Below are 70037 nucleotides of genomic sequence, written 5' to 3'. Positions count from 1 at the left end.
TATTGAGCACCTACCATGTGCCCAGAAGTTGGACTATTGGGCACATAGTGGCAAACAAACAGGTTTGGATCCTGCTGTTGCAGGACTTAATGGCAAGAAGAAATGCCTAGAGGACAACTGGACCATTTAAAGAGGACACAGAGCTACCAAGGTGGGCATGGGAAGGCTGGCGTATCTTGAGGGAGGACGGAAGGCTTCCTGAGGGGGCATCTTGTGTGCAGACTCGAGGAGGAGGAAACTGTGAGAAGCAGGAAATGTGCAGCACCAGCAGCGTGAACAACACCTGCAAGTCTTCTGAAGTTAGAAAGATAGGCATGTTGAGGATCAAAACATCAAATGCCTCCTAACAACAGGAGCAAACACTTGCAGAATACTTACTGTCTTATCACCAGCTAGCCGGGCTGGCGACCTGGGCTGGGTTCACAAGAGCTGGCTGCACCAATAACTTAAGAAAATGGCTAAAGAAGCATGAGACACACAAAATACCTTTTGCTTGCAGGAATCAGGGACGGCTCTCCATCTTAAGGGTCCATTGGAAAGAGAGAGAGAGCATGCCTGAGACCCTTTTTATTAAGAAAGACACTCAGGAAAGTTCCACCCAGATGAGACAAGGGATTGCGTTTCAGGGGGGTGTAGCCCAGTTTCACTGGGTGACACCCACTCCCAGAGCTTCATTCCCTGCCTAGCAGAGGTGAGATCCACCTGTTTCTATCATCAGAAACCAGTGTCACACCTGCATGGCTCAAGGCTAGGGGTCCATGCTCAGTCCTATGTGGCAGCTCCCGACACGGTACACCAGCATTATTCTTAGCATATTATGTACATTACCTCCTTTGATCCTTGAAACAACCCTATGAGAGAATACCCTTATTATTTTCATTTTAGGGCTGTAGAAACTAAGGCATAGACAGGCAAGTCACTTGCCTATATTTTCCCAAGAACACATAAGCAGGAAATGGAATTGGAATTTGAATATTTTACTTTAAACCACTATCCTCACTACCTTCCAAAGACACAGTGAAGATTTTGAACTGAAATCTGGGTTAGAAGGGCCAGATTTAACAATACAGAATATCTAGTTAAATTTGAATTTCAATAAACAAAAACTCCACTTTTTAGTATGCCGTATTTGGGACACACATATGAAATTTTTTTGTTTATCTGAAATTCAAATTTAACTGCGTAACCTATATTTTGTCTGGCAACTCCACCTGAGGTCACTAAGAAGCCAGGGGAAGGTTTTGAGCAGAGGAGCAACAAGGACCTTCCTGGATGCAGTGTGGTGGGTGGTACAGGTGAGATGAAAAATCTGGAAACCTGGGTCAGGCAGGGCTGGTCAGGGGTCTAGGCAGGAGAGGATGGTCCTCTTCAGGACAGCAGAGGGGAACAGAGAGCAGAGGGACCAGAAGGGGTCCAAGAGTGGTGGTACTCGTGACTAACAGGTCATCTGAATACTGCCCTCAGGATTCCGGTCTGGTGGCTGGGGAGAGTGGAGAGGAGCACAGGAAGAGCAGGTGGAAGGCCTGAGTGTGAGCATGAAGAGGCCTGTGAGGTCCAAGCTCACCCACACCAGGACGGCTGCCTACCCTCTGCAGCCCAGCATACAAGGTCAGGCTCGCCGTCTTACGGAAATCAAAATCAGCCCGCGTCACCTGGGTGATGGCCACTGGCAGGCACAGCATGTATATTTGGGTCAGTGGTCATGCCTGTCACTCACAGAAGCCGAACTCCGTGCAAGTCTGGTACAACCACTGCCGGTCACCCAGGCCAGACCCTTGGGGCTCAGAGGCTCTCAGCTGGGTCACTGTCTCTGCTCGAGAGAGGCTCACACACCTCTGGCCCAGGCTGTGCATGACAATCTAGGAAACAGTAGGAACACACACATAAATCCCTTCTCCCCGCGCAAGCTAGGGCCTGTCAGACCCATAGGAGGGTCAGCTCCTGGGAGTCAATAGTCAGAGCAGGTGAATGTTTGGGTCCCTGTATACTTATGAGTTTTTAGGCAAGTGAAAATCTTTTGGATTTCCTCCTCCCCCTCCTCCTCCTCCTCTTCCCCCTCCTCCCCCTCCCGTTTCCTCTTCTGCAAGTGGGCATTGTGCTAGGGCCTATCTCCTAAGAATTCAACGAATGACATATGTGAGACATGTCTTATAGCACCCAGTCCAGATAGCACCAGAAAAGTGGGTTGGAATTGTGGATTCCGAGGTGTGGGCCCAGTCCCTATGAGAGCTCTGTTTCCAGGGCTGTGCTTTTTCATCAAATACTAATTGAGCACTTGCTCTGTGCAGGACACTGCTGCACGCCCAGAAAAGAGAACAGAACAAGAGGCAAAACAGATAATAGCCACAGTCTCTATCATTTGCCTCCTGCGTTCTAAGCTCCCAGCTAACCGCTTTGCTGGTCTCCCGTTTCACCTTCTGAGTATCAGCCCCGTGAGGTAACACCCCCACTTGACAGATGAGAAAACTAAGGCCCAGAGAGGGCTCTCGCCTAAGCCACACAGAACGGGTGGAGCAGGAGCCCTGGTCCGCTGGGGCCATGCCAGAGTGGGTCTGGGCACCTCACCTGCACTGCGCGCCGAAGTCCACCGTAGGGCTCGGGGTGGCTGCGGTTGCCGCCGCCCGCGAGGAGTCCGCAGAGCTGCCGCACGCTCAGCGGCACCCCCGCCTGCCCGTCGTACTGCACCGCGCCGCCCACCAGGGCCTGCAGCGTGCCCAGGAGCTCTGCCTGGTCTTCAGCTCGGCGCAGAGACCCGCAGGCTCCCAGCTCGGCCCGAAGCGCTGCTCGGGCGGCCCCGCCCGCGCGCAGCCGCCGCTCGACCTCCGCGAAGGCCGCGGACACCGCAGCCCGACACTGCGGGAGCGAGGGGCGGTGGGGACGCGGACCCAGGCCCGCCCGGCCCCACCACCCAGAACCGGTGTCGCACAGGCTCCCACCGTCCGCAGTCCCGGCCTCCCGCCCTCGGGCCCCGCCCACCCATGGCCCCGCCCACCCCAGACCTGGCTCCTCCCACCCCCGTCCCCGGGTGGGTGCGCCTCGCTCTCGACGCCCCGCCCACCCGAGCTCACCCTGCGGAGAGGCTCCGCTCTACAAGGCGCCGCCCACCCCGCGGGGTGCGCCTCGGCCCCTGCCGCCCCGCCCACCCAGCGCCCCCCGGCTTCGCAGACCCGGCGCTTCCCCCTGCAGCACCCTGCGGGGTCGCCCTCCGCGGCCCGGCTTCCGAGGTCTGGCCTCTCACCCTATGCCCCTCGCCTGATCCCGCCTCCTACCTGCAGCGACCCACCAATCGCCGCGTTCGCGAGGCTTCTGGACACCACCTGCAGTCCAGAAGGGGAGGATACTCAGGGAGGTGTCCAGGGCTCCGCCCGCTGGGACCTCCTCTTCCTCCCCTGTCGCCCACATTCTCACGTCGTTGTACTCGGAGAAGTCCAGCGTCGCCCGCACCGGGGCAGAGGAGGCGACCGAGGCGAAAATGAGATGCGGGAACTGAGAAAGGAGAGGCGTCAGCGGGCACCGCGTGCGCGCCCTCCGCCTGGGATCATCGCCGCAGGCCCCGCGAGCCCTGGGGAGACGGCTGTGCACGCGGAGCGTCGTGGGGAGGGCTCCTATCGCCGCGCTGGACCCCGCGTTTGGTCCCCTCCCCGGCCCATCGCAGGGGTCCCAGGACCTTCAGTCGGGTCCAGGCAGCCAAGGAGCCGGCGTAGGAACCTCCGAAGCAAATCCAGGGGCTGGTGGAGGAGACGTTGAAGAGGCGGGAAAGAGCCAGGCGGGCAGAGACCACGTCGGCCAGCCTGGGGACCGGGGCAACTCGGTCAGCCCGCCGCGGTGTGAATTCCTGCAGATCCAACCCGCGGGCAGCCCACCGAGGGACTTGGATGGCAGAGTCGGCCGAGGCCAGGCTCAGTTCTCTAGCATTTCTGAGGGACCTTGAGGTCTTTTTTCCGAAAACACCTGTGTCTAGGTCGGGGGAGATCCTGTCTTCCGCCTGTTAGGAAGCCTTTACCCACCTCCCCTCACTGTTTTTAGTGGAAGAGGAAAACTTTCCAAGTCACTTCGTTTTTCTTCTTTTTTTGGTACTGGGGTTTGAGCCCAGGGATGCGTTACCACTGAGCCTCGTTCCCAGCCTTTTTAAAGACAGGCTCTTACTCAGTCATTTAGGGCCCCGCTAAGTGGCTGAAACGGACCTTAAACTTGTGATCCTCCTGCCTCAGCCTCCCCCACCTGGGATTACAAGTGTGCACCACCATGCCGGGCTCCAAGGCACTTTATACTAAAACTTGACAAATATGGGGAGGAGTTGAAGGCGATGGAAGACAGCTACTCAGAGGAGGAGGAGGGGTCCTGGCTGGATGGGTTAAAAGGTGGGGGAGAAGGTGAGACACCGAGAAAAGCAGAGAAATACTGGGATATTTCTAACGTCCTCTTTGCCTCCTCAGGGCTTTCTGTCTTCACTTAGTGCCATACTGTGCAGTTAGAAACCAGTTTAGGTGGTAGGAAAAAACTGACATTTAGAGACACACAAAGAAACAGATATGGGCACAGAGCAGTGGAGACAAGAATGAGACAGATGGCAAAGATGCTGCCACAGAGACAGACACTGGGGAGGGGAGGGAAGAGGCCCTGGAGAATCATAGAGCTGCGGGGGCATTGTGGGGCTGGTAACAGTGGGCACAGAGGGGTGGAGAGGGGCCCTGCAGATGTCTGCAGGAAGCCACTCCTGCAGAGGGAAGTCTTAAGAGGCCCAAGATAGACATGTACCTGGAGAACAGCAAGGACCTCAGGCATCTGGAGCCTAGTGAGTCGGAGAGTCAGGGGTCAGAATTAACTGAGGCTAGAGCCCTGTCAACTAGGAGGCCTTGTGGCCCTGGTAAATACGTGGGCTTCACTCTGAACAATGTAAGGGACATGTGAGGGACTGGAGCCAGACAGGATCCTGATCTGGTGTGTGTTCTAACAGGATCATTCTGGTTTGCACCTGCAAGTCAAGGGCGGAACCAGGGAGCCTGGTGAAGGTGCTGGTGATCTGGACCAATGGGTCACAGTGAGACAGAGACAGACAAGAATGGAGGGTAAGAGAAAGGCAGGGAGAGTCAGAGCCCCAGAGAAAGAAAGAGTAAGACACTGTGAAAGAGAAGGAACAGGGAGCCCGAGGCTCCCAGGTGGGCACTGGGAGTGGAGAGGCACAGATGGAGAGGGGCCCAGGCAGACATCACTAGTCCTGAAGCCCAAGCACGTTCCCTACCCCCACTCACGCGTGGCGGCTGGACAAGTAGCGAAGCTGGGCCATGCCCAGGCCTCCGGGGGGTACACTCAGGCCATAAAATCTGTGCTCCAGGCTGATCACCAGGGCCCCGAAGGCAGGGGCCAGGGCTGCCGGGTGTCCTGTGAGGAGCATGGGGTGGGGAGGGAGATGCAAGCTGGTCCCTTGCCCCCTCAGGCCTCAGAGTGCCACCACTGCAGTTCCCCCTGCTGTCCCCACCAGCTTCCAACCAGGCCTCTTTCCCCCCTGCCTCTTACCTGCCATCACTGAGCCAGGTCCGAGGCTGCCCTCTCCCCCAAGATGCAGGAATACAGGTCCCTCCTGGCCAGCCCTATGCTGGTCATTCACCCAGTACCTCTGAGAGGGGGAAGAGGGAGAAGAAAGGCAGAATGAGAGGGAATGGGACTTTCCTTAGATATCCAGCAGCAGAATGTCTATTTGTGGAGTTATTTCTCTCTTTCTCCTCCTCCAGGGTGCAAGAGCCACATGTGCAGGTATTTTTGTCTGCTCATGTCCCCAGGACTGAATGGCAGGCACTTCCTGTTGTTTGAAGTACTAATCGTAGGATATGTGATGAGTTTGGGTGAATTCGGGAGTAGGGACCCAGTGGGATAAAGCTTGGGAGACTGTATACAAAGGAGGCACTGAAAAACACAAATGTGTTTACTCATTTAAGAGGGATTTGTGAGTGTGGGTTGAGAGTCAGGTCCGATTACCAAGCTAGTTCACATTTCTGCTACATACTGCTGGAAGGCTCCGTGTGCCACCTGCAGGTCAGGGAGAGGGGACACTGAGGGGCAATGAGAGGGTAAGAGGGACAGAGAAGGAAAGAGTGAGGAACATGAGGGACCAAGATGTGGGCCACTGAGGAGAGAGCTGAGAGTAAAGGTGAAGCTGAGACGTGGGAGGGGGGCGGCTATACTAAGTGGACCTGAGACCTGGGGCAGTGGAGCTGCATGAGAGGACTGTAAGGGGACACGGAGGCAGTACAGTATGAGACTCAGAGCAGGGGCAGAGGTGTGGACAGAGGTGTGGACTGAAGGAATAAACTGTACACTGAGAGGTAGGCAGCCAGAGGTCTCACTGAGAGCACGTCAGGGTGGGCAGTGAACTGACGGTCTCACCTGCAGGAAGGACCTTCCGTCAGAGGCATTGAAGGGGTCCAGCGGCTGCTCCAGCCACCCTGCTCTTGGGAGGGTGGCAGTGCCTGAGCCCAGGCGCAGGTGCAGACCAGAGTTCTCCTGGAGCCGCTGCATGTGCTCCCCCAGGCGTCTCAGGAGCAAGGCTGCAAGACACAGAGGGGCGGGAGTCAGGTGGCCCCTGGCCCCCTCTTGGCCCTCCATCTTCCACTTACCTGGAGCTGAGAGCCCCCAGAGGGAGACCAGGAGCAGAGGGCCCAGCCACTGGGCGAGCCCCATGGCCATGCTGTACAGAGCCTGTGAGAGGACTCTGGTGTCCTGCTCCCCACGCACCGAGGACCTTTTATCATGTCTCTAAAGGCTGGCTCAGGTTTCTTCCCTGACGCCTCTCATGGCAGGTCAAGCGTCTGTAGGAACCGCTAAAGCGGGGCGGGGACGCCAGAACCTGTGAGTGGCCTGCTGGTGCTGCACTTGAATTCTCTCCTCCAGCCCCCAGGCCACCTTCCTTCTGTGCCTCCCTCTCCTCCGCTCCATCTTCTGCCTTCCCCTGTTGACTTGGGCTGCCCTGTCTCTGCCGTCCTGTCCTGCACCTTTCTGCCTCTGTGCCTCCTCTTGAACCCTCAGTTGCCTGCTTGCTTTCTGTCTTTGCTCTCTGCCCCACCATATCTCCAGCCCTCTTCAGCGATCCCAATGTCCAGTCTTAGCTCTTGCCCTTCAGTCCTGCCCCTCACCACTTTTCATCTTCAATTACAGTTTCTCTTGTCCCATAATCTCACCCTATCTACTCCCATTTCTCGACCCCCAGTCCCAGCTCCCTGACTTGGAACACACCAGGCTTGCTCCTGCCTTGACATTCTCACCTTTGTTCAGCTCTGTGCATTTTGCTGTTTCCATAAACCCATGTGGCTTTTTCCCTTGCCTCAATCAGATCTCAGTGTCATCTGTTCTGAAAGGTCTTCCTGCGGCTATCCTGACCCTAACCCCTTCCTGGCTTTACTCTTCATTCCTTTTCACAGTGCTTATCACTATGAGAAATGTTATATGTATTTTAAAATTTATATGGCTTAGTTACGCGCGATGGTACACACCTGTAATCTCAGCGCCTCAGGAGGCAATTTGGTAAGACTTGTCTCAAAATAAAAAATAAAAAGGACTGGTGTTGTAGCTCAGTGGTAAAGTGACCCTCGGATCAAGTCCCAATACCAAAACACAAAGCAAAATAAGATAATGTGGCTCATTTTCTGTCTCTCTGACTAGAAAGTAAGCTCTCTAGGGAAGAGTTTTTAGCTCCTGTGTCCGTTGCTGATCACTTTGTTCCCAGAAGTATGCATGGTGAGCAGTCAATAAATGTTGAGTGAATGAATTATAATCCATCACCCACTGCTGCTGATTCTACTTTAAATATATAATTGGATCTGACGGCGACTTTCTATATCCAGGGTCATCAATTCTGAGTTACTGTCCCTCTGACTTAGAACATCACAGAAGCTTCTCGAATGGTCTCCTTTTCTGCCACGTGATATTCTCCATTCCACAGACAGATTCTAATAAATATGAATCTAATCATTCTCTCTTATCTTACTTGAAGTAAAAACTCAGGCTCCTCCCGCCATGTACCTGTTCCCCTGTCTTCACCAGCATTCATTAGTATTTGTTTTCTTGATGATTGCCATTCTGATTGGAGTGAGGTGAATCTCAATGTGGTTTTGATTTGCATTTCCCTGATTGCTAGGGATGTTGAACATTTTATCTGTTGAACATTTGTATTTCCTGTTTTGAGAACTGTCTGTTTATGTTCTTTTTGCTCATAGAAGAATGCAATTATGGCATTTGCTGGTAAATGGATGGAGCTGGAGAACATGATGCTAAGCGACATAAGTCACATTCAGAAAGTCCAGGGTCAAGTGTTTTCTCCCATGTGCAGAAGCTGGAGCAAAGTAAGAAAAAAAGGGGAGAGGATGCCACAAAAATGGAGGGGAGATCAGTGGAGTAGAGGAGGGCACTTCAGGGGGAGGGAGGAGGGACAGGAAAAGAAATGAAATTTGGAATGAAATTGACAAACTGTGCTTCATACATATATGAGTCTATCATAGTGAATTCCACCTTTATGCATATCTATAAAACACCGATTAAACAAGTAACAAATAGAATGAAGACCAGTAAAGTAGAAGAAGGGGACTGGAGAGACAGTGGGGGGGTGGGGTAAAGAGGAAGCACTGGGGAGTGAAATGGAGCAAACTGTACTCCATGCATGTAGGAATATGTCCAAAGAACCTCACTGTCGTGTATGTCCATAATACACAAATAAAAATAAAACATTAAAAACTGTTAAGTTAAAAAGTTATAGAATGAGTCTTGGTTTTCAGCTTAATTTCATACGTTGCCATAGAAGGCCCCTTAAAAGATTAATGCATTAAGTCAAGCCTGGTGGCAAGCCCCTGTGGTCCCAGTACTTGGAGGGTGAGGTGGGAGGATCACTTGAGCCCAGGAGATCCTATGAAGACCCTGTCTCTAAACAGATAAATAATTTAATTAGTAGATTGGTATATCCATTAATTTGTTTTTTGTGAAGCATCAACTTACTAAATTGTTTTAATTGCTACCCTGGAAAGACAGCTCTTCACCCCAACTTAATAATAAGAAGACACATAGTCCAATTAAAAAGGGACAAGGGATTTAAACAGACATTTCACCAAAGATGTGCCAATGGCCAATGAGCACATGAAAAAAAAATGTCTTTCATCATTGGTCATTACTAAAATACAGGAAAAACAAACAACAACAACAACAACAGCAAAATGAAAAACCCATGAGGTGCTTTTGTATTTTCAGGTCTTTGGTAAGCACTCTACCACTGAGCCACACTCCCAACCCCAAATACCTCCTCATACAGGGATGGCTGTAATGAAGACTGACAGTACAAGTACCAAAATGTAAAATGAAACAACAAACAACAACAACAACAACAAACCCACAATGGTTAGCCTGGTGCACACCTGTAATCCCAGAAGCTCAGGAGGCTGAGGCAGAATGATTGCAAGTTCAAAGCCAGCCTCAGCAATTTGGTGAGACCCTGTGTCAAAATTAATAATAAAATGGGCTGGGGATGTGGCTCAGTGGTAAAGCGCCCCTGGGTTCAATTCCAGGTTCCAAAAACAACAACCAAAACAATGTCTATAATTAGTTATGATTTATATACCATAAAATTCACTTTTTTTTTTTTTTTTTTTTTTTTTTAAGGAACAGGGTTTTCCTATGTTGACTTCTGGGCACCAGAGATACTCCTTGGGAAGGTGAGACTTTCCAAGTATTGGGTTCATCTTTTTTAAGTGTACAATTCAGTGTTTTTAAGTAAGTATACAGTTTGGCATAACTGTTACCACCATCCAGTTGAGAACATTTCCAGGCACCCTGGAGCCTCTGTGTTCCCACCCTCATCTCCAGCCGAAGCCACCTGTTTATTACTCTGTGGAGTGGCCTGTTTTGGACATTTCACATGAGCAAGATATTACAATATGTGCTCTTCTGTGTTGGGCCTTTTCACTTTGCGTTTTTTTGAGGTTCATCCATGTTGTAACTGGTATATTACTTCTTTCTTTTTATGGCTAAATAATATTGTACTGCATGGACATAAGATATTTAATTTATATATTAATCAGTTGATGGACATTTGGGTTATTTCTGCTTTTTTGCTCTTTTGAATGATTTTACTACAAATACTTATATACAGGTTTTTGTGTAGCTATATATTTTCATTCTCTTGTATAGATACCTATATGTGGAGTTGCTGGGTCATGTTTAAAATTACATTTAATGTTTTAAACAACTGCTAAACTCTTTTCCAAAATGGCTCCACCACTTGAGTAACATCTGACTCTTGTGGGAAGGCTCCAACTCCAAACCTCGAGATGTTGGAAAGTGAGAACTGAGAGATGCCCAGACCCACCCCCCCACTAAAAAAAGAAAAAAAAAATTGAGGCAGCGTTGCAGGAGCGAAGATGCCCTTTGAGTGGGAAATCAGATCTTTTCAGCCTGGTGGTGCCTGGACTTGTAGTTCAGTGGATTGGATAGAACACAGGCACCGACAAAATGTGAAGGCTTGAAAGATTATATGTCTGCTTTCAAGTCCGTGCATAAGGCTTTTAAAACCAGTTTGTATTGACATTTGTCCTAGATGTTTTTAAGGCAAGGGTGGGAAACGGGAGGAGATGTGCTCTCCAGTCTGAGACCATCCATGAGAAGATGGATGGAGTGATGAGTAGTTCCGTTGGAATTATGGAGAGAGGGACAGTTCAGTTGGGCTGTGGAGACAAGGGTGACTCAGTGGAGCTGAGGAGAGAGGGCTGGTCCAGCAGAGCTGAGGGGAGAGGGGGGCTGGTCCAGCAGAAGCTAGCTCTCCATCTCTGCAGGGAATAAGTTGCTCTGGATGCTCTCGGTTTGTTAAATGCATTGCCAGTGACTCCTGACCTTCCAAGGGTGGTGTGCACAGGGAGTTCTTTACATTAAGTTCCCAGTGTCTCATCCAGCACTCGCTAACTAACTTGAAAACAACCAGTAGACAACTTGGTCTATTTTCATTTATTTGGGTGCTAAAATACATTTCCTCAGTAGTTATAAATTAGGCATAAAGTTATGGCAATGTGCATCTTTACTGATGATTATGTGAACTAATTACATTTAGATAAATATGCAATTATTTACCTTTAAATTTATGAATTAGTGTGCAAGTTGATAATATTTTGTTGTTATGGTTAATTGTATACAAGTAATAATTTTAATGATAATTCAATGCCTAGAAATTCTAATAAAAACTAGAGGTTTATGCCATCTCCAAAGTTAATTGTAGAGCGCATGTATGTTTTTATGGTGGGAAAGTAGGATATAGAAAGCTTCAAATGATTATTTTATATTTGATACACATTGATGTGTGAGGTTCAAGAAGAAAACAATGACATAAAATTAAAGGCTGTTAAATAAGTGTTTACGCATTTATTTTTTCACAATAATTAAATTATTCAAAATTCATAATCTGTTTAGTAAATTTAAAAATGGTGTAAAAGTTTTATTGGTGAAGTCACCCCCCCTCCCACTGTCTTGACAAGGTCACAGTGAGGATGAATGCTGGCAAATCCGCACTGGTGGGAAACCAAAACCATGAGACCTTTTTTTATGTAATTGGGACTTTTTATTTTCATGCTCATATTCCTGACAGGAAGCATGAGGTTGCTAAACCGAATTAAATTTCAGGTGACTAGAATGTAACAGGTAGTTCATGCCTTGAAGGCTGTTCCACTACTTCTCAGCATATGGAGGACAAAATAGAAGGCTGTTCTTCTATCTCAGCACATTGAGGACAAAACTGATAATGAACAAAAATCATTCTCAAAAAGTCATGAGAACTTTAGGCACCACATTGATTATATCAACTAAGAACCCAAGCCCATATCTCCAGCCTCTTAGAAAGCCTAATTATTATGCTTACTGCACAAAGCCCACCATATGTAGTTTTATTTAATTAAGGGAAAATTATGTTATACACTTAGAAAAGTTAAGGCAAATAAAGATACATTCCCCCCTTTTCTATAAATCCTCTTTTACCTCACATAGGGACTTATGATGAGTATAGCTAATATTGGTGGTAAGTGGACTGATGCTCAGAACTTGCCTTTCAGTGGGAGAGATACAAAGATATAAGAACCTTGTACCTTGACTAAGAAACAAAGAAACTCTTTTAGAAAGCAGCTCAACCAGTTTTAAGAGAATAAACAGGAATTAAAGTAGCTTTACAAGACACATTTTTAGAATAATGTTAGAAATATAATTTTGTTTAGATTCTTAAGTTTAGAATTCTTAAGTTTCTAGCTGTTTTGGGTCCTTAAGATGATTTAAGAATAGATTATAGACTTTAGGATATTTTAAGTATAAGATTTAAGGGGACTTCTTTAGATGGGGATCTTAGATTAGAAATAAAGAGAAGGTGTACTTTAAACTTAAAGGTTAATAATAGGTTGGGAGACTTAGGGTCTGGTTATGTAGTTTGGCATCTGATAATAAGAAAATAGTTACATCTTGGGAAAATCTGAAAATGCAAATTAGTGACGCATTTTATTACTGATTTTGTATCCATAATGATAAGGAAATGTCACATCCTGGGAAAGTGTAAATTGATGACGCATTTTTCTATACCCATAACAATTGTTAAGAAAATGTCACACCTTGGGAAAATCTGGAAATTGTAAAATTAATGACGTATTCTATTAATGATTGTGAATCCATAATGATGAGAAGAATTGTAATGAAAGAAGACCCAGAGAAAGCTGAATTAGCGCCCTCCCTCTGGAGATTGACACTCCGACGCCCATTCCTGGCACCACTCATCTTTCAGGACCCCCTGGACCCCGCTGGGGCAGAACCCCGGCATTTTATTTTTAAAAAATGTCAATAGCTTTAATCCAAAGACAAGCTTAATCTAAGTTTGAAACAAATTGGTGTGTGAGGAGGTGCATAGTTTTAACAAATGGGGAGCGAAGGCGGTGCCTGTCTTGAAGCCTGCGGGCGCAGCTAGGCGAGTGTAGACGGATCAGGCGGGTAGCTCCTCAGCGTGGTTCATTTCTCGTTTCTGCAGGACACAGTCTCCGAGACCGAGGGACCCACTCAGACCAGATGCCCCGACGCGGCTTTTCAAAGTTCTTCGGGGTTTGAGTGGCCGCCAAGAATGCCCCGCAGCAGGGACACCGGATCATCCGCGAGGTCTTTTTGCGGAAGAATGGAAATTTGAGAAACTTGCCAGTGGCCCGAACATCTGCAGGCGCCCAGGTCGTTGCTGAAATGGTCGGAGTCCTTCTTTGTCTTTGGAATGTTTTTGGCCTGGGTCGCCGCCACCAAGCTGGAACTGAGCTGGACAAGCTGGGACTGAGCTGCCCCAGGACATTGGGCGGAGCTGCGGGCCGGGGCTGGTGTCCCCCCAGATGCTCAGCCGGTTGTGCGTGGTCGTCGCGCGTGCTCCGCGTCCGAAAGGAGGTGGGCGCCGACGTGCCCGAACCGCACCCGGAGCCAGAGGGCGAGCGGCAACTGCAGGGCCGAGAAGGAAGCCCCCTGGTCATCCCCAAGCTGGTGCGGCGGGAAAGCGACAGTCGCGACACTTCCAGTTCCGGAGGATAGAGCTCTGGGAACTGTCTTTGACGGCCACCCGTCCACCCTCCCCCGCCACCAACAATCCGATGCGTTCATTTTCGTTGAAAATAGTTTTCTGAAAACAAGAAAAAATCAGAAGTCCCGGTGACATTTGCAGGACACCGAATGGCTTTGCGCTCCACTTCGGAGACCCGAAGACCAGGTGAGTTGCAGAAATGATTTCCGCACACCTTTCTCCGTTTGTTAGGTCAAATGTCGTGTGTGCGGGCACCTGGGGCACCGAGAATCCAACAGGACGGTCAGCCCGAGCCGGGGGCAGAGGATTGGATCGCGAGCCTCGGGGCTCGGTGACACCCAGTGGAGAGCGGGCGCCGGTGCAGGGCCAGGGCTTCCCCGTCGCTGGCCACAGGGAGGGTCGACCGTGAGTCCAGCCCTTCGGGACCTAGAGGTGGCGGTCAGGGTCCGCAGGGACCTGGGTGGGCGTGGGCTCCAGGGACCGCCTGTCCCAGATCCCTCCCTGGGGTCGCGAGAAGGACGCGGGCCTCGGGAGCGCTTTTTCCGCGTTTCCGGAGGAACGCGCGAGCTGGCCAGGCGCGGTTCTGCAGAGGCGGCGCCCTCCGCTGCTCGGGAGCGACGGCGAAGCGGAAAGCAGAGGCGGCTGCACAGCGGCTCGACGCGGGGAGCGCAGGGCTGCGGGCGAGCGGGTCGGCCGGCTGTCCCGGAGGCCGGTTAGCTCAGCTGGTTAGAGCGTGGTGCTAATAACGCCAAGGTCGCGGGTTCGATCCCCGTACGGGCCACTCCTTTTCCTGCTGCACCCCAAGTCGCGACACCCGTAACCCTGGTCGGTTTGCAAAATGCTGCTCCCCAGGTGACTACCTTTTTAAACCACGTTTTAAACCACGGTGTCTGCGGGCTGCCTGGTTCCTTTATGTGCCTGGGGGATGTAACTCAGTGGTATAGCACTTGCCGGGCAGGTTCAAGTCCCCAACATTTCTTCAGTCTAAAATCAAAATCGCTTTAAATATGTGTTTTTAATGTCCAAATATTTTTATCTCTGAGTTTCCCAATACACTTTATTTTTTGACATGGAGAATTGACCCAGGGGCACTTTACCACCGAGATACATTCCCGGACCTTTTTATTTTTTATTTTGAGACAGGGTCTCTCTAAATTGCTTAGGGCCTATGTTAAGATACTGAGGCTGGTCTTGAATTTACAAATCTCCTGCAGTCACAGGCATGCACCACTTCACCTGGCTTTCCCAATGCGTTTTAGACACTTTAATTAACTTTCAGTTCAGTGATGAGCAGAGATGATGTTAAGGAGAGGGTGAGGACACTACTGGCTTGTGTGATGGACTTGGGGTAAAAACTGAAAAATCTGTTGAACACACAACCAAGTAGAAAAAATATTCCCATCTTGACCTTTCTGCATCAAATTAACTAGAAATAACCAGCTACATTCTGGTGGTTTTCATGGACTTAATGACTTAATGAAGAGAATCATCCCCTTCCCATTTGTGTTGTTTTTGATCTGACTTATGCTGACCTTCTGCTCTTTCTCTTAACTGAGCACTGTGAGTGGCCAATGGGAAATTAGCAAACATGACAAAGTTCCTGAGAAAGATTATTTGCTTTTCCTGCTTGTTTTTAAAAATTTTAAATAGATTTAATTTTATAAAGCAATTTTAGGTTCACAGTGAAATTTGGTGGAAGGTACAGTGAGTTCTCCTACATCCCCTGCATCATCCCCTTCCTCCCAACCTCCTCCACCATCAATAAGGTGCACCAGAGTGGTGCATTTGTTATGACTGAGGAACCTATACCAACACATCATTGTGACCAAAGTCCATGCCTCACGCTGGGCTCAGTCTTGGTATTGTGCATCTCTGGGTTTGAGCAAATGACTCACTATCCACCATTATTGTGTCATACAGAATAGTTTCACTGCTCCAAAATTCCTCTGTGCTCTGCCTATCTATCCTGCTCTCCTGACGTCTGACAATCCTAACGTCTGACAACCAGTGATCTTTGTGTCTCCGTGGTTCTGTGCTTTTTCAGATGTCCTAGTTAGTCAGACAGAATGTAGACTTTCAGATGGCTTTCTTTCATTTGGTAATGTGCAGCAAAGTCCCTTTATGTCTTTTCATGGCTTATTAGCTTGTCACATTTCAGCCCTAAGTAATATCCCACTGTCTAGATGCTCCAGAGTTTATGCATCAACAAGTTTATGCATCTGAGGGACAGAGTGACTGAGTTGCTTAGTGCCTCAGCAATGGTGAGGCGCTAAGCAACTTGGTGAGACCCTGTCTCTAAATAAAATACAAAATAGGGCTGGGAATGTGGCTCAGTGGTTGAGTTCAATCCCTGGTATTCCCCTACCTAAATAAATAAATAAATAATGCTTGGGATGTGGCTCAGTGATTAAGCATCCCTGGGTTCAGTCCCCAGTGCCAAAACAAAAAAACAACAAACAACAAAACAAAACAACAACAAAAAAACACTAAAGTGACTACCATTTTGCATCCCACCAGCAATTAATGACAGTTCCTGCTGTCGTACATGCTTGTCAACATTAGGTGGTACTGTGGTTTTGGAGTTTGCCATTCTGATAAGTGTGGGTACTATTTCAGGGTCGTTCTAATTTGTAACTCCCTGATGACACATGAAATTGAACGCTTCCTGAGCCCATTTGTGTCTGAATTTCTTCTTTGGTGAGGTATTTGGTCAGCTCTCTTGACCAGTTTTAAGTTAGGTCATTCATTTTCTTTTTTTTTTTTTTCAATTTATTAGTTATTATGGACCTTTATTTATTTATTTATTTGTTTGTTTATATGCAGTGCTGAGAATCGAACCCAGTGTCTCACACATGCTAGGCAAGCGCTCTACCACTGAGCCGCAACCCCAGCCCCCATTTTCTTATTGTTGAGTATTAAGTTTTCTTGGTATATTTTGGATAACAGGCATTTATCAGATATGAGTTTTTAAATGTTTTCTTCTAGTCTGCAACTTCTCAGTGTCTTGATAGGACCTTTTGCAGAGCAGAAGTTTCTGACTTTAATGAAGTCCAGATCATCCATATGAAATATGTATGCTTTTTCACTGATCAGACCTTTAGCATTGTATTTACAAAGTCACCCTTAGACCAAGTTCTATTAAGTCATCCTCTAGGAATTTCAAAGTTTTTGCCTTTTGCATTTAGGTTTATGAAACATTTTGAGTTAATTATTGTGAAGATGTGAAGTCTGTGTCTAGATTTTTTTTTTTAATGTGGGTGGTGTTGTTCTAGCATTATTTGTTGAAAAGAGTATCTTTTGTCTGTTACATTGACAATATTTGTGTCCATCTATTTCTGGATTCTATATTTTGTTCCATTGGTCTATTTGTCTACTTTTCCATGAATACCACCATAACAAGGTAGCCATCGGCCAGGAGTGTGTGAGCAGGGAAGGAAAATGGAGGGCGACTGAAGACCCCAAGGAAACATTTTCTCAGATGATTCTGTGTGTGTGTGTGTGTGTGTGTGTGTGTGAGAGAGAGAGAGAGAGAGAGAGAGAGAGAGAGAGAGAGAGAGAGAGAGAGAGAGAGAGAGAGAGAGAGAAGTCTGTAAAGACTTATCCGGATTTACTATCTGCACTTTCTCTACTTCTATTTTTCCTTAAAACCTTCTTTTTGGCACCATTACTTCTGGTCACGTGACCAATGACCCCTACCCACCTAGGATTACTGGTCACTCCCAAGTCCCTCTCTTTCTTGACTTCTCAGAGAGAAGAGAGGAGCTGTGCTTCTTGAAACGTCCCTTGGCCTAACCCCCAGCCGGTCTCCGGAGTGCCTGTCCACCGCTGGCCCCTCTGGGCAGGCCTGGTCTCCACCCTTCTCAGCGGCCTCCTCAGGGGGGGTCTCTGGGCCTTCTCGCACTCTCTGCCTGGGGGCTTTGTCCACCTCGCGGCTCAGTAGTGTCCAGTGCAGTCCCTAGGACTCCAGGTTTGGATACTCAACACGATACCTCAGGACGCTTGGGTTTTTAAAGCGACTTCTGGTGTCCGAAGTTTGTCCTCAGACAGTCCTGCGCACCCGGTCTGTCCTGCGCACCCCGTCTGCGCCCAGACAGTCCTGCGCACCCCGTCTGCCCCCAGACAGTCCTGCGCACCCGGTCTGTCCTGCGCACCCCGTCTGTCCCCAGACAGTCCTGCGCACCCGGTCTGTCCTGCGCACCCCGTCTGTCCCCAGACAGTCCTGCGCACCCGGTCTGTCCCCAGACAGTCCTGCGCACCCGGTCTGTCCCCAGACAGTCCTGCGCACCCGGTCTGTCCCCAGACAGTCCTGCGCACCCCGTCTGTCCCCAGACAGTCCTGCGCACCCCGTCTGTCCCCAGACAGTCCTGCGCACCCCGTCTGTCCCCAGACAGTCCTGCGCACCCGGTCTGTCCTGCGCACCCCGTCTGTCCCCAGACAGTCCTGCGCACCCCGTCTGTCCCCAGACAGTCCTTCGCACCCAGTCTCTCCCAGTTCATTAGTGACAGCGCCCCCCAGGTTTTCCGGAAAACCTTCCCAGTCATCGCTGATTTTACTCTTCACATCCATTCCTCTTGGCTTTGTCTTTGAAATGTCCCCAGACTCTATTCCTCACCACCTCCACGTCACCGCCATCAGCTCCTTGCTTTCCTTCTGTCCGTGCAAAATCTTCTCCCCAGAGGTGGCAGAAAGACCTTCAAATCACTCGGATAGAATCGTTTCGCGGCTTAAAATCCGACGCCTCCTCATTTTACCAGAGAACACGGCAAACTCCTTTGAAGTGGCCCGGCTCTTCTCCCCCGGGCCTGTGCTCTCCTACGCGCTCGCTGCGGACGCCCCGAGAGCGCCCAGGCTGCGCAGCCAAGCTGTGCACTGCGCAGACCTCAAATTCCTGCAGGGACGGAACCTTGGCTTTCAGAGAGCGCCGGGAAGTAAGTCTCAGCGATACTAGTATATCATTCTTTTGATTGAAAATTCTGAGTTGCTAACGAAGGTGAAGGTTTGGGATTTACTTACAAAAGTAATTGCACCACTGTTTCCGCCCGGTTTCGAACCGGGGACCTTTCGCGTGTTAGGCGAACGTGATAACCACTACACTACGGAAACGCTGCTGAGCGGCCCCCTTTCATGTCTCAATTAGTTAAAACCCAGCTAACCACGTCCTTTCAGGGCTCGAGGAGTCCGGAGCGGATCCGGGAGGGCCTGCTCGGGGCCGGGCTGCTGCAAGTTGCTTGGCACCTTCTCCTCTCGGCCTAGGCGCGCCGCTTTCATCTCTCCACGCCTGGAAACCAGGACCTGATGGGCTCTTTGTGCTTCGCGCCACAGCCTGTCCGTCTCCTGCGGCGGCGAGGCTCCTTCAAAGTCCAGGACCACCTAGGTGACACCTAGGGAGTGACCAGTAATCCTTTGGGGACTGAAACCCAAATCAGGGGACTCAGCAAAGGCAGGGAACAGGAGAGAAACAGCCGGGTGTGTTTGGGAGGTTTAAAACCAAGACAGGACCAAAGAGTCTTTTAAAAGTGTGTATACGCATGCACACACGCGCATGCACACCACGCATGCACACACGCAAGCACACACGCATGCACACCACGTATGCACACACACACGCACCCACGCGCATGCACACCACGCATGCACACACACGCACACACACGCATGCACACACATGCACACACACGCATGCACACCACGTATGCACACACACACACACGCGCGCATGCACACCACGCATGCACACACGCAAGCACACACGCATGCACACCACGCATGCACACCACACATGCACACACACGCATGCACACCACGTATGCACACACACGCATGCACACGCATGCACACCACGCATGCACACACACGCACACACACGCATGCACACCACGCATGCACACCACGTATGCACACACACGCGTGCACACAAGCATGCGCGCGCGCGAGCACACACACACACACACACACACACACACTTCTTTTTACTCTTTTGTGTGCTTATTGGCGGCTTCTTCCTGCTTATCCGTAGGGGCAACCCGGGACTCCCGGAACAGAAGACAGCCTCCCAGAGTCTCTCCGGGGAGCTCCTGGGACCGCGCTTCACAGTCCAAAAGCTGCCAGGGAAGGAGCTAGCAAGCAGCCTGCAAACGGTTCTGATTACGTCCTGGATGTTATATTTGGTCCTCAGTTTAGCCTCCCATCACAGGTCAGTGGTAAAATAACAGGGAGATTTGACCCCCCCCCCCAAAAAAAAATGACCTGTTCTTTAGTATTTTGACCTCAAATTAATGGTCATTCTTTGTCACTACCAGTATTTTGCTAACCCTTGGGGTTCCATGGAGATGAGAAATCATAGATGACACAGAACTAACTACTAATGATGGCAAATTAAGAAAAGCTTTGCTTTCTTTCCACTCTAAACTACCCTACACAGAACATTAGGGGATTGTAAAGGAGGGAATGCACAGGACCAAGATCAGAAAGTAGAGGGAGGAAGTAGGATTTGGAGGCCAGAGAGCAGCACAGTTAGTGTTAATGGGGTGCCGGGCGGAGGGAACTCCTTGTGTTCAGTTTTTTAAACAAAAATACTTCCTTTTTAAAGTCCACATGTACTGGTACATTTTAGAGGCCACAGTATTGGTACAGGCATACCTACTCTGTTGCTTCCCATAATAGTCAATATTTGCATTTACCACTCGGGTGGTGGCATCACTGTTGAATATGATTCTGAAAGACTAACTCTGCAATTACCCTTTATATGTGACACAATCTGTGCCTTTGGACTTTGGGTTTGAGGGTCTAGTACTACTAGGAGAAGGCCTGCACAGCCAGGGGTAGATCATCTTAACTCCAGGTGGCTGCATCAGGGTAACAGCCTCCAGCAGGAGCTGATAGCCTTTGTATTCTCCTTCCTGCTGTGATGGACACATCCAGCTTTCTAGTTCTTCTGGTCCAACAGAGGTAGAGCAGCATCTCAATTTCCCTGCATTTTATAAATTACTATTAATATTCAATGTTTAAAATCTTTAAAGTTTAATCTTTTAAAACCTTTCTTATCTCTCTTGGGGTTGATGAGCTTTCAGTCCCTATTATTTATCCATTTCCTACTGAGTGTGCGTGCTGTCTCTGATCTTGCTAATTTTCATGTCTCACTACTAAATAATATAGATTAAAATCTTGTCATTTTAAGTATTTTAAATATCTTCTCTTTTCTCATACCTTTCTGAATAGTTCCCACTGTGACCTTCCTTGAACATCTTTGAGTTAGATGAAGCAGTTCATTCCAACATTTTGCTGTGAGATGTTTGTGCTTTCAAAACTCTTTTTAAAAAAGTTCTCTTTGCCATATATATATATATATATATATATATATATATAACTCAGGACTGAACCCACGGGTGCTTAGCCACTGAGAAACATCCCCCTTTTCATATTTTATTTAGAGACAGGATCTTCCTGAGTTGCCCAATGCCTCGCTAATTTGCAGAGGCTGGCTTTGAACTCTCGATTCTCCTGTCTCAGCCTCCTAGGCCGCTGGAATTACAGACATGTGCTACCGCGCTGGGATCTTTGCCCTAAATCTTTAGGACATTTTTTTAAGAATATATACTTTTTTTCCTGCATATATTTCTATTAATTTTTTGTCATATGCAGGTGTTAAACTTTCTAGACAAGTACATTTTATAAACTTCATAGATAATTCTATGACAATAAAGAGAATAAAAGACGTCTTGTGTATATCCATGTAGGGGGACTCCTCTTTTTGATGTCTTTTTCTGAATGCACGACTTGATCCTCCCAACTTGAATCTGACCCCAGCCCTGACAGGCCTGGATTCCCCTCCACAGGCAAAGGCAAGACTCTCCAGACCCTATGCTCACTGGGACAGCACATCTAGAAGGTCAGGGGCAGAACCCTGAGCTGAATGGACCCATGGGCTAAGGGTACATCCATATTTTCATGGCTTGATCAGGCACTGGGGGAAGGCACCTTTGTGAGCCTCCAAAGCTCCGTGAATTCCCCAAAGCAAGACTCTTTCTGCCTCTTGGTCGTCGGTGGAGAGTTATTATTCATCTTTGCTTGTGTTCTGCAGATACAAACCTCTCGAGTTCCAGTTCTTTCGCCTGGTATCCAAAAATAACAGGGGGTGGGGTGGGGGGGTGGAGTGTGTTCATTTCTGTGGCTCTTAATAGGAGTTTCAATTTGTTGTGAATTAATTCTATTCCAAACTGCAGGATTCAACAGGATTCAGTTTCTAGTTGCAGAGGTCCGCACAGACTTTCATCAGTACCCAGTTACCTGGCTGGACCTGCTTTTGCGCTCCTCCACCTTCCTCCCGGGGTGCTGCTGACTTGGTAGGTGGTGTGCACTTGCCTCGGTGCCCTGGGCGCAGCAGGCCTCATGAACCGGGTTTCCTCCGAGCGCAGTTCGGGCTCTGGGCTAAAACACCTCCTTATTAATATCCGAGTCGCGCATTCCAACTCCGCACGTGGGCGCGGGCGTTGGGACACCGCTTCCGGGGAGCGCGCCTGGCGCCGGGGCCGGGTCTGGACCGGCTTAAGGGGAGGCCCAGAGGTTGGATGCTTCTCCCTTCTCTAGCGCCCCGTGCAAGGTGTGGCACGAGCCAGTGGTTAAATAGCATTTGTCGAAGATCAGCTTTCCCCGTGTTTCTTTCCGGGAGGCTTTGCACCGGGTGCGTTTATTTTACACACCCCTGAAAGCCTAGTTTCAGATTCATTTCAGGAATATAAAATTCTTAAGCCCTTTAGAGGATGGAAGTTCTAGTCCAGTAAAATCTAACAGCTAGACACCCTAGGCCACCACCGGGATGGCCGAGTGGTTAAGGCGTTGGACTTAAGATCCAATAGACGTGCGTCTGCGTGGGTTCGAGCCCCACTCCCGGTAAGGACTGATGGGTGTGCTGCTTTTTCCTTGGCAGGAGCTTGAGAGTTTATTATGCAAAAATGTCCTTTAGCGTCCCACTCTCACCGGGAATCTAGGTGCTCCTGCAGACGGGCCCAACTCTCAACACACGGGGCACGGTCGGTGGAGTCCAGAGGGGTTAGGAGTGGTCACGGTTTCATAGAAGGAAGAACCCTGCGACCGGGTTACCTCTGTTTAATCGGAGACCGTTTGGATGATGGCTGCAGCCAGTTAACATTTGAGCCTAGCTGTTTTCAGGCCAAATCTGCTCCTGTCCCCGGTGATATTGGTCCCCAATGCAGTGAGCATCACTTTTGCACAAACTCCAATATTGTTTTGCAAAGCATGTGTGCCATTTTAAATTCCTGCCAGCAATGTATTAGAATTTAGGTTCCACCGTTTACCCTCATCAATACTTGGTGCTAGCAATTATCTTTAAAAATTTTAGCTAAGATACAAAAAAAAATTTTTAGCTATTCTAGAGGATATGTCTTAGTGTCTTACTATGGGTTTTAATCTGAATTTCTCTAAAGATTAAAGACTCTTTCTCATGTATTTATAGTCATATATTTTCTTTGAGAAAATGTGCTCAAATATGCCCATTTTGTTGCATTGTTTTCTTATAAATGAATTTTGAGAATTGTTTATATTTCCGGGACACATCACAATGATCAGGTATGTATTTTACAAATATTTCCCATTCTATAACATGTCTTTTGATTTTCTCAACAATGACTTATGCAGAGAAGAAATCTTCCATGCCGCAGTCTGACTGGGCACAAAATAACATCGAGGTCAGGAGCCACTTGTAGGTTCAAACAGGAACTACTTTATTGCCCCAACCCCACAGGAACTCTCTAGAATTCCACAGAAACTCCTGGAACCAACGGGAACTCCGCAAGAACTCAAAAGTAGCAGGCCCCCGAGGCAGCAGGAGCCGCTCCACTGCTGGACAGCAGAGGTCCACATACACAACTGAATACACAGCTTGTTTCAATTCAGCATCATCCAGGTACAGCAATCAGTCATTATCTTAATAATTATACACTGCTTAACCTAATTATCATCATCTTAATGGCTCTCTGGCGTCACCTCCCAACCACTCCTTCTGGCAAAATGCCAGGCGCCATCCGGATTGGGCTGTGGTTCTCAATACTTCCATTTGTATAAGATCTAACATTAACCAAAGAAAGTAGAGCAAATCCAACGCCAAAATTTTTTTTCTCCTATATTTTCTATATGAATGTGCAAACTCCTTGTGAGAGTTGGTCTGAGAAGTTCTATTGGATCTTAAGTCCAGTGCCTTAACCACTCGGCCATCCTGGTTGCCGCAGTCCGGTTGCAGCAAAATAGCCGGGGTGGGGGTGGGTGGGAGGTGGGGGGTGATGAATAACTTGTGTATGTGAATACAGCAGGAATGGAAGCCGTTTATTGTAGGACAACAGAACTATTTATACATTCCACACAGCTTATCTTAATTAGCATAAACTAGATACATCAGTCAACCAACAAGGAATCTCCACACTTAATGGCTGATTTTGTTACTTCTCAAACCACTCCCTCTGGCATTTTGCCAGGCACCATCCAGACTTGTTTACGAACTCTAACATTCCCCTGGCAAAATATCAGGTGTTATTTTGACTTGTCTACAGACCTTAACACCCGGTGGTGACCTAAGGTGTCTCGCTGACCCATGCTTACACTTTAGCAATTCATTATAAGAACGAATATTGGCTGAATTCCTATCTTTCTGCGTGAAGGACCTGTCTTCATCCCACTGCAGTGGGTGACCAGAATTCATGTCCTGCTTCTGGGTGGATCCCCAACTATTCCTTAGGTTTCAGATTGCTTTGGTTCCTCTGAAACCCCAGCTCTCTTATGGGTTGAAGGAAAGTTATGCAAGTCTGGACCTTGTCTTAAGTGTTAGAGTCTGTAAACAAGTCAAAATAACACGTGGTATTTTGCCAGGGGAATGTTAGAGTTCGTAAACAAGTCTGGATGGTGCCTGGCAAAATGCCAGAGGGAGTGGTTTGAGAAGTAACAAAAGTGAAACATTAAGTTTGGAGATTCCTTATTGGTTGACTGATGTATCTAGTTTATGCTAATTAAGATAAGCTGTGCAAAATGTATAAATAGCTCTGTTTGTCCTACAATAAAAGGCTTCTATTCCTGCTGCATCAAGGTACACAAGTTACTCGTCACCCCTCTGGTTATTTTGCTGCAGCCAGACTGCGGCACTTAAGCAACAATCTTTCTGGCTTTTTACATCCTAGCTGGAAGATAGAGTTCTTCTGAGATTATAATCTGAACATAAACAATGGCATCCATTCTGTGGTCTACTGTATATTTTCCTAGTCTTCTGAGTATCCAGCATTTTGATAAATCAGAGCAAATCGGGAGTAGAACTACTTAAAAGAATGTCATATTAAAGACAAGCATCTGATGTCTGTTTTCCCAAAAGTCTGCTAGGAGGGAAGGAAGGGAGGGAAGGGAGAGACAGGGCAAGAGTGCGTGTGGGTGGAGTGGGGGGGGGAAGGTGTTCAAATACATAAAAGGACAATAATCTAAAGCTAGGAGTAGCAGCAAAATTTTGGAATTCACATAGCAGATGGGATAGTGTTATATACAGGAAGCTTTGTTTTGAGACGCACTTGGGAAAACTGAATATCTTGTGGAAACCCACCAAGTGTAAGGAATTGGTGGTGCAGGTGTATACATATGTAAGTGAGAGTGAGGCTGGTTGGAATGTTACTTTGAAGGAATTTCAATTCACATGACCTGTCCCTCAATTTCCGGGTTTGGGGATACTGGTGGAGTATCTGGAGGATGAGGCTCACTGGCCCTACTGGAACAAACATACCCCAAAGACACCTGCCATTCTACAAACCACCTGACTCCCACCACATCACTCTAATCTTACACCCAGGGCTATAATCTCCTGCAGTTGGCTGGAAGGTCCCTTTCTGGGAATCTGCCCAACCCAAAGGCTGATCCCTACCCTGGAGACTTTCCCAGTCAAAATGGCCCTGCTATGGCCGCCACAGCCAACTTCTCACCAAGTGCTCTGAACTTCCACTGAGGGCAGGGGTGTGGTGTGAGGCTGGTCCTGATATGCCAAGAAAAGGCCAAGATCTTGGCCTCACCTGTCCTTCTCTGAGGCCACTCAGCTGCTGATCAAAGTGGGCTAAATCCCCAATGGACCTTCCAAAGGGAATGAAGGACCATCACCAGGCACACAGCATCTTCTGCAGCGTGATGGATCAGAGGTTTCTAAAATTTAAAAAAAGATTTTTTTTTTAACCTAATGGTGCCTGTCTGGCCAGGCCAGCCTTTCTTGAGGATTTTTGTCCATGTTAGTTGACACTCAGGATTGCTGGATTCTCTAGCACACTGTTCAGGACATATGAAGCAAAAGGGAAACGCAGATCTCTCTGCCACTTCTTTCCTCAGATCCCAAGGCGCCTAGCTGTTGTGTGAACTGATAAATACAATCAGAAAGAGTGTAAGTTATAGGTTATAGATTAGTTTAAATATATAATTATAAGATTTTGATAAGTGACACAAGACAATTTATAAAGCAAGAACTGTCACAGGCAGGCCTAAGACTCCATTTTGCTGCCTTCTATGAAAAACTGTTCCAAGACCTGTTTCTGAGAAACTGAAATGAAAGCTGTTTTCTTATAAAAATTGTCTTTCTGTACTTTGTATAGGACAATTTGTACCCTACTCAGGTTGCAGGAGTGGTGGTGGGGAGCTACATCCGGGGTGTGAATGCCCCTGTGGGTATACATGACTTTGAAATAGATTCTCGCCCAGCTGTGACCCCTGCCCAAATTCAGGATAAGACTGTTTAGCTCCTGCTTGAACCCAGGACTGTGGTCAACTGAACTGCAAAGCTAACGCTCTTTTCTTAGCTTCTGTTTACCGCTTGCTTGCTGACTGGAAAATTCCAGTCCTTCCTAGAGCCCACAGGCCCAACTTATTAATGTTTTAATCTCTGTGATTGACTAGCTTATATGACGACACGCAAGTCATCGAGTTGGGGTTTTGTGCGTATATTCTCCTTGGATGGACCAGGAAGCTGCTGTCCTCCCAAAGAGCTTGAGTCTCTGCGGAGGGTGACAGTCCCTGACCAGTTAAAGAAAGCTCTCTTTTGATTTGAAGTTCGGACTTAGAGGGCTTTCTGGAGTGGCTCCCCATGACACAGCTGGTGTGCTGCCTCTCTCTGCTTCTCAGAGCTGTCCTATGCCCGTTTAATGAGCAGCATCCAGGGGTTTTACCAGTACTAAGTGTGAGGGATAGGAAAACATCTGCTCCATCTTCTCAATCCGCACTTTAGTCCCTATTCTCAGATAAGTGTATTAAAGACTAAACTATCGGTCCACCTCATTCATAGGTTGACGTTCTAACCACCCTGGGCTGAGAAAGTGACTGTTTTTGGAGACAGAGCTTTGAAAAGGCAGTTAAGTTAAATGAGGTCATCACAGTGGGTCTTAGGTTGGGCCTAATCCAATAGACTGGTGTCCCTGTAAGAAGAGTCGCTTAGGACACAGACACAGAAGAGAGTCCATGGGAAGATTCAGGCAGGAGTGGCTATTGCTCCTGCAGACCCAGGAGGGAAGCTGCAGAAGAAACCAACTCAGGCTGGGCAGGGCGAGCATGATGGTGCCTGTGATCTCAGCACTTTGCAGGTGAAGGCAGGAGGGTGGGCTGGGCCACAGTGAGACTTGTCTAAAAAAAAAAAAGGAAACCAAACCCCTGTTCCCTTGTTGACACTTTTCTTCCAGACTCTAGTCTCCATAAATGTGAGAAAATAAATCTTTATTGTCTAAATCACTCAGTCTGTGGTACTTTGTTTTGGCAGTGCTAGCAAATGCACAGCAAGGATCATCAGATAGATGGATAGATACAAAGGAAAAGAGATTTTTAAAAAATCAATTGTAAGAAACGAAAACTCCAGAAAACAAAACAACAACAACAACAACAAAAACTTTGTCATGTCATATGGTATATCATGTATGATTAATATCCTCAGACCTCACAATGAAAAGCAAAAATAATTTATCCAACAGCTAATGTTAGAATTCATTGATGAAAACTTTTCATAAAATAAAAAGAGAGTCTTTGGAAATAAAATCTATGTTAGCAGGAATTAATTTATGAAGCACATAAATGTAACTGAAAATAAAATATAGGAAAACTGAACATGGCAATTTTGAAGGAGTTGCAGGTGGCCCAGCCTGAAGATAAAGGACTTGGGGGAGAAGATGAGCCAGTCACCCTGGAATATCCATCGTGCAACACTCACAATGCACAAAGCCCATCGGTGATGGGGTCTCCTTGGCAGTCTTCAGTGTGTCCTAGATTGCTGAGAGCCACAGCCAGTCTGTATGGCCCTCAGCACTAGGTTGGACATGAAGCTACAGGGAGTGGCTCTGGGCACCTGGTCATTGTGTGGCCACCTGTACCAGTTATTGGTTTATGACTTCTCAGCTTCCAATTCATCTGCTTAGACTGCTCTTTTAAAAGGGATGTGAGCCCTTTATCTTTTTTATTGAGCCCATTTGATGGTGGAATTTTATAAGCTGAAGGAGCCACAGAAAATTTTCTTTCAGGTTTTAGCAGCTCTGCAGCCTCTTAGCCTCTCAACTCTCCCACTCCATTGTATAGACCTCCATAAAATTGGAAAAAAGAAATTGGATGTTCCTCCACCCATTCCTAACTATTTATTGGCCATCATGCATGATGAATATTGAAAGTCGCAGAAAGAACTAAGACGAGTTCCGAGGATCTTATGAAATAGAAAATAATGATTTCTGGCAACTGTTGGAGTTATCCTTGCAGATTCTCAAAAGGTAAAGTCATGGATGAAAGACATAATAATGATTGCAAAGGAAATCACTGACGATCACATTGTGTAGGGGAGGGTTATTTTCATCAGATGGAAAATTATGAATTTTTTGATGGCTGAGAAATAAGTTATGGAGCTATAGTCATGCTACTTGGGAAGTGGTTCTCATGCAAAGTGATTTTCACTTATTCTATTCTTTCCTTTTCTTCCTGAAAGACACCTTTTGAAATCACATCTACAAAGTAGCAAGAGGCTCTTATTTTCTACGACATATAACAACTTAATAATACAGGTGTCACCTAGAATAAAATTCCTCAAACAATATTCCACAAAACTAGAGTCAACACTTTTCAAAACCACAGAGTCTACAGACTGCGCCCCCTAAATTGCAATCCAGGATGTCTGTGCTACAGCTTGGTTCCAGCCATCCAACCCAGGGGTCCTCCTGGATAGAAGAAGAGAAGGGAAAGAAATTAATTAATGCAGCAGGGCAGGGGTGCGGTGGGAGGTGGCCCAGCGGTAGAGCAGTCGCCTACCACATGCGAGGCCCTGGGTTCAATCCTCAGCACCACATATAAGTAAATAAAATAAAGGTGTTGTGTTCAACTACAACTAACAAATATTAAAAACAAACAACAAAAAGAAACAAATTATGCGGAATTAACCATTTTTGAACACCAAAAATTCATTTTGGAGGAGAACATACACACTGAAGTAAAAAACAAAAATCCATGTTCTTCGGAATACGACAACGCCGTGGAGTTAGTTCCTAGGAGCTGCATCTTTGGCAGATTGACAGGACTTGATGGATGTTACGCGTCAGTAATCCCAGGAAGATGTGAGTTAACGCACACTTTTCATAGATAATTAAGTAATTTCCAGCACCACGTCCGGAGAGTAGAAATGGGGGCTTTGGTGAGTGGGTGGCTGTCTGCGCCTCCCGGGCGTGCGCTCCCTCCTGAGGCCGTCGGAGGCCGTCGAGGGTAGGGTTAGTGGGGAGCCCCTGGGGAGCCCAAGCCGTCCTTACAGACTCCTCTAGGTCTGGTTTTGTCTGGACCTTTCCTGGGTCCTGGCCTTTGGCCGGGAAGTCCCCACACCGACGGCAGCGGAACCCCGGCTCCAAGAGGAGGCCTGACAGGACGCGCCCTGGCCCACAGCTGCGCTTCCCAGATTCAGGATCTGTCCAGGCGGCGCCCTGCGCCTTTTCCTGGGTGGACGCTCGGGACAGACGCTGTGCAGGAGAGAGGCGGGGTGGGAGTCCAGCCCCTCGAGAGAAAAGTTGGTGAAGAAAAAAATCTCGATCCATTTTCATTGCTTTTTCTTTGACGCTTCCTTGATTTTTAAAAATCATACCATGCCATCCATAAACCACATACCATAAAATTGACACTGTGATTCATGGGTTTTCTTTCGTCCATCCTGAGTTGTGCAACCGTCATCATTATCTAATTTCTCAACGTTTCATCATACACTAAGCAGATTCTGTTCCCATTCCCTTCTTTCTCTAGCCATGACCACCTCTAATGCTGTGTCTCTAGATTTGCTTATCCTGGACATTTCGTATAAATAGAGTTATATACAGTGTGAAAATTATTTTGTTTAAAATTATTTTATTTTATCTTTTTTAAAAAAAATTTTAGTTGTCAACGGACCTTTAGCTTATTTATTTTTTTAATGTGGTGCTAAGAATCGAACGCCAGGGCCTCATACATGCTAGGCAAGTGCTCTACCACTGAGCCACAACCCCAGCCCCATTAACTTATTATTATTATTTTTTAAATGTGGTCTTTTCTGCCTGGCTTCACTTCTTTAGAACGATGCTTTCAGAGTTCATAGATATTGTATGATACCTCAGAACTTCATTCCTTTTGAAATACTTGCATTTGAGTTTACATCCCAAAGATTCTTTCAGTCAATCCATTTTCTCAGTATCATTAAAAAGAGGAAGATATTGGGGTTGGGGTTGTGGCTCAGTAGGAGACTGCTTGCCTTGCAAATGTGAGGCACTGAGTTTGATCCTCAGCAACACATAAAAATAAATAGACAAAACAAAGATATTGTGTCCATCTATAAGTAAAAAAATTTTAAAAAGAGGAAGATATAAATACAAAATTTCATAGTGATATTTTCTCAGTGAATGGATGGAAATAGAGAACATCATGCTAAATGAAATAAGACTCAGTAAACACACAGAAAGTACCAACCAAAAATAAATAAAGGAAGCCTGTAATCCCAGCAGCTCAGGAGGCTGAGAAGGGAGGATCGCCAGTTTAAAGCCAGCCTCAGTAATTAGCAAGGTGCTAATCAACTGAGTGAGACCCTGTTTCTAAGTAAAATATAGAAAAAGGGTAGGGATGTGGGTCAGTGGTTAAGTGCCCCTGAGTTCAATCCCTGTACCAACCAACCAACCAAATAAATAAAATAAATAAATAAAGGAGTAAAAGAAAGATTAGTAGAGCAGAGGAAGGAGAATAGGAGGGAGGAGTGGATGGAAAAGGGGAATTTCAAATTAAATTCCTTGCATATATGTAATTTTGTAAAAATGAACCCAACTACTATGTATAACCTAATACTGAAATTAAAAGAACTAGGAGGAGGGGGAGGGGGAGGAGGAGGAGGAGGAGATTATGATCCCCTACTTTTACCTCTGCTCAGGAAAAATAATGAAATCGCAGAAAAGAAGTACTTGGAGCATCCATGCAGAGTTACCAGAAAGTCAAGATGGCACTGTTGTGCAGGTCATGCAAAATAAAATCTGCCAAGAACCAGAACAGGTGAATTCCTCTCTGAAGAACTTCAAGAAGTCGTTTCTGTTATCACTTTGAACAATGTAAAAAGATATAATTTTTTTAAAGGGGTAAGCACAAAAAAAGACCGAGCCAGCAGGACTTAAATCTAAAATCTTCTGCTCCGTGGTCGGATGCATTATCCATTGAACTACTGGCCCTCAGCGAGTATGACCGAAGGTAATTATACGTTCTTCCTAAAGAAAGTAAGAACAGTTGCATCAGGATGAAAACAGAAACTAGTTGAAAAAAAAATCGTTTCAAGGGCTGGAGTTGTAGCTCAGTGGTAGAGCACTTACCTAGTCCGTGTGAGGCACTGGGTTTGATCCTCAGCACCACCTAGAAATAAATCAAGGTATTGTGAAGATTTGCAACTAAGAATACTTTTAAAAAATCATTTCAATTTGCAGAAGTTACATTCTTTCAACAAAGTTTGAGTTTGCACGTTACATCCCCTTAAAAAATTATATTTATGAAGGAATTTTCCGCTTTTGAATATCACTTATCTGATTGAGTGGTTGTCCTTTGCATTTTCATTGATTTGGTTTCTTCTGGTTTCTGTCGTTTATACTTGTGAAAATTTCATTAATTTAGGGAGTCAGTTCCTCTGCCCATTCATTAAGGAATTTTATTTTTCTTGTATATTTGTTGGATTGATACTGGGAATAGATCAATAATTAGTGATCCAGACTTTAAACTTTTAAAGAAAGTGAAATAAAATACAATCAAGGTATCAATCATGTTTTCCATCTCACTCTCGAAAGAATCATAACTTTCGAGAAAATAATTTCAGTCTCTAGGCAGCAGAAAAGACCTTCCGAAACACCTCCCCACATGCAAATTAGGCAAACGGGCAAGAATTCAAAAAAGGTGAATATCTTAAGAACCGAATTCGGTCAGCAATTTAGAAGCTCGAAATGGAGACAGTTGTGCAGTTAGAGAATGCCAGACGTCATCAGAAAACCAGGCTAAGCCTACTTCAGGGCTGGACACAGGCAGAGGAATAAAGCAGCGTGGTCCGCGGCGTCCTGGGGCGGGGCGCTGGTCCCGCACCCCGCCTGCACCCCGCCCGCACCCCGCCCGCACCCCGCCCGGCCCGGCCGCGCGTCCCGCCTTGGCCGCTTGCCAGCGAGGTTTCCTAGGAGCGCTGGCAACCCGCACCTACACTCCGAAACCCTGACCGTTCGGGCTCCCCGGCAGCCCGCTTGTTTTTGTACTCGGGAGCTCCTAGAGGAAGCGTCCAGCTCTACCATCAGCAGCGCGCGGAGTTTTGTTCTGGATATTTTATTTAAAAATGAATCCGAGGGCTCTGCTGCTGCTCCGCGTTTAGCAGTTGCACACGCGCCCCCAAAAGCGGAGTCCAGACTGGGAGCCCCACGCCCTTCCTTAGTTACCAAAGGCGCGTCCTCAGGATCCTGTCCACAGTACGGATCCTGTCCACAGTGCGGATACTGGTCCACAGTCCGGATACTGGTCCACAGTCCGGATCCTGTCCACAGTCTGGATCCTGTCCACAGTCTGGATCCTGTCCACAGTACGGATCCTGGTCCACAGTACGGATCCTGTCCACAGTCTGGATCCTGTCCACAGTCTGGATCCTGTCCACAGTAGGATCCTGTCCACAGTGCGGATCCTGGTCCACAGTCCGGATCCTGACCACAGTCTGGATCCTGTCCACAGTCTGGATCCTGTCCACAGTCTGGATCCTGTCCACAGTACGGATCCTGGTCCACAGTAGGGATCCTGGTCCACAGTCCGGATCCTGGTCCACAGTCCGGATCCTGGTCCACAGTCCGGATCCTGTCCACAGTCCGGATCCTGGTCCACAGTACGGATCCTGTCCACAGTAGGATCCTGTCCACAGTAGGATCCTGGTCCACAGAACGGATCCTGTCCACAGTACGGATCCTGTCCACAGTACGGATATGGTCCACAGTCCGGATCCTGGTCCACAGTACGGATCCTGTCCACAGTAGGATCCTGTCCACAGTAGGATCCTGGTCCACAGTACGGATCCTGGTCCACAGTACGGATCCTGGTCCACAGTACGGATCCTGGTCCACAGTATGGATCGTGTCCACAGTTCGGATTCTGGTCCACAGTACGGATCCTGGTCCACAGTATGGTCCACAGTACGGATTCTGGTCCACAGTACAGATCCTGGTCCACAGTACGGATCCTGTCCACAGTACGGATCCGGTCCACAGTACGGATCCTGGTCCACAGTGGAGGAAGAGCGACACCGAGGAGCGCTGTGGCAGGATATGGGCCTGCGCGGGAAGCCTTAACCACTCGGTCACCGCAGCCTAGGGTTAGGGTTAGCACCTACACATTGGAAACACGGATTGCAGAAGGCCCTGGCTGGACTCTGTCAATCAATGTTTGGCATGTTTAATTTCAGCAATTCACAAAAAGTACTCCTCAAACCCCTTCATCAGACCCGTCCACTCAACCCCTTCCCAGCCTTATGCTTGACCTCCCCCTCTCCAGGCTCTTTGCTGCTAAATCTCACCTTTTTGACAAAGACAGCAATAGTCCGGTATTACAAGAATCTCTGATCCATGCGCTACCCCCGCGCCGCCCATCCACCCACCTTGGTTTTCTGAATTGCCTGTATTCATCTCATAGTTGTAACAGGGAATGAAATGTGACCAATGTTCTATTCAATTGTGCTCTTCACAGATAATGCATCGTGCATTGCTGCTATGGAGAACAAGTTTTCAAATGCGCATGCCCTTTGAAGCAGCTTTTCCACCAATGTGCAACGTATACTTGCACACATGAGAGATTTTGTGGTGTTGAAGCTTATTCTCTGTACCATCATTTAAAATTGTGAGATTGGGAGAAACTCAAGTAATTCGGGTTTTATTAAATAAGTGTTTTTAAACTTATGATTTAACTGAATAGGTCAGGATTATATGATTAGATAAATTATGGCACAACCACATAGTGAAGTATTGTGCATATTTAAAAGGGAACAAGAAAGAGCATTATGTATGCAGACGTTTGAAAAAAAAAGTTTGGAGTAATGTGCACCAATGGGAAACAGATTTGTGTTAGATTGCATATGTATTTTACAAAGTATCTTTTCAAGAATATGTGATTGATGAACACAGACACTCAGAAGATGGCTTCTTGGAGGCTTTGGCAATCTTTCAGACTCCAGTGATAACCAAGACTGCACTGTGGGGCTGCACCTCCCAACCCAAATTTCAGTTCAGAACCATTCCTTTTTAAAGCACTTTAATAGTTTGCTTCACTACCACTGACTGCTGTGAAAAGTGTAGGAAGAAAGCTGTTTTTCTGAAGAAAAAGAGGAAGTAAAGATGAAAGAAAAGAGAGAAGGAAAGGAGGGGGGGAAAAGAAAACAAAACCAAATGAGACAGTCAGGGACACTGCAATATACCACTAAAGATCTCTGAACCAAAGTATTCTGATTAGTGCTTTTGTTTACTTTGTTAAACAGGCTAGCATTAGCCAATGTGCACTGCCTAACAGGATACCCTCTTAATTAGGATGCCTAATGGGCTACTTAACAACAGTTCTGGGGGGTTCCATGATGGAGGATGCAGTTGATTTCTGGGGACCTCCTTTTCCGGCTTGTGAACAGCTGCTTTCTCACTGTGTCTTCCTGTGATCTTCCCTCTGTGTATACAGAGAGAATGATCTCTGTATTAGGTTCCTCTTCCTATAAGGACACCAGCCCTACTGGGCTAGAGCCCCATTGTGTGGCTTCCTTTAACTTTAATTACTGCCCATCTCACATCAGAATTAACCAGGGCGTTAACATCGTGAATTAGGGGAGAGAGGGTTCAGTCCATAATGACATGCAACTCGTCTTTGAGGATTTGCTGCTAACACTGGGCTCCTGTTGTCTGGGTTCCAGTCATCACCCTTGTGCTTAGTGATTCCAGTTCAATGGTAATTTGTAGCATATGGGGAGGGTCCACCATTGAGCACTGTAAGGCTGCTGGGAATCTTCTCATGAATTTATTTCTCTTGACTTTGGTAAAAAGGCTTTCTGGAAAAGCCCAGAGTGCATGAGGTCTTAGGTATTGCTCCATAACCCCATTCAGCATTTCAGTCTTCCTTAACCTTCAGATAAAGTACACCAAGTACAAGGCTCTAAAGTACACCAAGGAAGTACTGATATTTCAACCTCATTTATTTGGACTCACCCTGGCTTTGAAGGGTGCATAACATCAAACCACTAGCCAGAAAAACCTAGAGCTGTTTTCAGCTGCATGAGCTATAACCCTGAATAAGGTATCTCTGCCTAGAAGCCCAATATCAACACATCAAATCTGACGCAATATTTAAAATCTTTTCATCTTGATCCCATACCCTTAAGATCCATTCCTATTAAGGTCTCGGTCAGGGTTCTGTCAATATAGACTGACAAAACTATGCAATTCTTTGTGTATATACCATACCTTCTCAAGGGTACAGTCTGTGTCTGCCCTACGGGGTCTCAAGTTCAAGAAGAGGTGTTAGCTATAGATACTGCAGGATATCAGCAGAGCCTCACAAGACCATCGCCTTAGAGGCCATTGCAGATTAGTCAGGCAAGAGGTCTAAATTCTTGGATTATGGAGAAGTGATGATCCCACCAGTTAGCACAAAGGCATGTAGACTAATTTTTGTAAATACGATTGAGGAAGATAACATTTCTCACCTTCCCTTCTGTTTTCATTCCAGAAAAAAAAGGAAAAGTCTTCATGCTCCTATTTCAAGAAAATCTCAACATAGTCTCTTGTCACTAAAGTGTCATGCAGTTTTCCTCCTTTCCTTGATTACTAGCCCACTTTTGTCCATCCCCAGCATCGGAAGAAGTGTCTTTCCTCATCCATTGCTGGGTTGGTGGCTGAGGCCTCGAAAGCAAGACAGACCAGCAAGAGAAAAAAACGCCAATTTATTAAGATTATGTGCCACGGTGCCTTCCTAAGGACAGGAATACTTGAAGAAACAGGTAACCCTGTGTATTTATGCTAGGTTTGAAGAAGAGGTAGATAAATATGGAGAACAACTATGAAGAAATCTGGATAATATGACCTAGTGGCAATAAATGGGGGCAGGGTGCTTGCAGGATCTGAGTGTTCACTGTCTCCCCTGCTCCTCTCCTTAGGGTGCAGGGAAGGCACCCTTGGAGTAAGGGTCTTGAGACCTGGTTAGGGAGAATGGGTGGCGGAGGTGGGAATGACCTTCCTACTTTATGGTTTTCCCAAATGTCAGAGTGCCATCCTTTGGGGTGGCATGCCCTAAACCACATCACCCTGCAGTGGGAATTAATACTCTATAAGGGTCGATCATTTTATAGCAGTAAGTTCAGAAAACTATTCTGAGTCTGAGCCTCATCAAGAGTGACTGTGGCCAGTTACATCTAAAAAGCAGATATTGTCAATTAGGTTGGCAAATACTTATTATTATTACTATTATTTGCTTTAACTTCATATTTAGTGTACATCTGGGCTCGTGCTAGAAACTTCTTGAGATCAGGAGTGAGGTTACTTATAACCCTTTTAAAACATTCTTGTCTGCGCCAGCTATAAGTTAGGGCAATAACGCAACAGGATGATGTTACCGTGACTTTATAAGGAAGCCTCACTGCTAGACACTGGGTCTTGAGCGCAGAGGCTGCGTCTTCTTGGCTCTGCTGCGGGATCTGGCCTTGCGCTTCCCGGTGTCTGCGGAAAGCTGGGCTCTCCATGGAGCCAGGTGGCTACTGCTGGCCAATCAACTGCACAGGGAACACCGAGGGCAGCTGCGGCACTTTTCATCTCTGGCCCTCTCCCGGGCTCAGAAGTCTGCTTTACTGTTTTCGGAGTCATTTTCTGCCTCCAAGAGGCGAGCATCACAGCGCTGTGCCCGCGGTCACCTGTGCAGACAGCACGGGGGATCTGGAAAGCAATCCACAGACCGTCACTCTTCCCGCATTTGGGACCCAGGGCGGAGGCTCTGCTCGGCCCGGAGTTATTATCATTGATAAATAGAAAAGAAGGAGGGAAGCCACCAGAGTGACCCTAGGGGCAGACCCCCGCTGAGTGCGCTGGAGCCCCAGGGAGAGCATGTCAATTACGCATGGGAGGAAGGGCCGCCAGCAGCCGTTTCCGTAGTGTAGTGGTTATCACGTTCGCCTCACACGCGAAAGGTCCCCGGTTCGAAACCGGGCGGGAACAGGGTGCCTGCAGCCTAGCTTTTAGTTACGGGGATCCTTCCTCGCCCCTTAGGTCTTCTCTCAAACAAGAATGGAACCGGTTAGACGTGTCAAAAGTAATCAATAATATGTGAACATGTAGAGGTGTTTCTGTGCTCCAATATGGAAACCTTGAAACTATGGAATGCGGATAGTTGTTTTGTACCTATATTATTTTGTGTTTATTCTTAAGATATTTAACCTAAAGTTTTTTTTAAAAAGAATAATAGGAAGATTGATTGGATTACCTGTATTTAATAAGCAGTAACAATGGCTTGTTTCTTCTGTCTCATGGTACACTACAATTTTTTCTTTTTTTCTTTTTTTAGTTGTTTTCTCTTCCCATCATATTTCTGAATTGCTTGCAGAATTTAGGAACTTCTTTCTTTTTAAAAAATTTCTTTTGTAGAATCACACAACTCCTCCCACCTCCCTCTGGTTAGGGAAGCACCTGCCCTAAACTACATCCAGCCTTCTCTTCAAGGTACTGCAAGTACAGTCAGGCAAGACTTTCCCTGACATGTAGCTGTGCTTGATCAAGTCCACATTTCACTCCTTTTGGGTGTCCATTTATGTGATGACGTCAAACTGTATATTTTTTCAATAAAAGATGCACATCTCTGAGTGTTCCAACCTTGTCTAGAAACTATAGGATAAAAACATCCACAAGTTTGGATGGTAAATTTACATGTGAGTTAGACTCAGTCATGGTGCCGAGGCACTGTGTGTGGGTGAACATTATTCTGGATGTTTCTGTGAGAGTGCCTTTGGATGAAATTTATATTTACACTGAATGAAGCTGATTACCTGTCATAACGTGTGGGATTCCTGAAGTCAGCTAGGTAGAAGAAAAGGCAGACCTCCTCCAGCAAGAGGCAACTCTGCCAGCAGGTTGTATTTGGATTCGAGCTCAACCCTTTCCTGAGTCTCCAGCCTGCTGGGCTTTCTTGTCAGATTCTGGATTTGCCAAAGCTCACTTAAAAAAAAAAAAAAAAAAAAGGATTCAGGGACACCTGCTACACCCTGGCATGGGACACTATTTGGAACGGTTGCAGCAGCTAAGGCACCCCTGCCACAGAGTATTCCTGTGTGGCAGACACTGGGCTCAACTCTGGACACAACGTTGGCAAGTGGGAACTCACAGCCAGTGTGGTGTGGTGGCTAGTGAACAGAAGACCACCAAGAGGAGCATCAGGGATGAGATGGTCCAGGTGATGGACACCACCTGGGGATGGTGCAGCATGCAGAACCTGATGAGCTACTGGGTTATCAGATACTGAGGGTGGAGGCTTTCTGCTCACTAGACTTGGCAGGTGCATTACTAAAACTGGAATTTATGAGCAAGTGCACAGATAGGCCCAGGAGAAGCTGCAGGAGCTTCACTAGAGTTTGGACAAGCAAACAGTCTTCATCACCCTCCTCAACTGTGTGAGCCAGTTCCTTAAAACAAAGTCCTTCTGTGTTTGCACACATGCTTGCACACATGGTTGTGTTTCTGGGGAGCCCTGACCAGTGCAACTCTTGTTACTTGACACTGTTTGACTCTGTAAGACATAGCAAACAACACCTACTGAAATTTCAACAGCACCATTGCAATGCAGGTGGTTTTCAAAGAAATCTTTGTCCTTGGGTCTTTGAGAATGAGGAGCATTGTGGTGTCACAGGATAGTTGAAAATGACAGGGCAGGGGAGTCTCTAGGGGTGGTGGGTGACACCCTGTCCTTCTCTGTCTTCAACTTGGCAGCCTTTGTGGAAAGCAGCTCAGGAAAAGTCCTGCCAGTGGGATCTAGGACCAGACCTGTGGATCTAGACCAGACGTGAAGACCACTTTCATTCCATGAAGTCATACCTAGGAGAGGCTTTCTGTTTCCTTCCCTTCAGCTGGCTCCAATTTCCCAGAGTGGTTCAAAATAGAACATCCCAATTATTGGCTTTTCACAATGTGCTGACAGCTTTTCTTGGCAACTGGTGGTCCCACAGGGGAGAGCTTCAAGGTCATGGCTTTTTTTTTTTTTTGAAGAAAAATTGTCATGAAAGAAACACTAAAAGGAAAGCACAGTGTCCCTGGTGAACAATGAGAGTGATCAACAAGGATCTTGGTTTCTTCTGACCTCAGGAGAAAATCTAGACCACCTCGATGGTGTTGTGCAGTGTCTGGAAGGGTGACAGAAGGCCTGCACATAATTAAGGAAATAATGAGCCTTTGTTGATGAGGACTTTGACAACATCATGCTACTGGAATAAATCAGAGTGATTTTTAGTGATTTTAGATCAGTTGGTGACCTCACCTGAGAAGCAGATGGAGAAATCTTTGAATATTTCCAAGGAAGATTATCTGAAGAAATAGAAAAAAATAAAGGCACAAAAGAGGCCAAAACCATTGGAAGTGGTGAAAGACCTACTTGAGGCAGATAAGAAATGTCTAAAAACCGTGCTGCTACTGAAAATTGAATCCAGCGATCACAGGTGAGGATGGGAGATGAGATTCTTAGCATCTGAACCGATGAGGAGTTGTGACCTCCTCTGGGACCCAAGGATGGGAGGAGCCCTCTGCTAGGTCTGCACTGGGAGAAACTCTTTGACACGGACAATGTACTTGGATGATAGAAGAATGCATGTCAGTTTCAGTCATCCCATTGCCAAAGTTATGGGGGAAAGGAACAGGTGGGAAGCTCAGCAAGAGCGATTTCAGTGTGTGAGAAGAAATAGGGTGAACTGGTTCTGGAAGTCAAAGTCCACACAAAGTTACAGTCATTAAAGTAACAGTCATCTAAAGTCATTAGATGAGCAGACAGAAGATTCAAAATCAAGTCACTCACATGCAAATTAAAACACAAGACGCAATCCATTGCTGCTGTGAAAACCAAAACAAAACCAAGGATGACGACTTGAAGACTAACTGCCAATCAAAAACACTAACTGGGCTGTCCACCAGGAGAAGGGTTTTGGGCTCCGTGAAGAAAGCTGCTGGGGTGGGGGTGGGGCAGAGGGGGCAGGGGAGAGAGGGAGAGAACACATGGTTTTCAAAGCCTGAGTGGAAGCTGATTCCTCAAGGGATGACCATCATAAAGCCAGTCCCCATTGTTAAAACATAAACTGGGCGTGGTAGTGCATGCCTATAATCCCAGTGGCTTGGGAGGCTGAGGCAGGAGAATCACATGTTTAAGGCCAGCCTCAGCCACTCAGTGAGGCCCTAAGCAATTTAGCAAGATCTGGTCTCAAAGTAAAAACTTAAAAGGGCTGGGGATGTGGCTCAGTGGTTTAAAAGGTCTTGGTTCAACCCCTAGTAAAACAGCAAAAATAACAACAAACAACTTAGGCACTGTAAAGATTTAATCTGAGCAGACCACTATGGCATCTGGCAACACCAGATGAGGGGGCCACAGGAGGAATTATTGCCGCAGTCCAGTCCAGCTGCAGCAAAATAACGGTGTGTGTGTGTGTGTGTGTGTGTGTGTGTGACGAACAACTTGTGTACATTGATACAGCAGGAGTAGGAGCCCTTTATTATAGGACAACAGAGGTATTTATACATTCCACACAGCTTATCTTAATTAGAATAAACTAGATACAGCAGTCAACCAATAAGGAATCTCCACACTTAATGGCTCAAACCACTCCCTCTGGCAATATGCCAGGCGCCATCCAGACTTGTTTACAGACTCTAACAAACTATAGGTGTTCAGGGAGCAAGACACAGAAAAGGCATTTGACTGATACTAGTTTAATACCCCTAGTTAGAGGCCAGTTTGGTGGTTTCTGATTGGTGAGTCTTAATTTTAGTAAACTTAATTTACTGTTTACAGTGAACTTCAGTTTGTGTAGGAACCCAAGGTATGGGAAAGTCTCACCCTACTAACCACCCAATTAACAAGGCAACAACCAACACTACAAGAGAGAGATACCAAGATATTTGCTCTTATGTAAGAGTACCAAAAAAAAAAAAGTACAGGTTTCTGAGTTTTATAGAAATGGTATAATGCTAATGTTAACAAATTGAATCAAAGGCAATTGAATATGTTTATTGCTCTTAGTAATAATAACTGATTTCACTGGTGATACACAAATATAACTAAATATAGGATATGAATAAATATGCTTACAAGTAAACACTAATACATTACCTTGTAATACAATCATACGTAAGTTTTATAGGTGCAATCCGTCTGCTAGTAAAAACATGCAGATAAAATGATAAATATAGGAATGAAAACCTGTCAAGGTTTCTGGGAAGATGGTATCGATGTCCCTGTCCTTATCCTCCTTACTGGAATAAACCCCCTGGATGTCATATGTAGGATGGACATAAGAAGACCCCCGAAAGGTGGAGAGTGAAGTGCGCCCTGTTACTTTGGACCATGGCTCAAGTGGACCTCAGAGCAAACCCGGAAGTGACCAGGCGGCGGAAGGGGCGGGGTTTCCGCTGTCCCTGGGGAGGGCACGTCTGACCTGAAGGCCTTGCTAACTCCCAGTGGCTGCCAGCGTGCTGGGGACCAAGCCTTGAACACAAGGACCTGGGGACATTTAAAATGCAAACTGGAGCACCAGGGAAACCAAGAGAGGTCAGCCTAGGGCAGTTTGTGTTTGCACTGTCGGGTGGAGAGCCACCCGGAGCCCCAGCAGGGATTCCCGACGAGAGATGTAGACAAAAACAGCCTGGGCCAGGAGAGCGGAGGCCGCCCAGCGCCGACAGTGGGCCCGGCTGAGGGGCAGAAAGGGTCTCAGAGCTGAGCCGCAGGAGGGGCAGGCGCACGCAGGGGGAGGAGGGAGGGCAGTGAGCACTAGGGAGAGGGAGAACGGAGGGAAGGAGTAAACGGTGCTCAAATAAAAGGCGCGAGCTCACCCCTTTTTAAAAAATAGCAATTTACACATTTCTTGGCGGAAAGGGTGACCTGGCTGATCAAGATACAGGGCTCCTTTCTCTAAAAGAAGGGAGAGCGGAAGAGGAGCAGGGGTCCTGCCAGCATTCACGGGGTCTCAACTTCAGAAGAAACGGGGGAGAAACACGGACACTGCGCGCGGCTGGAGATGCGCAGGGCCGCAGGGCGCGGGGTGCTGCCCGCCTCTCCGGGGTGGGCTCCGCCAGCGGGAGGGTCCGGCGGGCGCGGGGCTCGCCCGGGCGCAGGCTCGCGCCGCGTCCTGCCCGCCAGCTCCCGCGCCGGCCGCCGACCCGCGTCTTCCGACCCCTGCGACTGTCCGGGTGCTGGGCGCCACGGCCTCCAGCGGCCTCGTGGCTGGCGCGACTCTCGCCTTTTCGAGCGCGGGACGAGAGCTGCGGCTCTTCCGGGTGCGCCCTGAGGCCCCGGCCGCGGCGTTCCGTACGCCCCGGCGTCTCCGTGCGTCGCCACCCGGCGACAGCGCCAGGCGGAGCCCGCGCCGAGCTGCCTACGGAAAACGCGCAGCGGAGGGGTCGCCGCGCACAGGGCCCAGCCTCCCAGAGCGAGCAGTTCTCTCTGGTTGGGGCGGAGTCCTTCCCTCTTCCTTTTTAAATAATAAATAATAAGAGAGAGCGGAACTCATTCTTCGCAGAAGAAAAACGCCCCGGACATTAGAGATCGTTCAAAACATGAAAGAAAGCGCGGCCTCGCACGGCCGGCCGGTTAGCTCAGTTGGTTAGAGCGTGGTGCTAATAACGCCAAGGTCGCGGGTTCGATCCCCGTACGGGCCAGCTCCCCTCCTTTTAACTTTTCCCAAGTGTAACCGGCTCCTAGACGGAGAGCAGCTGCCGCCCTCGCGTCTCCCGACCGTACCCGCTACTCCTGGGCGCCGCTGCGCACGTTCTTAGCAGTTAGAAAGGAAACCCCCAGGAGGAGTTCGCCCCCAGAGCAAGCCGAGCGGTGGGACGGTGCGACCGGGAAGCAGGAGGAACGTGGAAGTTTCCCGCATTGTTTTGGGAAGTACCCGCGGCGATGCCTGCGGAGAAAACGCCGGCCACTCCGGCCGCGGTGCCCAGGCGCCCGCAATCTCCCGCGCGCGGCGGCACCGGGCGCGCCCAGGGATCCACCTGCTTTCCGTGCTGACTGGACCCGGAGGTGGGCGCGCCGGGGCGGAGCGCGGGCTCTTCCGTGCGCTCAATGGTCCTCCGCGTCCTCGCCAGTCCTCCCGCGTCCTCTCCGGTCCTCACCTGCCCTCCGCGTCCTCGCCGGTCCTCACCTGTCCTCCGCGTCCTCTCCGGCTCCGCGTCCTCGCCGGTCCTCACCTGTCCTCCGCGTCCTCTCCGGTCCTCACCTGTCCTCCGTGTCCTCGCCGGTCCTCCCACGTCCTCTCCGGTCCTCACCTGTCCTCCACGTCCTCGCTGGTCCTCACCTGTCCTCCGCGTCCTCTCCGGTCCTCACCTGTCCTCCGCGTCCTCTCCGGTCCTCACCTGTCCTCCGCGTCCTCGCCGGTCCTCACCTGTCCTCCGCGTCCTCTCCGGTCCTCACCTGCCCTCCGCGTCCTCGCCGGTCCTCACCTGTCTCCCACGTCCTCTCCGGTCCTCACCTGTCCTCCGTGTCCTCGCCGGCCCTCCCGCGTCCTCTCCGGTCCTCACCTGTCCTCCGCGTACTCGCTGGTCCTCACCTGCCCTCCGCGTCCTCGCTGGTCCTCCTCGCCCTCTCTGGTCCTCCCCTGTCCCCGCTGCTCCTCACCCATCCTCACCCGTCCCCGCTGCTCCTCCCGCGTACCCCGAGTCCTCCGCGTCCTCCCGCGCTGTGGTCATCCTCCCCTCGGAGGCCAGTCCTGGGTCTCCGCGCCCGCCGGGCGACTCCCTCCGGTCCCGCTTCTCTGCACACTTGGCCTCTCGGCCTGGGGTGGTCCCTCCTTTTGAAGGGGAGCAGTGGAAAAGGCGTGGACACGGATTCCCGTGGGTAAGTAGCGAGGTGACGGACGGCCCCAGAACCGGCCCGGGCGTGGCGGGTGCCGGCTGGTTGCAGGGTTAAAGCACAAGGAAGGCTGTCGCTGACCTTGGAGGGGAAGGAGCTGCCAGGGGGTGCCGACGTCTAGGAGTGGACCCGCCCAGGACGGACCCAGCGGAGGGGAGCGGAGAGCCCGCCTCCTGGGGCGCGTCTGCTCCGCACTCCACACCTGGGTGCCCCCAGCTGAGCGCGCAATGCGGAGCCCTGCAGGCAGTGGGTGCTGCTCGGAGCCCCACCTCTGTGCGTGGTCACCGCAGCCGCAGTGAAAGGAGCAAGCAAGACCCTCAACCCCGCGCTGCGCACTGCGTGTCCTGCGCCGGGTGTCTCCTTCTCCTCGGGGCAGTGCACGAGGAATAGACCTTAAGACCAAGGAAGCACGACCGTCAACGACGGAGATAGCGAGCCAACCAGCCCCGGAGCGGGAGCGAGCCTTTAAGGATGATTTGAAGACCATTGGAAATTAAGGAAATACACATTTTTTCCCCTTGGATAAGAAAATGCATTCAAATGATGAGGAACTAAACAGGTACACAGCGAAGAGTTTCCTTTATCCCTCACCCCCCCCCCCCGTCTGCCCACTTGTCAGCACTACTCCAGTGTATCACTGTCATTCAGAGTTCATAGTATCCTCCTTGATTTTCTTCGTGCATATAGATGGATGTAAATATGAATATGCATTTTATTTTTCCTTTCTAGTTTCCTATCTTCTGTCCTACTTCATATATGCTGCAACATACACATGTAACGTCTTCCTTTTTTCATCTTGGAGATCTCTAATTTAACAACACCATTCAATCCTTCAAACAGGACATTAAATAGAATAGCCATACAGAAAGAGAACTTATTTTCAATTGAATTGGTTCAGCCAGCTAAGAGTTGAGTCTTGACCTTTTAAATTCCTCCCACAGCTGGGGCAGGATATATATATATGCAAGATTGGAGGGAAGGAGACAAAATAGCCCCTTTTATTTTGTTTTAATTGAATAAGGCCCTTTCTGTGTGAAACTATGTGGCATTTTAGAGACCTGAAGTAGGGGCTCCAGAACACTTTGTTGATCAAAGGAAACTACATAGTCGTCTGGCAAAAGATAATTTAAAAAGATAAAACCATTACTCTCACAGATGTAAAATGAACACATGATAAAAAAAATACTGAAGAATGAATTTAATCAACAAGATGTGAGAATTGTACACCAGAAGCTGCAAAACATTGCTGAGAGAAGTTAATGGAGACCTATGAAAAAAGGAAAGACTTCTGTACTAGTGAGGGCTCTCCAGAGAAATAGAACCAATAGGGTGTGTGTGTGTGTGTGTGTGTGTGTGTGTGTGTGTGTGTGTGTGTGCAGAGAGAGTTGTTAGGAAGTGGCTCACATGGCTCACTGTGCAGTCTGAGTTGGAGGTCGGCAGGGCTGAACAGCAGGCTGGAGTCTAGGGAAGAGCTGATATTGCAAGCCAGAGTCTGAAAGTATTTTGTTACAGAATTTTCCCTTCTTCAAGGGATATTAATCTTTACTCTCTTGTGGACTGCAGCTGATAAAGCCCACTCACACTTAGGGAGGACAGTTCTACTTGAAGTGCATAAGAGAGAAAAGACACTAATTCCATCCAAAAAAAAAAAAAAAGATGTTTCTTCACAGAAACATCTAGAATAGCTAAGTACTGTGGTTTAGTCAAGCTGATACATAAAATTAATAATCACCATATGTTAAGGTCTGTAGACAAGTCAAAATAACACGTGGTATTTTGCCAGAGAAATGTTAGAGTTCGTAAACAAGTCTGGATGGTGCCTGGCAAAATGCCAGAGGGAGTGGTTTGAGAAGTAACAAAAGCCAGCCATTAAGTGTGGAGATTCCTTATTGGTTGACTGATGTATCTAGTTTATGCTAATTAGATAAGCTGTGCAAAATGTATAAATAGCTCTGTTGTCCTACAATAAACGGCTGCTGCATCAACGTACACAAGTTATTCATGTCCCCCCCCCCCTTATTATGCTGCAGCCGGACTGCGGCAACCATATCCCATGTTCATGGGTTACAAGAGTTAATATTGTGATGAGGTAGTTCCACCCAATTCTGTCTACATATTGAATGCAATCCCAGTGATATTTTTGGAGAAATGAAAAATCTGATTTTAGTTGATATGAAAGTGCAAGGCACTCCAAATGAAGAGGAAACCAAAGTTGGAGGATTCCTATTTCCTGATTTCAGAAGTTATTACAAAACTGTCATAATAAGTGCACTGTAGGACTGGGGTTGTGGCTCAGTGATAGAGTGCTCACCTAGCACATGTGTGAGGCCCTGGGTTCGATCCTCAGCACCACATAAAAATAAAGATATTGTGTCCATCTACAATTAAAAAAAATAAGATATTAAAAAAATAGTGCACTGTGGTTTTGGCCTAAGGATAAGCATATACATTGACAGAGTTGCACTGAAAGTCCAGAAATACGCCCATTCCCTCATGGCCAGCTGAAGTTTAGTAAGGGCTAAAAAGACCATTCAATAGAAAAAGAACAACTCTTCAACAAATGGCGCTAGAACAACTGAATATCCACATGTGAAAGAGTGAAGTGGATTTCCACTTTATACAAAGTCTAACTCAGAATGGGTTAGAAACCTGAAGGTAAGAGTTAACATAAGACTGTAAGAAGAAAATGGATGAGTTTTCATTACCTTAAACTTGGCAAAGGCTTCTTAGGTCACAAATAATACATGCAACAAAATAAAAATATATACATTGGATTTCACTGAAGTTAATAAGTTTTGTGCATGAGAAGACACTATCAAAATGAAAAGACAACCTAAAGAATGAGAAAATATTTTAAAATAAGGTGTTTGGAAAGGATTTTGTGTCCAGAATATATATAGAACCCTTAGAATGCAATGAAGAAAAACAAACCTATTAAAAATTGAGCAAAGAATTATACCCCATTTGATTCAAATGTATGAATTGTCAAGATCATTGTACTGTCATGTGTAGCTAATTAAAAAAATTGAGCAAAGGACTTGAATAGATAGTTCTTGAAAGAAAATATCAAAATGACTAACAAGTACATGAAAAGATGCTCAACATTATTGTTAGGGAAATAAGAACAAAACCCACAATAGGATGTGATTTCCTACCCACTAAGCTCAAAGAAGACACCCAAGGGTCAAGCACTGGTGAGGATGTGGAGAAATTGGAGCCCTTGTAGACGCTAATGATTTGAAACATGCTGCAGGCACCCAGCAAAAGCTTGGTGCCTCCTGAGACAGTTAAGTGTACAGTTACCTGATGATTCCACAGTCGCATCCCTAGGATATACCCAAAGAATTAAAAGCAGGTGTTCAAACAAATTCTATCAATGTTTATACCAGCACTATTTACAAGAGCCCAGGGGTGGAGCCAACTCCAGTGCCCATCACCTGGTGAGTGGATAAATACGTGGAATATCCGCTTGGTGGAACCTGGCTTGAAACAAAAAATAAGGAGATGCTGACAACCACTACAACCTAGAACCTCAAATGTATAAGGGAAGGAAGTCAGTCGCAAAGATCAAACAGTGTATGGCTCCATTTAGCAAAGTGTCCAGGAGAGGTCAATGCAGAACTAGCTCAGTGGTTACTCAAAGCTGGCGGTACACCTCCAAGGACCACTGCTGAGTGAGTGGTCTCTGTTCGGTGGTGAGGAAAGGTTTTAGAACTAGACAGGAGTGATGGCTGCACAACATTGTAGACATAATGCCACCAGATTGTTCATTTTCAAATGGTTGATTTTTTTGTTGTTTGAATTTTGCCTCAATAAAAAATGAAGGCTGATTAAAGATCTTATTTTATTTATTCAATGCTATAACTAGTGTGGAGGGAAAGTCAAAAGGTACCAATTCATATGGAGCAAAGGAATTGAGCTGGAAATGCAGGCATGACTGTCCACAGGACAAGGCAGAAGTTTCATGTCTATTGTGTTTGTCAGCTTTCTGTTACTGCAACCTGAGATAACCAACTTAAAAAGGAGAGGTATTCTGGGGTCATGGCTTTGGTGTCTGTTGCTTCTGAGCCTTTGACAGAGGCAGGACACCATGGCAGTAGAGTGTGGGGCTAAAAGCCAGTCCTCTCCTTGCAGTTAGGGGCAGAGAGACTGGAGACCAGGGCCCTACAACCCCTGTCAAGGGCAGCCCCTAGTTACCTGGAACCTCCCACCAGACCTACCACTTAAGCTCCCACCACCTTGCAGGAGCACATGGTCTGGGAACCAACCCTTCCACATATGGGCTTTTGGAGAATTTACCCAAATAATGGTGCCTATCTATTTACAAAGAGTTATAAAATTGCTCAAAGGCAACAATAGGTTAAAATGTGATGAGTTAGAAAGATGTTCTTACAGACTGGGCCTGCCAGGAAGTTTCTTTCCATAGTCACTTACAGGCTGGGCAGTAGACTAGCTTCCCAAGATGGCTCTGTAAGTCTCCATGAGGCCAGCTTCAGTCTATTAAACACGTCAGGTCATATCGGATCAGATGAGCATCCTTTTCAAAAATGACATTAAAGGCAAAGCTTTGGCTCCAATTAGGTTCTATAGAAAAGGAGGACAGGGTCTTATCGATCTACATAATTACTTATGATACTCAACACCATTATCTACCATAATTACTTATGATACTTAATACCTATTTGGGAGGGGTCAGGAAGGATAACAGACATTCACGAATGTTTCAGTTTACAAAAGAATAGTCTACTAAACTGTTCTAAGTAGATGGCTCCTGATAACTTAGGAGGAAATAAAAGGAATTCTTTCTATGTCCAGAAAGCAGACCACTAAAACACCACACAGTCCTGATTCTTTGTTTTTCTTTTTAGTCCTGAGGATAGCACCCAGGGCCCTGGGCATGCTTGGCAAGTGCTCTACTGCTGAGATACACAGGGCCCTGGATCATGCCGTCCTGTCCAGTTGATTCTTGTTCTGCTACTTCTTGAGTTAGCTACTGAAGGGTCAAAGAAAGTGATTTTCTTCATTTATGTGGGGCAGAGTGCCCATCTCCCCAGGCTTCCCACAGTCTTTCCTTGCAGCCTCAGTGAGTCTAAGTTCTGCTCTAACCTTGGAGTAGAGATAAATGGTTTTAGGATTAAACCCAGCCTCCAGGGGCTGGGGTTGTGGCTCAGTGGTAGAGCGCTGGCCTAGCATGCATGAGGCACTGGGTTTGATCCTCAGCACCATATAAATGTAAAATAAAGATATTGTGTCCACCCAAAACTAGAAAATAAATATTAAAAAAAAACTTAAAAAAAACAGCCTCTAATTTTTGCAAAGTAGGCTATTTCCAAGATCATGGGCCCAATTAACGTTAGATCTGTGAAAATGTGCTCCTGGAATGTGCTCAGGGGCTCTCAGGTGTGTGGGAGACCTACATGAGCTGCACTTCTTGGCTGCTCAAGGGGTTAAGAGAAATTACCACCCTCTTGAGTGCAAAGGCCTATGTCTCGGCTTGGCACCAGAATCACGAGGCACTCACAGCTTTGTAGGTTCAAACAGCAATTCTTTATTCCAGCTCTCACACCGCCTCCACACAGGTCCAGGGGCAAACACGTTCTGCCGTCTCCCGCACAATTCACCTACCCCACGAGGCTCTCTCCAAATCCCATTTTAATCTCACGAGAACTCAAGGGGAACAAGCAACAGGAACACCCTAATCCCAGCAATAATCTTCAATCTCCAACTTCCCTAAATCCCATTATCTTAAACTGGCAATGCCTTAAACTCAAGGAGCCGGTTACTTCCTCAAACCTGATCAGCTCTAAACCTGGATCCGCCTTGGTCCTTGAGCAAGGTCACCTTATTAAAGCATGCATGCAATGTCCCATCGAATGTCCTCTAAGCAGCATGGGGTACGCTTGGCAAGGAAATTTCGATGCGTCATTCCTACTTGGTAATGGCCCTCAGCACTTGAGTTTGCAGCATAAAATGAATGAGACATAGTTCTCATTTGCCGTTACTTTCTTTCGCGCACCTTCATGTGTGTGTAGCTCTGTCAATGCTAAGTCAAAGAAGCATGCTCTGCTTCTTCAGTCGACAGGAAGTGCCTTTCTGTTGGCAGGGCTGTTTGTTTCCCCAGCACAGTCTCAGGAGCCCCTGCGAATCTTGAAGTTCTGTACATGCTGACTGAGTAGAACCCTGTGGTCCTGAAGTTGGGGAGGCCATGTCAGCAGGAGTCGTGCCCAAAGGCACCTGCATAGGCTGTCCCATGAAGCTTGGAGCTGGTCCTTTTTCTGAGTTCTCAGTTCTGTAGCTAGTTGCAGGGGCTTTTGGGAAGCATCAAAATAAAACAAAATAACTACATGCAGGCAAAAAAGATTTAAAATGGTTGTAGTTGATTTATTGTTTGTAACTTTTTCAAAAGTGAAAGATCTGATGAGATTTCATAACAAGAATAATGACACAAATAAGGAATTTTGGTTGTTCTGTGGCATTTTGCAAAACAAGATTATAAAACCAATCCAAGATAAGTTTTAGATGTAATGGTCATAAATATGACCATCAACCACATTTTCTTTTTTTTTTTTAATTGAAAAAAAATTTTTTTTCCATCAACCACATTTTCAAAGAAGACAGCATTTAATAAAATATTCAATCTATAAAAGTAGACAAACATAATCTTTACAGAGGAAAAAAAAACTTGAGATGTAAGATAATAATCCTGAGACATAATAAACCACTAACATGTAAACCTGATTGGAAAATACATCTGCAGGGCTGGGGATGTGGCTCAAGCGGCAGCGGGCTCGTCTGGCATGCGAGCGGACCAGGTTCGAACCTCAGCACCACATACCAACAAAGATGTTGTATCCGCCGAAAACTAAAAAATAAATATTAAAAATTCTCTCTCTCTCTCTCCTCTCTCTTTAAAAAAAAAAAAAAAAGAAAATACATCTGCAATATTGAGAGAAGGATTTGATAAGTCTGCAGTAGGTCCTACTCATTTGTATATTAATGGAACTCCATAGGCAACTCAGGTAAGTTCCCAGTGGTAGACCTCTGGACTAGTTAACAAGGGAAAAAGTGACTAAAATGATGACTGATTCGACCTGATTACTGTTGCTTCTCTCTGGCCAAAGGACACTATGCGGCTGTGGCCAGGGCCCACACCCAGGGCCTTAACCTTCATCATTCCACAGAGGTCCCTCCAACTTCCACAGTAGGATTAAGTTTCCACCCCTTAGCTCCCACAGTGGGAATTAAATATCAAGCTGGCTGGGTGGAGGTACTCAAACCATAGTACTGAGAGTTTGCATGGCTAGGCCCTTAGTGTTTTCAACAGCAGCAAGATAATTCCTTTAAATATGGGTCTTCTGACCAGCAGATCCAGGGGCCCAGTAGAAGATAAAGCCAGAGAAGAAGGCTCTTGAGATGAATGATTTGTTTGAAGAATGTTCTGCCTGTTTCAGAGTGTACAAAAAAAAAAAAAGATTGAAAGTTATTAATTAAAAAATAATTTTCACCATCCGACTACTAAGCCAATGGCTAGTAAAAATTGGGTTGTTCTATTTTCAAATGTTTCCCTCTTTCTTGAAGCCTTCTTGTTTGTTTGATTTATTGAGTTGTCTCAATATGATCTTTTAAACAACATTTCATGCCACACTTCTGCAAAAAAAATTCACAGAATCTCTTGATGTCTTACAAAGCCTTAAACAATGGTGGCGTGATTATTCTGCTGCAACTTCTTCCCTGAAGTGACTTCTCTGGGCTTTTCTAAGTACAGGAGAAGAGAAGGCCAGGATTCCACTTTCCCGCCTCAGCAGAGCTGTGCGCAGGCTGCGCGCCTTAATCGTGGGCAGACTTGGAGGAACTGGCAGATTTCAACTACCAGCCGGAGTTTGCACTTGATATTTCAGTCAGAGACTGTTTGGGGCCACTTAACCGGAGTGTACCTACTCTGGGTAGCTGTAGGATAGGAATAACCCTTCCACCATCAAGCCTTTTCCCTTCACCGAACTTGGTTTTTAAGGCGATCACATAAAGCCATGGGACAGTTACCTGGGGCCCTCATTTTGCTCAGTTCCCTGGGAAGTAGACTAGGGAGCACTGAGTTAAGTTCAGGGGAGGGGTGACCAGCCTTTCAGGCCTAGGGTGGAGGACTCCCCCTGAAGAGGGCCGGGGTGCTGCCTTCGACCTCTCTGCATGGAACCCAGAGCCAAATGAGCAGGCCTGAGTCCCAAAGGACAGGCTCCTAGTTTATGGACGACAGTGCCATTGAAGTTTCAAGAGAATGACTCAATTTGTGACTTATTTTCTCAAAACACGGCTGAGCTACATTTTTATCCCCATTCTCAGGAGGATCCTGGGATGCATAAATGTAGCAATTTGCAGGGTCCTTCAAGACCAGCAGGGCCGAGTCTAAATTTTAGCAGGGCTGTTTTCCTTGGTCTCAAAAAATGAATCTGATTCCAAATCAAATACCATGCCTTATCAATGCTTTGCCTCCTATTGACGAGCAAAATCCATCATTTAGCTGAAGATTTACAGGCTGAGACTGAAAATGAATTTCCAGGACAGTTTGAAATGGTTGTCTCTACCACCCGCTGCAAGGTGATTTTTTCACAACCCTTCTGTGTCAGTCTCAACAATCAAGAGCAAACCTTTTGCTTTTCACTAGCTTTAGAAATCTTAGTCATTTTCTCCTTTATCCCAAATTACCCATCATCATGCAAATTGGAACAATTCAATACAGATCTTAGCCACAGTTCCTCAAGGCGTTCTTGACACACTCAGTGACCACCCACTGTGGAAAACACAAAAACCTAGCCACCTAGGCCCCGCTGGGATTCGAACCCAGGATCTCCTGTTTACTAGACAGGCGCTTTGACCAGCTAAGCCACAGGGCCCCTCTTGGGCCTCTGCTCACTTATATCATATATATAACTTTTATATGAAATATAGCAATTTGCCAACTTATTTGTTTTGTGACAGAGAAAATTCACCAATATGTCCAAATTCGTGTCAAAACAAAAAACTCCGTTATTTAAGAAATATTTTCTTCAATACAGGGTTTAAAATTGATTAAAAAAAGTGGATTCTCTATTTCATGGTGACTATCGCCCCCTCGAGGACGCACTGGAAATTGCAGCGTATTTCAGATTCATTTCTCCTTTGACTCCTTTCGAACGGAAAGTAGAGTTAAGGCTGGATTTCAGACTTTTCTGGGCCCTGGAGATGGAACCGTGAAGAAAGCGTCAACAGATTAGCACGACACAATCTGCATCCAGAGGGATATTGAAAAGCAGGTGAAAAAAATCGCCACCCTCGCCCCAACCAACCTGGAAGCCTCATGGCAGACAAGGGGTCGCGGGGCAGGGAACCCCACCCACCTTGCCCGCACCGCACCGAGCGCACCGAGCGCACCGAGCGCACCGAGCGCACCGAGCGCACCGAGCGCACCGAGCGCGGCAGGTGCAGGGGCAGCAGGAGGGAGAGGAGGCCTCCTGTCTCCTGGACCCGGGCTGCTCCTGAGCTGGCGGGGACCCCGGGCAGGGTCACCGGGCGCGGATGGAGGTTTCTGCTGGCCTGGCCTCGCTCTGTTTATGCCGCTGAAGCCACTGGTGTCTCAGTCGAATGCCATTTTGTTCTCAGAAGCCACGAGAAACTCTCGGGCCTCGCAGAAGAAGGGTGATGCGGACCACACCCAGGCTCTGAGGGCCGGTGGCCCTTGCTGCTGACTTTAAAAGGGCCAGAGACTCTTTGCCAAGGCTCTGGAGAGCAGCCCCAGGAGGAGTGTGAGGGGACTGGTCAGGACAGCACTGGGTCACAAGCAGGAAGAGGGCTGGGGGTGGGGGGAGGGGGAGGGGTAGAAGAGAAGAGAATGAATGGGGGAGAAAAGAATGAATGTGCTTGCCTGCAGACTTCCGGCAGCTCAGATATCCTAAACTTCATTGGTCAGCTCTGACCAAGACAGAAAGAGGTCCTGTGGTCGTTGTAATTTCAGTTATAATTTCCTTGAGATCAAGGCATATTTATTCAGCTCCTGTTAGCACTAGGAACCACAATATGAGGTCCATGCACACAGGGGTTTTAACTGTTTAACTTGACCCATACCTGGAGGGGCATCTGACTCAAAATAAACTTCTTCTTTTTTTTTTTTTTCCATGGGTAGATAATTATAGATGAGTCTAGAGGTACTTGAAGGAGGCCAAGTCAAGAATGCAATTGAAATAATGAGACCAATATTGTGAATATAAAAAAAAAAAACTTGAATGCAGACAAATATCACGTAACTGAAACCAAAAATATACTAAAGTACAAAGCATTAAATCAATCACTCAATCTATGTATCTACATACATTGCTCACAATTCTAACAGATTCCCAGTATCTTAAAGAACAAAAGAATTTTAGCATTTTCAATCACTTTTTTTTTAAAAAAGATGATAATGGAGTTGCTTAGATGTATTACGAAAGTAATTAATATGCATCATGTTTTTGTAGAGATAAAGAAATCATGCAACAGAATTAATAGTGTAATATAGGCCAAACTGAGTGTAACCATCCCTTGAAATACAAAGGAATTGGTTCTAGGACCCCAAGGACACCCAGACCTGGGATGCTGAAGGCCCTGATGCAAAAGGGCCTAGTCCTGCACCTGACCTCAGTCCAGGCTCCCATAGGTCCTATATCACCTCCACATAACTAATGGCACCCAACACCGTGTGAATCTGGGCAGATATTTGTTGTACTTTGTTCTTTAGGGATAATGACAACCCTCAGCAAATTGGTGAGACTTTGAGCAACTTAGTGATACCCTGTTTCAAAATAAAAATGACTGGAGGGGCTGGGGTTGTGGCTCAGCAGTAGAATGCTGACCTAGCATGTGTGAGGCCCTGGGTTCCATCCTCAGCACCACATAAAAATAAAGAGATAACATATAAAAAAATGACTGGAGTTGTGATTAATTGCCCTTGGGTTCAATACCTGGCACCCCCCCCCCCCAAATTAATTACAGTTGGATTATAGGCTCATTTGTGCAAAACAAATCATTCAGACATTTTAGCTGGAAGCAGTGGAAGACAGCTGCTAAAAGGGGCCTTTCTCTTCTCACTGAGGTCACTTTCACTAGTCAACTCTGACTGGAGTTTGCTATTGCATATGACCATGGAAATCTCTCCTCCCCGATGGGGGAGAAGTACAGCAGAGATCATCATATGGCAATGACATGCCTTTGGAGGATCTTGAGGTTGTTTTGTATTTTTGCGCTGGGGAGGAAGCCCAGGGCTTTGTGCGTGGCAGGCAGGTGCTCTACCATGGAGCTACAACCCTGTGCTGAGGATGAACCTTGAATAGGGTCACTCTGGATCCATCTCATTGTGGGCCTGAGCTTCTACTTCTGGCCTAGCTCATCCCATGGCCAGGAGCTATACATTTCTCAGCTCTCCTAGCTGAGGGTTTTGTGAAGTTTTGTAAGTGCTTTATAAACCTCGCTAAGGCCTAAGGTCTGTGGAAGAGCTCTTTGCTTCTCCTGCTGGAAAGTCTTCCAAGACAGGAGCCAACATTTCACGTAAAGCAGGTGAGGAGTAACTGCACACTGGAGGGAAAAGAGCCCTCCCACACCTGCCTGGAGGGCTCCGGCTTTGTTTCTGCTACTATTAGAAGAAAGGCTTGTTTTTCTGATTCCTCAACTGAGGGAAAATGCCATTCTTTCTAGGATTCCCCTTTATGCATGACTTCTGTGACTTCCCCAAATATATGGCCTACTGAAGCCAACATTTTGGCATCATCAATCTTATTAAAAAGCCTCGTTCAAATCTTCAAATAAACCTTAATCCCAAGAACAGATAAAATCCTGCCTGTTGTGGTTGGAATTTAGCTTCTTAGTATACAGAACAAAACAAAAGAGGATGCCCTCTATTTAAATAGGCAGTGAGTCTCCTAACAGTGTTCAAAGTATCAATGCTGTACAAAGTCCTTCCTTCAGCTAAGCAGCAATGCTATTCAACAAAACCAAAAATGACTTGTTTCACCACATTTTTGTTTGCTTGTTTATCCCCCCCTCACCATATTTTTGGTTTGGAGCTCACTGAGCTATTGCACATAATATCCTTAGGTCTTTACAAAATCATAGGAGGTGGTGGTTTAAAAATCAACTTAAGATTTTGAGTACCACAGGCAGAATTAGGGCATTTATTATTCTGCAGATGTAATTAATTGGTAATGTGTGTCAGATGTTCCCAGATCAACATTAGTACATTCATAAAGATAAACTCTTTATTTTGCAATTCCTCTGATCAGTTTATACCAGATTTATAGTGGTAATCAATCAAAGCTACAAAACATTATTGTAAATGGGGTCATCTGATACATCTCACATAAACAGTCCTTGCACCAAAAAGATAGTGCATCATGATCAAGTAGGGTTCATCCCAGGAATTCAAAATTGGTTCAACATACAGAAATCAATAAATATAATCCATCACATCAATAGACACAAAGATAAAAATCATATGATCATCTCAATAGATGCTGAGAGAGCATTTGATAAAATACAGGACCCCTTCATGTTCAAAACACTTGAAAAACTAGGGATATCAGGAACATACCTCAACATTGTAAAGGCTATCTATGCTAAGCCCCAGGCCAACATTATTGTAAATAGAGAAAAATTGAAGGCATTCCCTCTTAAAACTGGAACAAGACAGGGATGCCCTCTTTCACCACTTCTATTTAACCTATTTCTTCAAACTCTAGCCAGAGCAATCAGACAGATGAAAGAAATTAAAGGGATACAGATAGGAAAAGGAGAACTCAAATTATCACTATTTGCAGATGTTATGATTCCATACCTAGAAGACCCCAAAAAATTCCACCAGAAATCTCCTAGAACTAATAAATGAATTCAGCAAAGTAGCTGGATATAAAATCAACACCCATAAATCAAAGGCATTTCTGTACATCAGTGACAAATCCTCTGAAAGAGAAACTAGGAAAACCATCCCATTTACAATAGCCTCAAAAAAATAAAATACTTGGGAATAAATTTAATGAAAGAGGTGAAAGACCTCTACAATGAAAACTACAACATGCTAAAGAAAGAAATCAAAGAAGACCTTAGAAGATGGAAAGATTTCCCTTGTTCTTGGATAGGCAGAATTAATATTGTCAAAATGACCATACTACCAAAAGCACTATACGGATTTAATGCAATCCCAATCAAAATACCAATGACATTCCTCATAGAAACAGAAAAAGCAGTCATGAAATTCATCTGGAAAAATAAGAGACCCAGAATAGCTAAAGCAATCCTTAGCAGGAAGAGTGAAGCAGGTGGCATTACTATTCCAGACCTAAAACTATAGAGCAATAGTAACAAAAACAGATGGTATTGGCACCAAAACAGACTTGTAGGCCAATGATACAGAACAGAGGACCCAGAGACAAACCCATGTAACTTCAGTTATCTCATATTAGACAAAGGTGCCAAAAATGTACATTGGAGAAAAGATGGCCTCTTCAACAAATGGTGCTGGGAAAACTGGAAATCCACAGGTAACAAAATGAAATTCAACCCCTATCTCTCACCATGCACAAAACTCAACTCAAAATGGACCAAGTTCCTAGGAATTTAACCAGAGACTTTGTGCCTAGTGGAAGAAAAAGTAGGCCCACATCTCCATTATGTCAGATTAGGCCCCAACTTTCCTAATAAAACTCCTGTAGCGCAAGAATTAAATCAAGAACCAATAAATGGGATGGATTCAAACTAAAGAGCTTCTTCTCAGCAAAAGAAACAATTAGTGAGGTGAGTAGAGAACATACAGAATAGGAGCAAATCTTGACCACATGCACATCAGATACAGCACTAATCTCTAGGATATATAAAGCACCCAAAAACCTTAACACCAAAAAACCAAACAACCCAGTCAATAATGGACCAAGGAACTGAACAGACAGTTCTCAGAAGAGGATATAGAATCAATCAATAAACATATGAAAAAATGTTCAACGGCTCTAGCAATTAGAGAAATGCAAATCATAACTACTCTAAGATTTCATCTCACTCCAGTCAGAATGGCAGCCATTATGCATACAGACAACAGTAAGTGTTGGAGAGGATGTGGGGAAAAGGCCACTCATACACTGCTGGTGGGACTGCAAATTGGAGCAGCCAATATGGAAAGCAGTATGGAGATTCCTTGGAAAATTGGGAATGGAACCACCATTTGACCCAGCTATCCCTCTCCTCAGTCTATACCCAAAGGACTTAAGAACAGCATACTACAGTAGGGACACAGCCACACCCATGTTTGTAGCAGCACAGTTCACAACAGCTAAACTGTGGAGCAACCTAGATGCCCTTCGGTGGATGAATGGAGAGGGAACCTGTGCCATATACACACCATGGAACGTTACTCGGCTCGAGGAGACTGAAATCACGGCATTTGCAGATAAATGGATGGGGTTGGGGAATGCCATGCTAAGTGAAGTCAGCCAATCCCCCAACCAGAGGCCGATGTCTTCCTTGATATGAGGATTCCACGCGTAATGGGACTGAGGGGAGCCTGGGAGGAACGGGACTGCAGACGGGGCAGGGGAGGGAAACGCGGTGGAATGAACATCCGAGAAGGCGGGAATGGTGGGAGATGCTTTGCGTCCAGGGACTTGGGATGAGCTGCGTTCTGCCCTCGTGCACACAGATGGGACGAGTTACAGCGACGGTCCTCCAGGTGTCACAGGGCGCCACCGAGCAAACTCTCCTTCCAGCAGTCACCGAGCACAGGTCTTTCTACCCCTGCCCACCTGGCACTAGGGGTTGTCTCTTGCGCTGGACAGAGGACGAGCCATCTCCACCGGAGGCCGCCTCTGGGCCGGTCAGTGTGACCCCGGTTCCGCCCGCGGCTCGGAGAGAGGAAAAGGGCAGCCGCGGCAAACCGGCCTTTCTCCTCCTCCCTGCCGGTGAGAGAGCCTTTTACTCCTCAATTTCTGGTTACCGCGGTTTCTTTTGCAACACGCCCAGTTGGGCCTGGGTCGGGCGAAAAAGGACGGCCTCGCACACTGCGGGGCGGGGATCACCGGGGCCACTGTGCCCACGAGCTCCTTTTCGGAGGTGCGCGGAGGAAAACAGCGACCCCTGGTGACCTTCACCTACTGCCGTGACTCGGATTCGAACCGAGGTTGCTGCGGCCACAACGCAGAGTACTAACCACTATACGATCACGGCGCGCCACGGGGCCGCCCGCCACGCCGCCTGCGCTCTGCGCCCTTCACAGGGACCGGCGTCTTCTCCGCCCCAGGGCGGCGCCAGGAGGTGCGGTCCGCGGCAGTCCCCGCCCGCCTCCCGCCGCCTCTCCGCCCTCCCGCGGCTCACAGCTCGGCTCGCAGCCAGCGGACCGGGACGCTCCGGTTTCCCAGCCGAGTGCCCCGCGCTGGCTCCGCCGGCCGCACCTGCCTCCCCGCCGCGCGGGTCCAGTTGGGGGCCTTGCAGCGGGTCCCCGGTGGCCGCGCCCGCGGCTCTGCCCGCAGCGGGGGGCGGTGCGCGCTCGGGGGCGCGGGCCTGGCAGCTGCCCGTGGTGCAGAGCGCCTCCGCTGCGCGCTGCGGGTTCCTGCCCCCGCGTCGGCCACCGGGGAAGCTTGACCTTGCTCCCCTCGCCCAGGTCACGCATTAGCCCCCGCCCTTTTAATCTTTCCCTCGTGCTCCGAGGTGGTTTGCGGGGTTAATGCCCTCCCCGTCCTCCAGCGGGCTCCGAGGGGACCGCTCTTTACTCAGCAGGCCCGCCCAGGGCTGTAAAGGTCGAAGGTCACTGTCGCCCCTGCCGAGCGGGTGGGCGGACCCACGGAGGCGCCCCCAGTGCTTCCAGCTGGCAGCCCCCGTAGGGCGCCGGCCAGAGGCTCACAATCGGCAGCTTAACTTCCTGCGATTTTGTCTATCTCCTTTCCTTGTGTAACGCGACCGTCCTTACCGCCAGGCCGGCCGGATGGACTACCCGCTCCCCAACAGTTACCATTTTAGATAAGGAAAGATCTGGTGGCATTCTTAGTCTCAAAGAAATCTTCAAACCTCAAAGAAATGAAATGCTGCCGGTAAGCAGGGGGGATACAGGCTTCCCCTGGTCCCAGGCCGATTGGAATTGGACTTCTTTCCTTTGCAGAAGGGCTCTCTCCATCCCCTTTATGGAGCCACAGCAGGCCTGGGCACGTGGCCTCTCCAGCATGTGCCAGGCCCTGGGTCCAGTTCCCAGCCCCTTCAGCTAGTGTAAGGCTGGGAGGTAAGCTGCTGTGGTGGGCTGGGGAGGCGAGGCCAGAAGCTTCTGTGGGTGGAGTCGCAGCTGCGGGTGGGTTTCCTGCTGGGGTTGATCTGTGTGGGCTCCTTTGTGGAAATAGGACCCAGGGTGTCACAGGCCCTTTCTAGTGCTAACTTTTGAAGGCCTGAGGATTTTGTCTATCATTACAAGATTCTGAGGAAGGATGAGAGGTTGCAGGCACATCCTACCAGCTCCACATCGCCAGTGCCCACACTCTTCCACGTTGGAATTCTCTCCCACTCCAGGGCATAGTTTGGCAATTCTTTCCTCTGTCTCCTCTTCACATCTATAGATGTCTGTATGGGAAAACTATTTTATCTCTGTAGGATCTTTCCTACTGGCATTCCAAGTTGTTCTTTTATCAGGAATAATTCTGCCTCCTTTCAGCTACCGATGAAGCCAGAATTAGACAGGCAGTCGGTATAGATAGGTAATTCGAGTGGGTCAGATCAAGGAGGCCAAATTGAGTTAGAGACTGCTCCCCCCCTCCCCTCCCCCCCTCAGGGATTGAAAGGCCTTCAGAGCCCTTCCTCCACCATATCCAGATAACTTGCCCCTGCTTCCCTCTGTTGTCCCAGGAGTTGCCCTTCCCTACAGGGAGCTATCCGCCCTTCCCCCTCACCCACCTGTTTTCCCTTTTGGCCTTTCCACACCCAAAGAGCATTTCCTAGGCCTAGTCAGGGGCCTAGTCGAATACAGAGGAAGGAGAGATGGGGGAAGGGAGCAGAACGAAGGAAACCCAGGACACATAAAAAGAACAGAATACCTTGCTTTTTGGGATACCAGGCTACCAGCTATGGCCCCCTTCTCCCTTCTGGGAGAAGTCTGTGTTTCCCCTTTTAAAATAAACCCTGCTTTATAATGCTTACCTTGGTGTGCTCGCTAATGATCAAACTTCAACATGTGAGGGAGCAGAGCTTGTCACCGACTACCAGAGGTATCACCAGCACTATGGTCAACCAGCTTTCAGCCATATTCTCCCAGTGTCATGGAGCTCCCTCTTGTTTCATCTCACTCCTTCATTTAATCTCCTTCCACTTGCATTCCCCAAGCCTCCCCTGGAGCTGGTCTTGTTCCACTAATTGAAATGGTGTCTCCAGTACTTGTTGACGGGTTCTCATCTTGTCAGCTTTGGTACCGGGGATCCCCAGACCTATTATCATTATTTGGCACAGGTTCTCACTAAATCGCTAGTACCTTACCAAGTTGCCCAGGCTGGCCTGGAATGTTCCTGTCTCTGCTTTGGGAGCAACTAGGATTTACAGTCCTGGGCTATTGCAAGTGGGCCCGGCTTCTGGATAGCAGTAGATAGAGCAGCTGGATCCCTGTCTTGGAAACTGACGTGGTCTGAATGTGTCCCTGGAATCCAGATGTTGAAAATTAATCGCCAATATTGATACCGCTGGCTGTTGGTGATGATTTCTGCTCCCTCAGACACTGAAGTATAATATTAGGAAAGCACGCTGGGGCCAGCATATAAAGCAGGGTTTATTTAAAAAGGGGTAACAGACTTCTCCTGGGAGGCAGAAGGGGCCATAGCTGGTGTCCGGGTACCCCATGAACTGAGGGTGTTTTGCCTTTTTATGTGTTCCAGGCTTCCTTTGTTCTGCTCTCTTTACTTTCTCCTTCCTGTGTTTGTGACTAGGCCCAGGAAATGCTTGGTGGGATGGCGAAAAGCTGGGAAACAGGTGGGCTGAAGGGGAAAGAGCAGGATGGAGCAATTAGCTCCCTGTAGGGAGGGGCAATTCCTGGGACAGGTGACCTTAGCAACAGGTTGGAGCAGGGGCAGGTTCTTAATAAGGGTGGAGGAAGAACTCTGAAGGAATTAACATCTCAGTCCCTCAAGGGGCAGTCTCTAATTTCTTGGAGTCAGTCAACTGGCCTCCTTGATCGACCTGACTGGATTTACCTATCTCTGCTAACTTCCTAATTCTGGCTTCAATATGTTAGTATTAAGAGGTGGGCCTTTAGGAAGTGAGAGCCACTATGGAATAATTACGTCTAGTTTTATAGTTTCATGTGAAGTGAAAGCAAGCCATATCAAGTTGGGGTAGGAACAGGGGGAGAGGACCCAAAATACAGGGCTGTGCAGAGCATGTAAATGTGGATGAGCAGTCAAGCAACAGCAGTCTGAGGCTTAAAATTTTGATGACACAAAATAGAAAAAGTATGGAATCCAAGCTACTTAAGAGACTCCATAAAAATAGTATTTATCATGTGGTTCACAAGCTGAAAGATTTACTAGGGCAGTTTACAATTAAATATACAGCCAGATTTATCTGCTATTCCCATCTTTACTTGCAGAAGTCTGTTGAATAAAATGACAATTACAAGAAAAAAAAATATGGTAATGGAGTGACATCTGGGGCTCTATGTAAAAACCTGCTGAGATTCCCACCCAAAAAACATCATTGTTTCAAGGCCCTTGCATTCAGTTCCCTCTTCCTGAAATACTCAAGTCCCAATAAGCCTCCTGCCTTTGTGTCAATGTAAGAATCTCAAGTAACACCTTCAAGGTCATTTTGGTAACCTTATCTAGAATGGTAGTCCCTGTAGCTTTGTAGCTGGTTATAATTGATGTGCATCACCTGGCATAGTACACCTTGACAAGCTTATTATCCTCACCCAGAAGAAATTCCTAGGGAGGCAGACTTTCCAGGTTGCTTTATCCTTAGCTACTGGGCAACAAGTAAACACCTGTTGCAAACAAATGGGATCAATGGGTCAACAGGGTTCTTAGGAAATTTGCTTTATTAGCACATCAACTCCTCGTTTCCAGAATCATAGCGACTAATGAAATGTCAATTCCATCCTCTGCAAAGTTACTCCTTGTCACTTAAGCAGGTGACCCCCATTTACAAGACCGCCTTGCTCAGTTTACTTTTAAAGTCCTGGAGTTTAATATTGCCACTCCTGTTTCAACCAGTTGTACATTTGACTATCCCCACTTACTGCTACTGGACTACTACATCCCTGTGCTTCTCAACTCAACGTAAGAAAATTGCCTCCCACAAATGTTATGCAACAAGAGCGCAAACTGTGCCAACAGCTTCTTCAAGGACAGTTTAGGGTGGCTCTGAAAAGAGCCTTTGTTTTGCGGTATTCCAACCTCGCTCCTTATTTGGCCTTGTGGTGGCTCTCGGTCTTCTTGGGCAGCAGCACGGCCTGGATGTTAGGCAGGACACCGCCCTGCGCAATGGTGACTTTGCCCAGCAGCTTGTTGAGCTCCTCGTCGTTGCGGATGGCCAGCTGCAGGTGGCGCGGGATGATGCGCGTCTTCTTGTTGTCGCGGGCCGCGTTGCCAGCCAGCTCCAGGATCTCGGCCGTCAGGTACTCCAGCACCGCCGCCAGGTAGACGGGCGCGCCGGCCCCGACCCGCTCGGCATAGTTGCCCTTGCGCAGAAGGCGGTGGACTCTGCCAACAGGGAACTGCAGGCCGGCTCGGGAAGAGCGCGTCTTAGCCTTGGCGCGGGCTTTACCGCCTTGCTTACCGCGTCCAGACATATCTCGCCAAACTAGCAGCAAAAGGTCCTAAGACCAAACGCCAAAGCGGCACCTTTTATAACCACTATTGGGCGCGAAAAAGTAGACTTGTCATTGGTTGAAATTGTAACTTCGTTCCAACCAATAGAAAAGCGACTTTGGAATTTACGCATTCTGATTGGGCAAAATAACTTCTGACGTTCATCAGAACAACCACCAATGAGAAACAGGCTTTAACTCCACCTTATTTGCGTATGAGGTTCTATATAAAGCCGCACCGTGCCTCTAGCTTCGCTTTGCAGCTTCTGCTCTTCCACGATGCCTGAGCCAGCGAAGTCCGCTCCTGCCCCGAAGAAGGGCTCCAAGAAGGCGGTGACCAAGGCGCAGAAGAAGGACGGCAAGAAGCGCAAGCGCAGCCGCAAGGAGAGCTACTCGGTGTACGTGTACAAGGTGCTTAAGCAGGTGCACCCCGACACCGGCATCTCGTCCAAGGCCATGGGCATCATGAACTCGTTCGTCAACGACATCTTTGAGCGTATTGCAGGCGAGGCCTCGCGCCTGGCGCACTACAACAAGCGCTCGACCATCACGTCCCGGGAGATCCAGACGGCGGTGCGCCTGCTGCTCCCCGGGGAGCTGGCCAAGCACGCGGTGTCCGAGGGCACCAAGGCTGTCACCAAGTACACCAGCGCCAAGTAAATGCCATGTAAGCGTCTAACCCCAAAGGCTCTTTTAAGAGCCACCTACGTTTTCAATATCAGAACTGCAAATGCGTCTTCTGATCTTTGTGAGGCTGAGTCTTAAAAGTTAAGTTTTCCATTACATGATAGTTAGGAATGGTGTTTTTCTCCTGTCTAGTGGTAACTCGGGACTAGGGTTTTGCAGGGGAGCTTCACAATCATGTTTTTTTTTTTTTTTTTCGTGACTTTACAAAACGGCGGTGGTTACGGCGGTGGTTACGTTACCTGGACTAGGGATTTTGCTTACCAATTAATAAATTTCTTAACCAATTTCGGATCGTCATTAGTCCACGTGGGTCGGGAAGACAGGAGAGCTGCTGTCTACAGGGGCTTGGGAACGACTTCCCTTGTGAATAGAGGCAGGGAACACCAGGGTCACAAAAGGTCTGGCGACCACGTTAGAACAAATAACATTCACTGCTTGAATCGATAACTTCATTTGAAAAACATGCGGAGGTTTAGAACTTTGACGGGAAATTCTGGATTTCAGAGTAGCTCCTGGCAGGGCAAGAGAGGAAGTTCAGGGGGTGATGAGCCAGGCCGGGGTCTGAGCAGTTTTAGTGAACAGCCCAGGGCCAAAGGAAAGGAGGCTGTGACCTGGCCAGGTGTGCAGTTAGAAGCGGGGAGGGTTTTCCCTATTAGTCGGGTACACTGAGTGAACATAATGTAATGAGTTGTCTGCTCTTTTGGAAGTGTGTTAGGGATTAACAGATAAATTCACTGTTTATCCAGGTCTTATTCTATCAGTGATTTATGGGTTATATTTAATCTTGATTTTTAAAAAGATATTTATTTTTTAGTTACAGGTGGGCAACACAATCTTTAGTGCTGAGGATTGAACCCAGTACCTCACTCGTGCTAGGTGAGCCCTTTACCTCTGAGCCATAACCCCAGCCCTCAAATAATTTCAACACTGTTTTTATCAACATTCCAAGCACTGTTCTGTATATGTGCCTGTGATGTATTATCATCTGATGTGGAGGTTATTACATTTTCAAATGTGGAAAGTCACCTACAAAGACTTGGAGGAAATGTCTTTTTTGAAGAGCAAGGGCATAAGCAACGGAAGGGCAGAGTGCCTCATGAGTGAGGAGAGGTGTGAGTGTAATTTGAACTTTCCACAGACTGGTTTCCCTGCCAGGACATCTTTGGATAGCAAGAGCTGTTTGACCCCTAGGCCGATGGGAGAAAACTACCAGGGTAATGGCACTGTCTGGTTAGATTTCAAGGGGAAGAATGGGATACTAAAGGAAATGCTTGCATTACATTACCTTACTTTCTTCAATGAGTATTGCAGGCCCTAGCTATGTAGGATTTTGGTAGTTTGACTAAAATACATCAATGGTGGTGATGAATCCACCTACAAGGTATATTTTGCTATTTTTTAGATTTTTGGTTTTGGCCTGGAACTATAACTATAACTGGTGTGCTGCTGTCATTCATAACAGGCTTATAACCATTTTTGCAAAAGCTGTATATTGGCTTTACAAAGTTTACTTTCAGACTTTTTTGCTCCTGTTCCAGAATTCTGAAAGTGCATTTTATTTTAATAGAAATAGAAAACATGAATGGAAGTTTAGCCATAACTTTCACCAGTACCTCTTTTCTCATTATTTTCACCTGGATCTCCTTTTGTTTCTCTGGCTAGTTCAGAATAAAACAGCTACAAAGAATCACAAAGTTAAGGTCAATGTTCTGTCACAATTAACAAAGCTGTTGCACAGGGCTTAAATAATTTGCTCAAATTACGAGAGGTAGAACAAGGATCTGCTATGCCCTCGTTTCCCTCTATTGTACCACTCATGTACGTCAGTCTTTTCCTCTTTGGACAAGTATTAATAACTTGATTTCATTTAGAACAAAAATAAGACTGCTTGTATCTTTATAATCTCTTAAATTATCAAAATGTTAAGTGTGCTTACTATCTCCTAAAATTATTTTGTCATGAGTAAGTAGTTAATGCTTTAGAACAGTTGTGATTGCGCCATAGCAATTCAGTCTGGAAATTGTTATAGTGTCCAGAATTACATCAACAGTTACAGCTCCAGGTTCTGCCAGACTGGGAAACCAGGAGAAGCTTGCAATGGAGATATATATGGAGGTTTATTTAACTCTGGTTCATAACTTGGCAATCACATATTTAGTCTATAGACCAAGAAAATGGCATGGCTTTATTCACTGAATAGCAGGCAAAACCTTAGGCATATTTACTGAGTACTTAAGACAGGACAAATTCCACAGCTCTGTGCCCATGAGTAGTGTAATATGTCACCATGCTTTATTTATCACCTTAGGTCTGAGTAGAACTGGAAGACTTCATTTTCAGGAATAATTAGTGGAGGAAAAAGAAATTCGATCTTCATTTTATTGTTCCAGTTTCTCTCCTGAACTAGGACTTTTTTTTTTAAGTCTCTGAACTATTCATATATTTGTGTCTGAAAGTTTAAAGGCAATTTGTTGCTCTAATAGGCACTGTTATAGAAATGTAATGTAATACACACAATTTTTATTTTTCTAGTACCCATATTTTTAAATAAGTAAAAAAAAAATAAAATTTTAATGTTCTGTTTGACCCAGCATGTCGTTTCAGCATATACAGAATTTATTAAATGGATCTTTCTTGCACTCATTGCATTGCTTTGTATTTTTATTTCAAGATTTCAAAATATGGTGTGAATTTTACACTTTTACAGTACATCAATTATAAAATGTTCATGGAATTCTTGGTCTGTATTTGGTTGTTTTAAGTTGAATTATTCAGATTTATGAATCTAAGTTCTCAAGTATAAATATTATCCAAAACCAAACCAGCACCCATTTAAATGAAATATAAACATTGATTTTTTTTTTTTTTGTCAAGTACCACTCTTCATGGCTAGTGCTATAGATAGACTTAACTTTCAAACCCATGGGGCCCTCCTCACTGGATAAACGGATCTTCTGAAATCAGGACACTGGAGAGCTTGGACCGTGAGAGCTGTGGGGTAGGGGATTCTGACTGCGCTGATGGAAAAACTACTTTCTTAGGCTCACAACCTGAAAAGTATAAAATCACCCATTCCAACTGGGATAGTGATTGACAGGTGTCTCCAGGTTATCCATTATAGGACTAGGCCCAAGACTGTTCATGTTGGCTTTTCTATATACTGAGCATGGTTAATAAATGATATGGTTATAAATGATGATAAATCACAAGAATATTACATATAATAACCCATGTGAAGCATTTGACACACATTTAAACATATCCTGAGCATTCTCAATTTCACTTATTTTCATTTGCCTCAACACTTAAATGTTATCTAAAGTTGTCGAATATACGTGAAAAGCGAAAATACTCTGTTCTTTCCTCTGCCTGCTGCACAGGTCTTGAGCAGCGTGTGCAATGACTGGGTATTTGTAGTTTTTCTCCTTTCTGTGCCCTGTGAGTGGACGCCATAGGCCAACTTTTAGAAACAGAATAGGTGGACTAATAAAAGTCAGACTTCTAAGCTCCCTTAGGCTGTACTGCCAAAGTATCTTCCCGCAAAGGTAGACTGTTTTTGAAGGATTCCAAAACGGTGATTACTAATCCATTATAATTGGATTTTATTTCTTGTAAAGAGAAGTTTTTAGACAGTTGACCAACTGGCCAAGCAGTGCAATATTGACTATTTTCCTTTCAGATTTGAAGAATCATTTTACAGTGTATTGAATATTTCAATTAAAATTATGAAATTTCTGCTTAATTGATTAATCTATGTGTAGTGCTGGAGTAATTATGATTATTTTACCATTGAAGACTATCCTAGTGTTTGACAGTGTAATTCCCACTTACACAATTATTCAAAATGATTTTATACTATTGTCACCATTTATACTTTTTGAAATTACAAATAGTTCACTTACAATAATGAAATCTTTTAGGATTTTGTTTGAAATTGTTAAATCTTTATATTTATTTGGGTAAATTTGGGTAAATTTGCTGCCTTTGAAATATTGTGAGCTCCCAACCTGAAAAATACTGAATCTATCAATGTGTTTCACAGTAGGGTTTTTTTTTAATAATATGTATTAAATTTAAAAATATCTTGTATAATTACAAGAGCTATTGTCTTCATTAATGAAAAAGTAAAAAATTCAAATGCAAGGAGGAGTGAGTATGCTTTTATCTTTCTAAGACAGTTTTTATTCAAGTACTTATTATTTAACATGTCATTTTACTTTGCTGATGTCTGGCTGTCACAGGGCTGGAACGTTCTGGGAAACAGATAATTTTTGGGATCAAATCAGATTTCAGTTATCTTGCTCTGTAACAGTTTCTTAGAAGGGCTTGGAAAGGTGGAAAGGTGATACTTTCAAGGGAGATAGTGGATTCTCTGAGAGGACCTCTCCTCCGCTCCTGCCCTCCAGTTTTTTTGGGGGGTGGGGTGGGTCCCAGGGAAGTTTCCAGAGAGTCCTTCCCAGATCACTTTTTGTTTTTTGACTTCAGGATGACATCAGACTTTTAAGTCCCCACTGCATTGATAACTCTTGGTCACTTTGGCCCTTGCTGACCAGTTCTTACTGATTTTATGGCTAGTTGGAATTATCCTTATTTTCCTGAGTTCTGGGATCTGGATTTTGAAAGGGTCACAAAACCTCCCTCTTTAGAGTGACTCCATGTTATTTCAGGCCTGCATTTTCCCTGCAGATAATAGGCAGTTTGCTGAGGAATGTAACATACCTGTCCACTTAAGACAGGCAGGACTGCAGGTAAATTGCTTCTTAAAAAGAAAGCACTTGGGGGTCAGTACAAAAGGCCCAGTTCAAATTATTCCCTTAATCTCATGTTTCCAGCACTCCTAGATTGGGTCTCTCTGTCCCTTACCATTGAGACATTTTAATCACTTCTTCCACCAGTAACTTGTGATTCCTTGTTATCCCGTGACTTTTCTACCTTTTAATGAGAGATCCCTTAGAGCAAAGTTGCATTACAGTATTTTCTTTCTTTTTTTTTCTTCTCCTTTTTTGGTGCCAGGGATGGGAACTCAGTGGCACTTAGTTATTGAGCCATATCTCCAGCCCCCTCCCCCCCCCCCGCCCCCGCCCCCGCCCTTTTTTTCTTTTGAGACAGGGTTTTGCTAAATTGCTTAGGGCTCACAAATTGCTGAGGCCACTTTGAATTTGTGATTCTACTGCCTCAGTCTCCTGAGCCAGTGAGATTACTGGTGTGCACTATATAGTATATCCATAGTATTACACTTAAATTTCATAAAATAAATAAAAATGTAAGTAAATGAAAATAAACTTTTCAATGAAAAATTTGAGATTTTCTGTATCTTATGTTTCAATAAAAAGGAAAATTGCTGAACACTTTTGGAAAAACAAAAATGATTCAACAATAAATGTAGTCAAA

General features: G+C 46.6%; 3 protein-coding genes and 7 non-coding genes across 11 annotated transcripts in view; 5 read left to right on the top strand and 5 right to left on the bottom strand.

Annotated features, from left to right (window-relative positions):
- The window catches only part of Prss16 (serine protease 16), a 7910-nt gene extending 1226 nt beyond the window's left edge, over positions 1-6684 (bottom strand). Inside the window, exons 1-9 of one of the 2 annotated variants that reach the window (XM_078018632.1) lie at positions 6615-6684; positions 6385-6545; positions 5518-5617; positions 5253-5382; positions 3668-3791; positions 3409-3486; positions 3270-3317; positions 2566-2853; positions 1718-1859 (exon numbers count right to left, since the gene is read on the bottom strand). In XM_078018632.1, coding sequence (XP_077874758.1) covers positions 1718-1859; positions 2566-2853; positions 3270-3317; positions 3409-3486; positions 3668-3791; positions 5253-5382; positions 5518-5617; positions 6385-6545; positions 6615-6684 — 1141 coding nt within the window. The remainder of the gene's footprint in view (positions 1-1717; positions 1860-2565; positions 2854-3269; positions 3318-3408; positions 3487-3667; positions 3792-5252; positions 5383-5517; positions 5618-6384; positions 6546-6614) is intronic. The other variant, XM_078018633.1, reaches the window with a different exon arrangement.
- Positions 6685-14256: 7572 nt separating this feature from the next.
- Positions 14257-14330, top strand: Trnai-aau (transfer RNA isoleucine (anticodon AAU)). Its single transcript has one exon. It is a non-coding gene; the product is annotated as a tRNA-Ile (tRNA).
- Positions 14331-18579: 4249 nt separating this feature from the next.
- Positions 18580-18652, bottom strand: Trnav-aac (transfer RNA valine (anticodon AAC)). The gene has a single exon. It is a non-coding gene; the product is annotated as a tRNA-Val (tRNA).
- A 3706-nt stretch (positions 18653-22358) lies between these two features.
- Positions 22359-22441, top strand: Trnal-uaa (transfer RNA leucine (anticodon UAA)). The gene has a single exon. It is a non-coding gene; the product is annotated as a tRNA-Leu (tRNA).
- A 14758-nt stretch (positions 22442-37199) lies between these two features.
- Positions 37200-37272, top strand: Trnav-cac (transfer RNA valine (anticodon CAC)). Its single transcript has one exon. It is a non-coding gene; the product is annotated as a tRNA-Val (tRNA).
- A 5611-nt stretch (positions 37273-42883) lies between these two features.
- Positions 42884-42957, top strand: Trnai-aau (transfer RNA isoleucine (anticodon AAU)). Its single transcript has one exon. It is a non-coding gene; the product is annotated as a tRNA-Ile (tRNA).
- Positions 42958-52963: 10006 nt separating this feature from the next.
- Positions 52964-53037, bottom strand: Trnat-agu (transfer RNA threonine (anticodon AGU)). Its single transcript has one exon. It is a non-coding gene; the product is annotated as a tRNA-Thr (tRNA).
- A 6247-nt stretch (positions 53038-59284) lies between these two features.
- On the bottom strand, positions 59285-59356 carry Trnah-gug (transfer RNA histidin (anticodon GUG)). Its single transcript has one exon. It is a non-coding gene; the product is annotated as a tRNA-His (tRNA).
- Positions 59357-62711: 3355 nt separating this feature from the next.
- On the bottom strand, positions 62712-63964 carry LOC106144650 (histone H2A type 1-H). Its single transcript, XM_013363663.4, has one exon. The coding sequence runs from the start codon at positions 63939-63941 to the stop codon at positions 63555-63557; it is 387 nt and encodes a 128-aa protein (XP_013219117.1). The 5' UTR covers positions 63942-63964; the 3' UTR covers positions 62712-63554.
- Positions 63965-64063: 99 nt separating this feature from the next.
- On the top strand, positions 64064-64930 carry H2bc12 (H2B clustered histone 12). Its single transcript, XM_013363667.4, has one exon. The coding sequence runs from the start codon at positions 64239-64241 to the stop codon at positions 64617-64619; it is 381 nt and encodes a 126-aa protein (XP_013219121.1). The 5' UTR covers positions 64064-64238; the 3' UTR covers positions 64620-64930.
- The last annotated feature ends 5107 nt before the right edge of the window (positions 64931-70037 follow it).

This window comes from Ictidomys tridecemlineatus, chromosome 8 (genome assembly GCF_052094955.1).
Source record: "Ictidomys tridecemlineatus isolate mIctTri1 chromosome 8, mIctTri1.hap1, whole genome shotgun sequence".
Lineage (NCBI taxonomy): Eukaryota > Metazoa > Chordata > Mammalia > Rodentia > Sciuridae > Ictidomys > Ictidomys tridecemlineatus.
This window is presented reverse-complemented; position numbering and strand designations above follow the sequence as displayed.

What these genes read in the sequence shown, in the direction of transcription:
- LOC106144650 (XM_013363663.4), bottom strand. Translation starts at nt 63,941, where the DNA reads ATGTCTGGACGCGGTAAGCAAGGCGGTAAAGCCCGCGCCAAGGCTAAG.
- H2bc12 (XM_013363667.4), top strand. Translation starts at nt 64,239, where the DNA reads ATGCCTGAGCCAGCGAAGTCCGCTCCTGCCCCGAAGAAGGGCTCCAAG.